This window comes from Heloderma suspectum, chromosome 6 (genome assembly GCF_057233095.1).
Source record: "Heloderma suspectum isolate Gila_16-S chromosome 6, 16-S_ref, whole genome shotgun sequence".
Lineage (NCBI taxonomy): Eukaryota > Metazoa > Chordata > Lepidosauria > Squamata > Helodermatidae > Heloderma > Heloderma suspectum.
The window spans coordinates 92,903,795-92,975,078 of record NC_139463.1 but is presented as its reverse complement, the minus strand read 5'-3'; the positions used below and the strand labels follow the sequence as shown (position 1 = coordinate 92,975,078).

The 71,284-nt window shown below is 48.3% G+C and overlaps 1 protein-coding gene and 2 long non-coding RNA genes across 3 annotated transcripts; all 3 read left to right on the top strand.

The window, feature by feature from the left end:
- Window positions 1-9,012: 9,012 nt before the first annotated feature.
- Window positions 9,013-20,316, top strand: LOC146341847 (uncharacterized). The gene is made up of 3 exons (XR_014784130.1): window positions 9,013-9,146; window positions 10,469-10,667; window positions 19,722-20,316. It is a non-coding gene; the product is annotated as an uncharacterized LOC146341847 (long non-coding RNA).
- Window positions 20,317-26,408: 6,092 nt separating this feature from the next.
- LOC146341846 (uncharacterized) lies at window positions 26,409-38,944 on the top strand. The gene is made up of 3 exons (XR_014784129.1): window positions 26,409-26,586; window positions 34,491-34,782; window positions 37,485-38,944. It is a non-coding gene; the product is annotated as an uncharacterized LOC146341846 (long non-coding RNA).
- Window positions 38,945-40,920: 1,976 nt separating this feature from the next.
- LOC146341845 (vomeronasal type-2 receptor 26-like) lies at window positions 40,921-56,303 on the top strand. Its single transcript, XM_084807063.1, has 4 exons — window positions 40,921-41,130; window positions 42,070-42,297; window positions 43,863-43,989; window positions 55,402-56,303. The coding sequence occupies exons 1-4, from the start codon at window positions 40,921-40,923 to the stop codon at window positions 56,301-56,303; spliced, it is 1,467 nt and encodes a 488-aa protein (XP_084663189.1).
- Window positions 56,304-71,284: the final 14,981 nt, after the last annotated feature.

Sequence of the window (71,284 nt, the reverse complement as noted above, 5' to 3'; positions counted from 1 at the left end):
CTGATACCAGGGGTGCTTTGTGGATTAGGAAGTTGCTGGGGGGTTGGTCCAGGCTCTCCCCTCCAAGCCCACACATGTGCAGATGTTTCATAAATCATATCAGTCAATAGAGGTGAGCAGCCTACAGGAATTGCATATGGCCATGGTGATCAGCTGATGACTTGAGCAACACTTCCATTGTGCTGGTTCTTTGGCACTTTGTGACACATGTCGTTCTTTTGATAGTGTTAATTCCTGTATTGTTTTAATCAGGTTTTGGCTGGTTGACATTTTCTACCAGGTCCTTACCTGTAGCCACTCGGCTGTATTCTAGGTAGGGATGGCAGAGAATTCCTCCACGGATTCCAGTGAGGCCAGATTCTTTAGAATCCGGCCCCCCGGAATCCATGGTAGAACAGCCCACCCCACGGAATCCCTCCTGGACAGCACTTACCTGGGGCGGATGCAGCGGATTTGGCGGCGGCGGCTCCAACGGCTGGTCTCCTGGCTGGCCGCGGCTGGGCTGCTGCGGACGCCATTGCCATCCTTGCAGCTGTGATAGGCTACGTAAGTATTTAGGTAGCCTATCATGGCTAACTGCCCCCCCAAAAAAACCCAGCATATGCAAATGGCGGTGGCTACGGTGGCCGCCATTTGCGTTCCCTATTTCTCGCAATTCTATCCTACATAAATATTTACGTAGGCTATTATGGCAAAAAATAGGGGAAAACAGATAGCGTAGTGGGCACTATTTGTGTTCCTTTATTTTTCACCGTTCTAGCCTACGTAAATATTTACGTAGGCTAGAATGGTGAAAAATAAAGGACCGCAAATAGCGCCGACTACGCAATTTGCATTCCCCTATTTTTTGCCGTAGTAGCCTACCAAAATATTCACGTAGGCTAGAACCGTGAAAAATAGGGAACGCAAATGGCAGCCACTGTAGCTGCCGCCATTTGCATATGCTGGTGTTTTTTTTGGGGGGGTTAGCCGTGATAGGTCACGTAAATACTTATGTAGCCTATCACAGCAGCCTGGCTGGACGCAAATGGCGGCCGCTATGGTGGCCACCATTTGCGTCCACAGCAGCCCATCTGCGGCCGGAACTCCAGCTGCGGACGGCCCTGGCCGGCGGCTCCGCGGAGCCACCGCGGAGCGGAGCTGGTCAAGCAGGATTCCGGGGGAAGGACCCGATCACCTCCCCCCCCCTGTCCAGGATTCCAGAGGGAGGGACGGAGCGCCTCCCTCCCCAACGCAAATCAATCCACAAAAAGGTAAGTGAGTTTCGTACATCCCTAATTCTAGGTACAGGGTAGGGCAAGCTACTCCAGCACCAGAAGGCAACTGGGTATCGGCAAATAGGTCTGTATCCAAAGAGCTGGAAAGTGGTGGTAGGGGTGCATTGTCATGGATAGTTTTAACTTTTTATCAGCTTTTGTAGATCAACCCCATCCATTCAGTTCCGTTGTGGCAACTAAGGGGGGATTCTTTGGTACAGAGTACGGAATTGACATCACGTGCAGCAGGCCCTGGGCAGGCTAATGACATGGTCCCCTAGGCTGCTAATTGTGTGGTTACAGAGCTGTTGGACATGCAGGTAACCAGGGCGAGCCTTAGGGGTAGATGAGCTGGGCAGACACCCAGGTTGCTGAGGACATTTGCTTTGTTTCTAACTCCCAAACTCAACTTGTTCTCAAACCCATATTTTTAAGTTCTATGCTTATACCTTCTAATTTGAGACAAGGAGGAAATGAACCATGTTACAAAGGTCTGATTCTGACAGTGGAAGTGTCCATACTACCATTTCTCAGATTGATTAGTACCAACATGGATGAAGTAAAAAACAAACAAACACCTAAGTATGAAGGAATCATACCAATCATTTCACTTCCTTTAGCTTTGCGTTTCACAGTAATAAGAAGGTATAACCGATTACATGAAATATTATCAATCTGTGTTTATGCAAGACCACAAAGTCACATCCAGGCAGAAAATGAACACTTGGATCATTTGTCAATGTTTGTATTCCACACATACGTCCTACCTGAGGAATCTTGTAGATGCCCAATATAGTTTGTATCTGATGGGAGGATTCCAAGTCAAGTCCTTCGATGGCTGCAATAAGATTGACCTGGATATCACACTTGTAGTTGGGGACAAATTGGTTCAATGGAGAAATAAGATGCAATGCAGAATGAGATGTCCACCTTGTATTCATATGGCCATCACAGATGTGGAATCCCAAGGTGACATTGGGTAAGATCTGGGGGTTCCCATTGATTTCTTGTATGGCAAATACCAAGGCCAGGGTATGCTGGTAGTTCTGAGTCATTGCCCTACAATGAGATTTCCACTGAGAGTCAAAAATGTCTCCTGTATTTTGTGAAATTGTTACTACTGCATTGTGTGGCATTTTAATTGCTAACATTAATGCTATTGGGAAAATAACCTCAAGAATCCACAAAAGTAATTTAAATTAGAATCCGTGTTTCTGTCCAATGGCATGGATGAGAGTATGGAGAGTTATTATCATGATGCTAATTCACTTGTTAGCTTTGACACAGAAACATAGGGTTGGATCCAGATGTAGTCACCCTTAGACTAGATCCATTGAAGTGGACTGTAGTCCATAAAGCTTTCTGCCACAAGTCTATCCTTGTTTTTTTATGCAACAGACTAACATGGCTACCCCTCTCAAAATTATTAAGCCATATAAGATTTTGGTTACATTAAAACAACTGCATGTTTTAATTAAAATTCTGTCGAATTTTGGCATTTTTAAAGTGGTGCGTGAAAATAGACAAAGGCATACAGTTCCAGTGGTGTACTGAAATAAAACAAGGGCTTGAAGATGTAGATCACACATTTTTTTCCCCAATTTTATTTGGAATATAGATGGTGTGTTAAAGCCTTTCTATGTTATTCACACCCTCATCTTCACTTTTTGTCTATGTCTGTCTATCTGGTGGCTTCAGCAACAGGACAGGCATGCTTGTTGGGAAGGGAGGAAAGGCGCCATGGCTTTCCCATTTGGGGGATAATGCAGTGGTAAATAATATGAGAAAGTCAAATGTTGTAAAGCCATGGAGGAGGATTTCATCTCATGACCTTTAAGAACATTAGGGGCTGGACTTCAGGCTGGGTGAGCTGAGCGATTGCCTAGGGTGCTGAGCTGAGGGGGGTGCCAGGATGAGCTGGAGGGGGCACCAAGCTGAGCTCAACGGCTGTGTTTTTTTTAATGTACTGTCTGCCATGAGCTAGTGTGGCAGAAAGCAAATGTCTATAAGGGAGAGCCAGTGTGGTGTAGTGGCAAGAGTGTTGGACTGGGAGTCGGGAGATCTGGGTTCTAGTCCCCACTCAGCCATGGAAGATCACTGGGTGACTTTAGACCAGTCACAGACTCTCAGTCCATCCCACCTCACAGGGTGGTTGTTGTGAGGATAAAATGAAGAGGAGAAGGAGCATAATGTAAGCTGCCTTGGGTTCCTTGCAAGAGGAAAAAAGGTGGGATATAAATGCAATAAATCATCATCATCATCATCTAAGCTTTTCCCCCCAAGCTTCTACAGATGGCTTCGGAACCAACTACAAAAATGACCCTCCATCAATTAGCTTTAAATATGTTTTTTAAAGCCATAGCCACTGCCGTTTGAGTCCCTGAATTCAGCCGTGATAGGCTACATAAAGACTTATGAAGCCTATCACATCTGGGTTTAAAAAACACACAATGCTACAGCCGCCATTTGCATTCCCTATTTTTGGTTGTCTTAGTCTACGCAATATTTACATAGACTAAGACGGCGAAACTAAGGGGGAACGCAAATAGCATAGCGGACGCTATTTGCTTTCCCCTTTATTTTCACTAGGGACGTACGAATTGTGCTCATACCATTCCACTTGACTCCTGCAGTTGGCGTCCTCTGTCCTGTTCCACTGTCTGCAAACCCCTGAAATACTGTGTGTGTTTTTTCCTGCCTCGAAAGGTACATAAATAAATTCGCAGCAAACGTCGAAAAATCCTCCGCGCCCAACAGCCGCCCGTCCCATTCTGCCATTCTGCGAAAGACTATTTGTCGCAAATATTTACGTAATTTCCGTTGGCTGGAATTGACCCTATGTAACTTCTGCCGCACTCTCCCTTGTTGTGATTGCTTACATATTTCCTCCCTAGGGGTGAATCCCCCCGTAACTTCCACCACACTCGTCACTGTTTGTTGTGATTGCTGACGTATTTGTATTTTCTCCCTTGGGGGGAATCCCCCCGTAACTTCCGCCGCACTCTGGCCATTGTTGGGATTGCCTTGGCCAGAACTTTCCCACTATTTTCATAATTATTTACGTATTATTTTCGTTGCTGCCCGAAATGTTTCCTGCCCTCTGTGCGCTCCCCCGCTGTCTTGTTTTCTTAGAAGGGACAGGGACTGTGATTTTATTAATTTCTGTGTATTTGTGCTTGATGATCCTCACGTTTACTGGTCTTGTTATCCTAACCGCCTCACAAATAAAAAAAAACGGGGCTGCAGCTCCGCTTCCACAAAATCTGTCATCAACTTCCTGCTAACTTCCTGAATGTCATCTGCATTTGCGCTTGTGTCTGCGTGGTGATTTGTGGGTGGAGTTCTGTAGTGTGGTGGTGGTGGTGTGTTAGTGGTGGTGCTTAGTGGATTTCCTTGTATCAGTGTTGTTTGTGCTTTGTGGTGGTTTTGTCTGGTTTGGTCTGTGTGTGTGTAGTTAAGTGGTGGTTGTGAGTGGCTGTCTGGTGTGTGTGTGTTTGTGTGTGTGTGTGTTTAGTTGTGCATTGTGGTGTTTTTGTCCAGTTTGGTCTGTATGTGTGTAGTTAAGTGGTGGTTGTGCATGGCTGTCTTGGTGTGTGTGTGTGTGTTTGTGTGTAGTAGTAGTGTGACTGCTCTAAAATGGCTGCACCAGTGTGTGGCAGGAGGTGGGACCATGAGGAGACCAAGGCCCTCCTCATCAACATTAAGAGCAGCGAGGTGGTGGCAGTGCTGTTTGGCAGCTGCTCCTGCCACAATGAACTTTATTGGGCCCGGATTAAGAGGAGGATGGAGCGAGCGGGCCACCATCACACGATGGGACAATTGAGGTCCACTTGGAAGGCACTAAAGCAGTCCTTCATCATAGAGGGATTCCTGCTGCCGAGAGGAGGGCACCACTGTCCAACCCCCCCCACCTACTACTGGCGCATCCACAGAGGGTGGGTCAAAGCAGGCCAGCCCCAGTCTGCTTTGGCAGGTGGTGACAATGTTGCCAGTGGTGGAGAAAAGCCTTTCAGAGGACACACTCGAGGGAGGGCAAGATATATGCCAAATGGCGACTTTGGTCAGATTTGGCCAAACACCATGTTTAGTCTCCCAGTATAGGAGAGGATCACTCTCTGGGCTGCTCTGCATTCCCGAGAAACTCTCTCTGGCATAAGCTTCCAGTTCCTGGATAGCCACATCATAAGCTTTGCTGACCCTTTCCTGGCTGCTTTGGCACATTCCCCCTGCCTGCTCCTGCTTACATTGAGCTCCACTGCCATTGAGGAGTACAAGCAGAACTTTTGACAAGATGACCCTGTGTCTGTATGTTGTGTTGGTGGTGCAGCTGCTGTGGCATCATCATCGCCCCTCCTGCTGGTGATGGTGCTACTGCTGCAGATAGTATCTTCAGGGGAGGTAGTAGTCCTGCTAGCCTCACTCTTCCCCAGCTCCTTCTCATCCAGCACATCTCTCTGGCAGCACTCCATGACTTTCTCTGTCAAATAGGTTTTTACACTTTGGAAGTCAGGGTTCTGGTTTGGCAGCACTGCCCTTGTTATGCTATCCCGGAGCCGTGGTTGAAGGAATGCAGCAGCAATGTATTTCATGTCCCCCCTCATCGAAGTGATGTGTTTGTTGGTGCCCAGCTCCTGCAGAAGGAATTCAGCAAGCCTAACTGCAGGATTGGGGACTTGACTGCCTACAGCACTGGTGCGCTCACAAAGCTCAGCATGGCATTTTCTCAGCACCCCCTCTACAATCTTCAGCACAGGTAGAACTTGGCCCAGTGTGGCATAGTCTGCACTCAGTAGTGTTGTGCATTCATCAAATATATTTAAAATGTCCACCAGGTCTTGCATCCAGAGCCACTGATGTGGTGTGACAAAAAATTTGGAGTGGTGTTGTTTCTCAGTTATATAGTTGTTTATAGCTGATCTCTGCTCACAGAGTCTCTGAAGCATATGCAATGTGCTGTTCCAGCGTGTGCACACATCCAAAATGAATTTGTGTTCTGGAAGGCCACGGCTACGTTGGATGGCGCCGATTGCCTCCATTGCTGAGCAGGACTGCCTGAAGTGGGTGCAAATGGATCAGGCCACCTTAAGTAGCTTGCCTATTTTAGGAGATGCGTCGCTCAATCTGGAACACACCACAAGGTTCAAACAGTGCGCAACGCACTGAACGTGGTTGAGCCGTGCGATGAGGGCTGCTTTTAGGTAGTTGGAGGCATTGTTTGTTGCTACACAGCCCACTGTAAGATTTAAGGGGGCCAACCAGGACTGAACAACACCACTGATGCTACTGCTGATGTTTTCTGCTGTGTGTGTCCCTGAGAGCATTGTGAGGGCCAATGTCGCTGTTCTACGACTCAGTCGGCTGCTCGCACTGATGGATACCCATTGCGCGGTGACACACATATAAGACTTTGTTTGGTTACTTGTCCATGTGTCACTCGTTAAATGTACACTTCCTCCAACTGCACATTTCAAATCCTGTTGGAGTACCCGTCTGATTGCAGAAGCCAGGGCTGGAATGGCTATGCCACTAATGTAGTGACAAGAGGGGACATCCCACCAAGGGCACAGTCTCTTCATGAAGCGCACAAAATCTTCATCTTCCACCAGGGAGAAAGGAAGCATACGTTTTGCAATGACCACTGTCAGGTCCTGATTCAACCTTCGCGCCTGGATGCTGTCAGAGGGGAATTTCTGTGTCAGCGTGAGGCGTTTCTCCAGTGACGCCTGCCTCTTAGCAAAGCTGCCTTCTGTGCCCTTCTCACCCGAACCACTTTGCGTGAGGTCTTTGGAAGATGAGGCAAAGAAGGCGGTACTGTTCATTTTGGATCGTTGTGGCTTCCCGTTGCTATCTTTGGGCACAAGAAGCACATGATGCACCTCCATGTGTCGCCTCATGGCAGACGTGCCCACTCATCCACAGACCCCTTCTTTTCCTAGCCTCACATGGCTTCTACAAATATCGCAAAGCACAGCATAGCGGTCGTTCTCTGCATATTTGAAGAAGCACCGCTCATAGGAGCTCACCCTGCCCCCACCATTTCTTCTTTGGGGAATGGGGGTATCGGTTCCAGATGAGGTGGCATCGGGAGCTGCACGTTTCCGCTCATCTGTGGATGGTATTGTTGTTGGTGTTGTTGATGGCGCTGAGCAGTGCTTAGCAGGGGATGTTTGTTCCTGAGGATTGGGATTGCTCCCAAAGAACCCAGAAGGCTGGAAGTGGAAAATAGCGTTGCCCTTATTTTCGCCGTAGTCTCCGTAAATATTTACGTAGACTACCTGTGCCAAAATAAGGAAAGCAAATGGCGGCGCCCATGGGCACCACCATTTGCGAACGCGCTTTTTTTCCCCCAAGTCAGCTGTGATAGGCTATGTAAACATTTACGTAGCCTATCACAGTGTTTTTTGAAAATCTAGACATGATAGGCTATGTAAATCTTTACGTAGCCTATCACGTTTGTTGTTTTGTTTTTGTTTTTTACTTGGAAATGGTGGCGGCTGCAGCCGGTCGGAAGACCGGCCGCCGCCGCCGCCGAACCACCGCCGGGAGCTGCTAAAGTGAGGGACATTCACACAGGGTAAGTCCCATCCCGGGGGGGGGACTGTTTCTCCACCAATTTCGGGGGGGGGAGGAATGCATTGGCATTCGGCCTCCCGGAGAGTCATGGAGAAATTCTCTGAGACCCCTAGCTATCAGTGTCCCGGCAATAAGGCGCCATGGTGAAATCACACCAAGCTTGGCCTCCTCATTCAAGCTCCCTTCTAGGTGAAACCACTGGGCTCCTTGCTTGCTAGAACACAGTGCCATCACTAGCTCCCTTGCCCAACAAAGCAAGGTCCCCCAGTGAAATTGCCACATCTCCAGGAAGATGGCACCATGATTTCCGCAGGGAACCTTGCTGAAATCAGCACCTGCTGTGGCTTGATGAGCAGGTCCCATCTGCTCTCACTACAGGATGCTTGAATGCTCAGGTCTTCATGGACCTGCTAACCAGGTTTTGGGTGAACGTCGTCCGGGAAGGCGAACTCCAACATCCCGCTCAGTTGTGTACCCTTTGGTAGGGATGGCGGAGAATTTCTCCCCGAAACTTCGAGGGGCCGAGCGCCAATGTGTTCAGCCCCCTGAACAAGTTTTGGGGAGAAATTCTCTGCACCCCCCCGCCCCCCGCACACCCCCCCGGGACGGGACTTACCTTTGGCGAATGTCCCTCCCGGCGGCAGGTCCGGCCAGCGGTTCATCGGGTCTTCGTCCGGGGCGGGAGCGGCAGCCGGTCTTTCGACTGGCTGCCGCCGCCGCCATTCCAATAAAAGGAAAAAAAAACCATCTCCGTAATAGGCTACGTGATGATTAACGTAGCCTATCATGGCTAGATTTGCAAAGTCAGCCGTGATAGGCTATGTAAATCGTCACGTAGCCTATCACGGGTGACTTTAAAAAAAAAGCGCGTACGGATAATGGCGGCCCCCATAGGGAGCCGCTATTCCCGTTCCTTATTTGGTCGCTCTAGTCTACGTAAATCTTTACGTAGACAACGGCAAAAATAAGGGCAGTGACCAAATAAGGAAAGCGAATGGCGGCTCCCTATGGGGGCCGCCATTTGCGTACGCGCTTTTTTTTTTTAAAGTCACCCGTGATAGGCTACGTGACGATTTACCTAGCCTATCATGGCTGACTTTGCAGATCTAGCCGTGATAGGCTATGTGAATCGTCACATAGCCTATCACAGGGGCGTTTTTTTTTTAACTTTTAATTTCGCGGCCGGGCGAGGCGAGGCGCCTCCCCCCCGGCCTGAGTTTCGGCCGGGCGAGGCGGGAAGCCTCTCCCCCCCAGCCTGAACTTCACGGGGGGAGCAGGGAAGCGCCTCCCCCCCACCACGAAAAGCTGGGAGACCAGGTAAGTGACTTTCGTGCACCCCTACCCTTTGGGGCAGGACAGGGATCCTGCAGAGGGCATTGGATACTGAGGTTCTGCCATACCCCAGCTAATGCTTTCAGTAAGGGTAGCAGTAACCCAAAGGGTCAGGTTCACACTTCATCACTGGCAGCAGTCCGTTTCACGCCTCAGTTTTTCATAGGGATGGTGGAGAAATCTGCCACGGACTCCAATGAGGCCAGATTCTTTAGAATCCGCCCCCCCGGAGTCTGTGGCAGAACGGACTATCCCCCCACCCCGAAGAATCCCCCCCAGGACAGACCCTACCTGGTCGTCGGCCGGTCTGGTCCATCCGCAGCCATCCGCTGCTCCATTTGCGGACACAAATGGCTGCTGTCTCAGCACAACGCAGAAGGTGGCGATGCAGCAAAAGCAGGAGCGGCCCTGCATTAGCCGTGATAGGCGATGAAAGTATTTACGTAGCCTATCACGGCAAAGAGCGGGGATGCAAATGGCCTCTGCTACGTCATTTGTATCCCTGCTTTAGCTGTGATTGGCGACGTAAGTATTTACATAGCCTATCCCATCTAACGCAGGGACGCAAATGGCGTCTGCTATGATGGATGCCATTTGCATCTGCAGCCTAGCAGTGGATGGAAGTAGGGATGTCAGAGAATTCCGCCACGGATCTCAGTGAGGCCGAATGCCAGTGCATTCAGCCCCCCGAACTCCATGGCAGAACGGCCTGCCACCCCCCGCCCCCCTGCGGATCCCCCCCGGGACGAGACTTACCTGGGGCGGATCTTCCGGGTGGCGGAGGCTCCAGAGGCGGCTTTGGTGGAGGAGGCGGCGGCTGCGGCGGCTGGTCTTCCGACTGGCTGCCGCCGCTGCCATTTGCAGTCTTGTAAACAAAAAACAAACAAAAAAATGACGTGATAGGCTATGTAAAGATTTACGTAGCCTATCATGGCTGGGTTTTTTAAAAAACAACAACGACGTGATAGGCTACGTAAATTTTTACGTTGCCTATCATGGCTGGGTTTAAAAAAAAACCAAAACGACATGATAGGCTACGTAAAGATTGACGTAGCCTATCGTGGCTGGGTTTATTTAAAACAAAACAAAACCGCATACGCAAATGGTGGCAGCTATGGCGCCGCCATTTGCGTTCCTTATTTTTGGCCATCTTAGTCTACGTAAATATTTATGTAGCCTATGACGGTGAAAATAAAGGGGAACGCAAATAGCGTAGTGGGCGCTATTTGCGTTCCCCTTGATTTTCACCATCATAGTCTACGTAAATATTTAAGACGTACGTGGTTTTTTGTTTTTGTTTTCCCCAGAGCCCTCTGCGGCCAGAAATCCGGCTGCAATGGCTCTGGCCTGGCTGGGCCTGGCCGGCTGCTCCACAGAGCTGCTGCGGAGCACAGCCAGCCGTGGAGAATTCCGGGGAGGAGGAACAGATCGCCTCCCCCCCATCGAGGATTCCGGGGGGAGGAACGGAATGCCTCCCCCACAGCAGATGCCCCAGAATGGAACCAGGTAAGTGATCCACCCACCCCTAGTTTCAAAGGACACGTTGTTCTTGTGCTCCCTCAACCCCAGAGTTTCAGTGCTCTCCTGTTTCCAATCTGGGTCATTTAGATCCAGGGAAAGCTATATAGCTCTTGGAGGTTGGTCTACAAATGTACTCCCCATCCCCTCTATCCCCTCTGGGGGGGAGTGTTTAAGCAATTTGGCTCTAAACTTGGACTTGCATTTGGTCTGAGCCCTAGCCACTTCTATGTGACCTGCCTTAGTGGCAAGGATTGTGGCTGAGGCCCCTTTTCAGTTGCACGCGTCCTTGGTGCCCCTTCCTGAGCCTCCTTGTGCACACAAGACAAACTCTCCGGAGTGGCTGACGTGCCGCAGAAGCTTTCACAGGCTTTCATATGCAGGGGGCCAGCAGGGGTATGTATAAAGTTGTTAGCGTGTGTCTTGCAAGCTCTGGGTAGACCCTTGTAACCTATGGACTGAATGCCAGGTGTAGCCAGATCATAAACAGCCTGCTCCTCGGATTAGCTTTCCTTTCCAACTTTGGGGGTGTCTCCACAAGCAATTTACTGTGCAGTTGCTGCATTTGGAGGTTGTTCGGGACACATGATGCCGTGGCCATCTTGCGGCCACACCAAAAAAAGTTTCTTCTGAGACTACTTTTATTCCGATTGTTTTCCTTAATTTGGCTTGTCTGCACTTCTGTGGTGGTGTGCACCACCCTCCGCCTTTACTCTGGCATGATAGCTCTGCCCAGGGGTATGTCTTTCACCTCATTGCCTCTAGTCAAGGGAAGTTCACCTGCCTGTGTTACCCTGCTGTTTCCACCATGTCAGGGCTGGCTGTCAGAGTTCTGTGCTGCCTCCTGGCATTTACCTCACCTTGCCTACCACCATGCTCTGGTGGCCATCCCCACAAAGCTCCAGGCCACCCAGCAGCAATCCACTCCCCCGCCTTGCTGTCTCACTATGCCGCTATCACACATTCATCCAGCAATACTTATACCCCGCATCTCACTATGTCATTAGGCCACTATCAAGATAGGGAATGTACGTATCGCTGGACAAATGCATGATAATGACCCAGCGACATTTAAAACCCCTCTGAAGGTGTGATTTGCTTAATTCCTTCCTTTCAGGATGGATGATTTCTTTGATCTCACTATGCCACTATCACACAATTGCTCTATCACGCGATAGTGGCTTACTGAGATAGTGGGATAGGGGGTATAGGTGTTGCTGGACAAATGCATTATAGTGACAAAGGGAGATAGCCATTTTAGAGGGGAAGATAGATATTTTAAAAATGGTGGAATTGGGCATAGCTTGGGGAAGCAGGTGTCTCCTCAGAAGTAACTCCCATTGAGGTCAATGAGGCTTGTTCCCTAAATATCCATGCTGCCTGTCTTTACTGTTTGCTTTGTTGAAAAGAAGTAATTAATGTGGGATGGGCGGGAGACAGAGAGAAAGAGAATGATTTTTGGCAAGACCATAGCACAGGAGACCTCCCAGGTTTTTATCAATTAACAAAGGATTTGCAGCTGAGTTTCTTTACTGTTTGCTTCATTGGTGTAAGAAAGTAATTAATGCTAAGCTTTGATCATCCACATTATGGGAGTGTCAGGGGAAGGAGAAAGGAGGGCCTGACTGGGGGAGGGGGCTCTCTTATTCGTTGATCAGCCTGTCAGTCTGATGATATTTACCCCACCCAGAAGTATGTTCTGTGAAGATACTTACACTGGTGTGTTGAGCTCGCTCACGGAGCCCTGCATGAACTAACGTGCACCAAAGCCAACTCCTTGAAAAAATCCAGGTACTCCTCCATTCGCTTCTCCTTCAATTGCTGTGGAGAACACCCCCCACTCTTTCCACCCCACTCCTGAATGCTTCTCCTAACTCCCTACTCCCGTTATTTTGCTACTCCCAAGAGTGTTAGCGACTCCATTCTACCAAATCCCTTCCTTCTTTTACAATCACCCTCAATCTACTCCTCCCTTTGCAAAACGGATAGTTCATGGATGTCCGCAGCCTTGTTTTTGTTCCCGACCCAGCCTCCAAGAGAATGTAGCTGATTTCCCCACAAAGAATACAGTTCTTATTGAAGGACTGCAGGTTCATGGCATTATGCTTGTGTTTAAAGTGATATTACTCTACTGAGTTGATTCCCCAACACCACCAGAAAAAAGTCAACTTGTGCATTTTTACTTACTGCCTGTAATGATGGCATGTGTCAAGTGGCTTTCTCTGAAACCTTTCCCATGTGCGTGGATTCTAGGGAGGAGTCTCATCTTAGCCATAGACTCTATAGTGCCAGTGTCTAAAGACGTTTGTACACTTGTCTATAAGAAAAGCACATTCAGTACCAGGGGCCGCTTGAGGTGGAACGTAATATTGTTTGTAGTGATCTGACCAGGGGTGTTTGTTTATTCAGGCATCACTCATTTGAATGCTCATGCCATCTCAGTATATGTGTCACAACCTCATCCTCCCCACCTCCTGAGTAGGAATGTATGGAAGTGACTTACCTTTCGTGGATTATGTTGATGGTGGGGGGAATTCTGGCCGGGGGGGAGGCGCTCCGTTCCTCCCCCCGGAATCCTTGAATGGCCGGCTGTGCTCCGCGGGAGCTCCATGGAGCAGCTGGCCAGGCCTGGCCCAGCCAGATCAGAGCTGTCCGCAGCCAGATTTCCAGCCGCGGAGCACTCTGGGTAAGGAAAAAAAAAACCTACGTCCCCAAATGGCAGCGGCTACGGCCATTGGCATTCCTTATTTTTGGCCGTCTTAATCTACGTAAATATTTATGTAGACTATGACGGCGAAAATAAAGGGGAACGCAAATAGCGTAGCGGGCACTATTTGCGTCCCTTTTTGATTCCCCGTTTTAGCCTATGTAAATCTTTATGTAGGCTAAAAAGGTGAATCAAAAGGGGACGCAAATAGCGCCCGCTACGCTATTTGCGTTCCCCTTTGTTTTTGCCGTCATAGTCTATGTAAATATTTACGTAGATTAAGACGGTAAAAAGAAGGAACGCAAATGGCGGCAGCCGTAGCCGCCACCATTTGCGTACGCGTTTTTTTTTAAACCCACCCAACCATGATACGCTACGTAAAGATTTACGTAGCCTATCACGTCTTTTTTTTTAAAAAAACCTAACTATGATAGGCTACGTAAATCTTTACGTAGAGTATCATGTCTTTTTTTCTTTTTTTTTTACACAAGCCTAGAAATGGCGGCAGCAGCAGCCGGTCGGAAGACCAGCCACCGCCGCGGAAGCCGCCGCCACTGAAGCCGCCGCAGATGCTGCCAAAGCCACCACCAGAGACGCCGCCGGAGCCGCTGCCGCCCGGAAGATCGGCCCCAGGTGAGTCTTGTCCCGGGGGGGTCCGCGGGGGGCGGGGGGTAGCAGGCCATTCCGCCACAGATTTCGGGGGGCCGAATGCACTGGCATTCAGCTTCACTGAGATCCGTGGCAGAATTCTCTGACATCCCTACTCTTGAGTCTGTCCATCTGCAGGAAGGCAGAAAACCAAGGCATACCGCTGCTTCTTGAAGGACTAGTCCTTGGAGGACTGTTCTTTCCCAGAATGAATCAGACACTGACCCGATCAAAACAACAACAACGGTCAGTTTAAGGCCAGAGTTAGGACTATCTCATGTTGGCTCAAATTCCTCAAAGCCAGGAAATTACAAGCTAAGGCTGATGCCTTCACTGACATGCCCCATCATCAGTGATGACATTATGCAATGTCACAAAGTTTTCTTGCTTGCAACTTACCCTCCATGCACCCACACTTGTCCTTGGTCTTCCAGGCCCAAATCCAGATGGGTCAAATGGAGTGCTTGGGACCAGCAAAGATGCCCCACATCGTTTTGGTCCTGTATTGCCTTATGAAGTACCTGAGCCTTGCTGTATTGCTAGAGGAATTCTCCTGTGAGTTGACCTATGTCTGATTCTGTTTAGTGATAGGGATGTCAGAGAATTCCGCCATGGATCTCGGGGAGGCCGAATGCCAGTGCATTCGGCCCCCCAAAGCTCCATGGCAGAACGGCCTGCCCCCCCGCCCCCCTGTGGATCCGCCCAGGGACGAGACTTACCTGGGGCGGATCTCCCAGGTGGTGGCAGCTCCAGCGGTGGCTCGGGCGGCGGAGGCCGGTCTTCTGACCAGCTGCCACCACTGCCATTTCCAGGCTTGTGTAAAAAAAAAAGAAAAAGTGATAGGCTACATAAAATTCAGGTGACCATCGTATCTACTAGTGTGGGCAAGAATCCCTTTGAAGAAATGGAGTAGCACTCATAGTCAACAAAAGGGTGGGAAAAGCAGTAATGGGGTACAATCTTAAAAACGATAGAATGATCTCAGTACGAATCCAAGGCAAACCATTCAACATCACTGTAATTCAAGTCTATGCCCCAACCACTGAGGCCGAAGAAGCTGAGGTTGATCGGTTCTATGAAGACCTACAACACCTTCTAAAACTAACACCAAAAAAGATGTCCTCTTCATCATAGGGGATTGGAATGCTAAAGTAGGAAGTCAAGAAATCACCGGGATAACAGGCAAGCATGGCCTTGGTGTACAATATGAAGCAGGACAAAGGCTAATAGAGTTTTGCCAAGAGAACATGCTGATCATAGCAAACACTCTTTTCCAAGAGCCCAAGAGGCGACTCTACACATGGACATCACCAGATGGTCAATATCAAAATCAGATTGATTATGTCCTTTGCAGCCAAAGATGGAGAAGCTCTATACAGTCAGTCAAAACAAGACCTGGAGCTGACTGTGGCTCAGATCATGAGCTTCTTATTGCAAAATTTCAGCTTAAATTGAAGAACGTCGGGAAAACCACTAAACTATTCAGGTATGACCTAAATCATATCCCTTATGGATAGACAGTGGAGGTGAGGAATAGATTTAAGGGATTAGACCTGATAGACAGAATGCCTGAGGAACTATGGACAGAGGTGCGTAACATTGTTCAGGAGACAGCAACTCAATCCACCCCGAAGAAAAAGAAATGCAAGAAAGCCAAGTGGCTGTCTGATGAAGCTTTACAAGTAGGGACGTACGAATCACTTACCTGTTCCGATAGGGGCATCCACTGGGGGGGGAGGCACTCCATTCCTCCCCCTGGAATCCTCGACAGTGGGGAGGCGCTCCCCCCTCTCCCCCAAGGAATTCTCGATGGCCGGCTCCACTCCGCGGGGATTCCATGGAGCTGCCGGCCGGCTCTGCCAGCAGCCAGACATCCGGCCGCTGGCTAGCAGGGACGCCACCATTTGCGTCACTGTATTCAGCCGTGGTAGGCTACGTAAAGACTTACGTAACCTATCACGGCTGGGTTAAAAAAAAAAAGTGTGTACGCAAATGTTGCGTTCCTTATTTTTGGCCATCTTAGTCTATGTAAATATTTACGTAGAATAAGACGGCGAAAATCAGGTGGAACGCAAATAGTGTAGCGGGCACTATTTGCGTTCACCTTTATTTTCACCGTCTTAGTCTACGTAAATATTTATTTAGACTAAGATGGCCAAAAATAAGGAACGCAAATGGCAGCAGCCGTAGCTGCCACCATTTGCGTACGCATTTTTTTTCTAAACCCAGACATGATAGGCTGCATAAGTCTTTACGTAGCCTATCACATCTATGTAAAAAAAAAAAAAAAAAAAAGACGAGACTGCAAATGGTGGTGGTGGCAGCCGGTCGGAAGACCAGCCGCCACCTCCACCGAAGCTGCTGCTGGAGCCGCCACTATCCGGAATATCCCCCCCAGGTAAGTCTCGTGCCGGGGGGGATCCGCGGGGGACAGGGAGGTGGCAGGCCATTCCACCATGGATTTCGGTGGGCCGAATGCACTGGCATTTGGCCTCAACGAGATCTTTGGCAGAATTCTCCGATATCCCTTTTTACAAGTAGCTGAGGAAAGAAGGGAAGTGAAAAGCAAGGGAGAAAGGGGAAGGTATACCCAACTGAATGCAGACTTCCAGAGAATAGCAAGGAGAGACAAGAAGGCCTTTTTAAATCAACAATGCAAAGAAATCAAGGAAAACAACAGAATGGGAAAGACTAGAGATCGCTTCAAGAAAATCGGAGATCTCAAGGAATCGTTTTGTGCAAAGATGGGCATGATAAAAGCCAAAGAAGGCAGGGACCTAACAGAAGCAGATGAGATTAAGAAGAGGTGGAAAGAATACACAGAAGAACTATACAGGAAAGATCTTGATGCCCCTGATAGCCATGATAGTGAGGTCACTGAACTTGAGCCAGACATCCTCGAAAGTGAAGTCAAGTGGGCCTTAGGTAGGGATGTCAGAGAATTCCGCCATGGATCTCGGTGATGTTGAATGCCAGTGCATTCAGCCCACTGAACTCCGTGGCAGAACGGCCAGCCACCCCCCCGCCACGCTGCAGATCCCCCCCGGGACGGGACTTACCTGGGGCAGAGCTTCCGTGTGGCGGCGGCTCCTGCGGTGGCTGCAGCGGCGGCGGCAGCGGCGGCGGCTGTGGCGGCCTGTCTTCCAACTGGCTGCCGCCGCCGCCATTTGCAGTGTTGAAAAAAAAAAGATGTCATAGGCTACGTAAAGATTTACATAGCCTATCATGGCTAGGTTTTTTTAAAAAACACACACAACTTGATAGGCTATGTAAATCTTTACGTAGCCTATCACGTCTGACTTTAAAAAAAACAAACGCCCGTACGCGTCTGCTATTTGCGTTCCCCTTATTTTTGCCGTCTTAGTCTACGTAAATATTTATGTAGACTAAGACGACCCAAAATCAGGAATGCAAATGGTGGCGGCTGTAGCCACCGCCATTTGCGTACACACGTTGTTGTTGTTGTTGTTGTTTTTAAGTCAGACGTGATAGGCTACATAAAGATTTACGAAGCCTGTCACGGCTGACTTCAGGGACGCAAACGGCCCTGCAGAAAGATCTTAATGTCCCTGATAGCCATGATAGTGTGGTCACTGAACTTGACCTGGACATCCCAGAGATGGAAGTCAAATGGGCCTTAGGAAACATTACTATCAACAAAGCTAGTGGAGATGACAGTATTCAAGCTAGGCTTCAGCAGTATGCGAACCAAGGACTACCAGAAGTACAAGCTGGGTTTCGAAGAGGCATACGAACTAGAGATCAAATCGCCAACATGTGCTGGATCGTGGAGAAAGCAAGAGAATTCCAGAAACACATCTATTTCTACTTCATTGATTATGCTAAAGCCTTTGATTGTGTGGATCACAACAAACTGTGGCAAATTCTTAAAGAGATGGGTGCACTAGACCACCTTCTCTGTCTCCTGAGAAACCTGTAGGAGGGTCAAGAAGCAACAGTAAGAACCGGACATGTAACAACCAATTGGTTCAAAATTGGGAAAGGAGTACAACAAGGCTGCATATTGTCACCCTGCTTATTTAACTTATATGCAGAGTACATCATGAGAAATGCCAGGTTGGATGAATCACAGAATTAAGATTGCAGGGAGAATTATCAACAACCTCAGATACGCAGACGATACCACTCTAATGGCAGAAAGCGAAGAGGATCTAAAAAGCCTCTTGTTGAGGGTGAAAGTGGAGAGTGCAAAAGCTGGTTTGAAACTCAACATTAAAAAAAACCAATATCATGGCATCTGGCCCCATCACTTCCGGGCATATAGAAGGGGAAGAAATGGAAGCAGTGACAGATTTTATTTTCTTGGTCTCCAAGATCACCACAGACAGTGACTGGAGCCATGAAATTAAAAGACGCTTGCTCCTTGGGAGGAAAGCTTTGGCAAACCTAGACAGCATAGTAAGAAGCAGAGACATCACCTTGCCGACAAAGGTCCATCTAATCAAAGCTATGGTTTTCCCAGTAGTAATGTATGGCTGTGAGAGCTGGACTATAAGGAAGTCTGAGCGCCGAAGAATTGATGCTTTCGAACTGTGGTGCTGGAGAAGACTCTTACGAGTCCCCTGGACTGCAAGGAGGTCAGATCGCTCCATCCTAAAGGAAATCATCCCTGACTGCTCATTGGAAGGACAGATACTGAAACTGAAGCTCAAATGATTTGTCCACCTAATGCGAAGAGAAAAGTCACTGCAAAAGACCCTGATGCTGGGAAAGATTGAAGGCAAATGGAGAAGGGGACAGCAGAGGATGAGATGGCTAGATAGCATCTCCGATGCAATGAATATGAATTTGAGCACACTCCGGGAGAGAGTGAAGGACAGGAAGGCCTGGCGTGCTAGGGTCCATGGAGTCACGAAGAGTCAGACATGACTTAATGACTGAACAACAACAACATTTTTGATGCAAGGGAAGGGGAGAGGCTTTTGATTTTCTGCTTCAGAAGCCAGAAGAACTTGACTGGCCTGGGACATTATGCACCTTAACCTCTTTGTGTGGAGGGGATGACATTTGCTGCACTGCGTCAAGGAGAAATATCTCTTGGACCAGCCCAACACAACAGTGTAAAGACTTGCTTTAGTTCTGTGCACTGTGTCACATTTTGTAGCTTTCAATCTGTGCACTGATTTAGTTTGATTGGCTATATTCACAGGTTTTGAAAAAAGTGTGATTTTTACCCCATCTTAGTCTATAGATGTTGATATGCTCTCATTCGCAGGATGGCAGGGGAATAGAATGGAACATGAGTGCAGCCTCTGGAAGCATTTCAACAAATCCCTGATAAGCCACTCTAGGGAGATTCTTTCTGAGGGGACTGTGAGAAGAGAGTAGGACAAAGAGTTTGTAAAGGAAGGTTCTGCACTTCTCCCACATTCTGTTCAGTAGATGCTTGACAACCAACTGCGAGTAATGGAGGCTACTGTTGCTTCTGAGTCCTGGACTGCAGAGACTGACATAGGTTTTAGTTTAGGAAACAACCTACCTTTAGAAAACATATCACTACTGGACTCCCTTCCCTTAATTTTACTTTTTTGTTTAGAGACTTACTGTAAATGATTTATTCATATAGATGTCTGCCTCTCCCCTTTTCCCCTTCCCTGGTAAATAAATCCCTGTTGTTGTTGTTGTTTTAGAAGTTTACTCTCTGTTTTTTCTCCATCTGCTTTCAGGGACCAGGTGTCCTGGTGGACTGGAGGCACGGAATGCTAGTTTGTGGTCAACATCTTTCTATCCCAGTGGTGCCTGTCCCTATTAGCAAACATGGTGGAAGCCAGAGAGTTCCACCACAGGCTCAGATGTGGCTGGATTCCAAAGAATCTGACCTTCAGAATTTGCGGTGGAGTGGACGCACTTACGTCTGGGTCTGGAAGATTTCCTATCTTTTCCTATTTCCACGGAATGCTAGTTTGTGGTCAGCATCTTTCTATCCCAGTGGTGCCTGTCCCTATTAGCAAACATGGTGGAAGCCATGGGGCCTGGTTTGATACGTACAGTAGTGGGGTTTTTTTTGTGGGGAGATCTGGAAAATGAGAGGGGAAGCCAGGCCATTCAAGCATCCTCGCTGACAGTCTACTTAATTTTTCTTCTATCTCCCCATCATTTTTTTTTCCTTGTGTGTCATGTCTTTTTAGATTGTAAGCCTGCAGACAGTGACTGTTTTTTTTTTTTTTTTTTTGCTGATTTATTGTATGCTGTTCAGGGAGACATTTTTCACTGAAAAGCAGGATAAAAATAGTTTCAATAAATAAATAATATTTTAGGCTTAGCCTTCTTAAAAATGAAAGTCAGTAAGCAAACAAACCTTTCAGTTTAACGTGCTGTGTGAAGGGCTTTCCATGTCCCCTAAAGCTAGGTTATTCCCTAAAATAAAATATGTCTCTCGCTGTGCACTTGCGGACTCAGAGGGAGGCCTCAGCTACTGACAGTTAGTTGTCAAGCACCACCTTCCTTTCCAATCTCTGTCTCCTCTCCCCTCACAGAACCCCTCACAAAAAATCTCCCTACAGTGGCTGATCAGCGTCAAAGAGGGTTGAGATGCTCCCATTCCTCCAGAGGCTGCACTCTATCCACCCTCCAATCCTGCAAACAGGAGCTTATCAAAATCCCCAGCACCTATTTTTCTGACACGTGGCAGGCGTAATCCCCTCCCACGGAGCTGCTGCACCTGCAATTGTCATCTGATTCTGAGCAGCATAAAAAAGGTTACAGCCATTGTTTGATTTCCCATGATAATCTGTGGGAAGCACATAGCCTCAGATTTCGGAACCTTGCCTCAGGCGTGGTACTGGGGATGCCAGAGAGTTCTACCACAGGCTCAGATGTGGCTGGATTCCAAAGAATCTGACCTTCAGAGTCTGCAGTGGAGTGGCCGCACTTATGTCTGGGTCTGGAAGATTTCCCGCCGAGCGGCTCTCCGACCTGCTATAAGACGTGATACACTAATGGCGGCTGACATTAGCCTATCGCGGAGAAAAATACAGCTGTAAATGGTGCATGGTACGCCATTAGTGGCCATAAAGAACTGACTTTGACCTAAATGCAACTGTAAACAGCTGCAATTTAGGACAAAGTTGGTGCTTTAGTGCTGCAAATGATTCACAATATGCCATTTGCATCACGTCTTATAGAGAGCTGGAGAGTCGCTCTGCCAACTCCAAGGGACACAGCTGGGCTCTGGAGGATTCTGTGGGGCTCTTAGTTATCTGAATTGCCCCTCCATGGACCCACCCCCAGACACGGCAGTGGGGGGTTCGTACATCACTGCATGGTACTGAGTTGAATCAGACGGACTCGAACTTGATTGGAATGAGTTGGTGCGTTTTCCAAAGTGCTGAATTGGGGGGTAGTGCACACCACCACAAAAATACAGAAATAGATTTCTGGAGGTAAATACATGTACATAGTACTTAGGTGACTGACTGATTAGCTCAGCAAGTATATATCGTGCTTCAGCATGTTCCTTTTAATATGCAGAAGTATTGTTTTTCTTTAAAAGCAATGATTGATATGACTATCTGGGCAAATACATCCAGTTGTTTCAGAATTCTCTTTTAAACAACAACAATAGCTATGGGGAACTGGTCATCATGCGGATGTGGTCTCATCACAAAACAGAAGCCATGAGAGGTAGATGGCATGTTATATTCAGATGCAGGCTGCCAAGGAACCCAATTCAGATGTGCACTGAGCCTCAACATAGAGGTTCTACAATCCAGTTGCAGGGCTTCTGTCTTGTGGTGCCTCTCTCTCTCTCTCTCTCTCTCTCACAGACACACACACACACACACACACACACACACACATTGTGAGGTGAGGAAACAATGAGTGCTAAGAACTGCAGCCTCAAAATGTGTGGCTTGTTGGATTGTGCTGTAAGCAGAGATAATAGAAGAAATGAATGTTTGGGCAAGAAACAAACTCAGAAGCCAGAGTAACTTGACTGGCTTGGGATGTTATGTACCTTAACTTTTGCGGGAGGAAGGGTGGCATTTGCTGCACCACCTTAAGGAGAAAAATATCTTGGACCAGCCGCACCCAGGTGTAAAGACTTGCTTTAGCTCTGTGCACTGTGTCACATTTTGAAGCTTTGACTGCGTGCACTGATGCAATTTTATTGACTTAGTTTTCTGCCAAACATCTTGCGTGAAGGATCTCCTTTGCCTCACATAATATAGAACATACATATGGTATTGATAAAGATGCAAAATAAATTAGCAATAATTCCACAAAACACAGAAAAGGTTTATGAAAGAAAATTCACATCTCATTATAGGGAAACCGCTCATAATTACCAGCCTATCCTTGATCATGCCTGAATTAGAAAAGAAAAAAAAAAATCATGGAGAAGCACCGAGTCTGCAAGGATAGTGCTTTAATTTAAAAAAACAACAACATCCAGAATGGGGGATTTGTTGTTGTTCGGTCGTTCAGTCGTTCAGTCGTGTCCGACTCTTCGTGAACCCATGGACCATAGCACACCAGGCCTTCCTGTCCTGCGCGATCTCCCGGAGTGTGCTCAAGTTCATATTCATTGCATCAGTGATGCTATCTAGCCATTTCATCCTCTGTCGTCACCTTCTCCTTTTGCCTTCAGTCTTTCCCAGGATCAGGGTCTTTTCCAGAGAGTTTTCTCTTCGCATTAGGTGGCCTAAATATTTCAGCTTCAGCTTCAGTATCTGTCCTTCCAATGAGAACTCAGGGTTGATTTCCTTTAGGATGGACTGATTTGACCTCCTTGCAGTCCAGGGGACTCGTAAGAGTCTTCTCCAGCACCACAGTTCGAAAGCATCCATTCTTTGGCGCTCAGCCTTCCTTATAATCCAGCTTTCACAGCCATACATTACTACTGGGAAAACCATAGCTTTGATTAGACGGACCGTTGTCGGCAAGGTGATGTCTCTGCTTCTTACTATGCTGTCTAGGTTTGCCATAGCATTCCTCCCAAGGAGCAAGCGTCTTTTAATTTCATGGCTACAGTCACCGCCTGCGGTGATCTTGGAGCCCAAGAAAGTCAAATCTGTCACAGTTTCCATTTCTTCCCCTTCTATATGCCAGGACGTGATGGGGACAGATGCCATGATCTTAGTTTTTTTAATGTGGAGTTTCAAACCAGCTTTTGCTTTTGCACTCTCCTCTTTCACCCTCAACAAGAGGCTCTTGAGATCCTCTTCCCTTTCTGCCATTAGGGTGGTATCGTCTGCATATCGGAGGTTGTTGATAATTCTCCTGGCAATCTTAATTCCGACCTGTGAGTCATCCAACCTGGCGTTTCTCATGATGTACTCTGCATATAAGTTAAATAAGCAGGGTGACAATATGCAGCCTTGTCGTACTCCTTTCACAATTTTGAACCACTCGGTTGTTCCATGTCTGGTTCTTACTGTTGCTTCTTGACCCTCGTACAGGTTTCTCAGGAGACAGGTAAGGTGGTCTGGGTACTCCCATCACTTTAAGAATTTGCCACAGTTTGTTGTGATCCACACAATCAAAGGCTTTAGGGTAGTCAATGAAGCAGAAATAGATGTTTTTCTGGAAATCTCTTGCTTTCTCCATGATCCAGCCAACGTTGGCGATTTGATCTCTAGTTCCTCTGCCTCTTCGAAACCCAGCTTGTACTTGCAGTAGTTCTCGGTTCGCATACTGCTGAAGCCTAGCTTTTTGGCATGTGAAATGAGTGCAATTGTGCGGTAGTTTGAACACTCTTTGGCATTGCCCTTCTTTGGAATTGGAATGTAAACTGACCTTTTCCAGTCTTGCGGCCATCGTTGAGTGTTCCAAATTTGTTGGCATATTGAATGCAGCACTTGAACAGCATCATCTTTTAGGATTTTAAATAGCTCAGCTGGAAGACTGTCATCTCCGCTAGCTTTGTTGTTAGTAATGCTTCCTAAGGCCCACTTGACTTCACTCTCGAGGATGTCCGGCTCAAGTTCAGTGGCCACACTATCATGGCTATCAGGGACATTCAGATCTTTCCTGTATAGTTCTTCTGTGTATTCTTGCCACCTCTTCTTAATCTCATCTGCTTCTGTTAGGTCACTGCCTTCTTTGTCCTTTATCATGCCTGTCTTTGCACAAAACGTTCCCTCGAGATCTCCGATTTTCTTGAAGAGATCTCTAGTCTTTCCCATTCTGTTGTTTTCCTCAATTTCTTTGCATTGTTCATTTAAGAAGGCCTTCTTGTCTCTCCTTGCTATTCTCTGGAACTCTGCATTCAGTTGGATATATCTTCCCCTTTCTCCCTTGCTTTTCACTTCCCTTCTTTCTTCAGCTACTTGTAAAGCCTCCTCAGACAGCCACTTGGCTTTCTTGCATTTCTTTTACTTCGGGATGGATTTCGTTGCTGCCTCCTGAACAATGTTATGGACCTCCGTCCATAGTTCCTCAGGCACTCTGTCTACCAGGTCTAATCCCTTAAATCTATTCCTCACCTCCACTGTATATTCATAAGGGATATGATTTAGGTCATACCTGAATGGTTTAGTGGTTTTCCCTATGTTCTTCAATTTAAGCTGAAATTTTGCAAGAAGCAGCTCATGATCTGAGCCACAGTCAGCTCCAGGTCTTGTTTTTACTGACTCTATAGAGCTTCTCCATCTTTGGCTGCAAAGGACATAATCAGTCTGATTTCGATATTGACCATCTGGTGATGTCCATGTGTAGAGTCGCCTCTTGTGCTGTTGGAAAAGAGTGTTTGCTATGAGCAGCGTGTTCTCCTGGCAAAATTCTATTAGCTTTTGTCCTGCTTCATTTTGTGCACCAAGGCCATGCCTGCCTGTTATCCCAGTGAATTCTTGACTTCCTACTTTAGCATTCCAATCTCCTATGATGAAGAGGACATCTTTTTTTGGTGTTAGTTCTAGAACGTGTTGTAGGCCTTCATAGAACAGATCAACCTCAGCTTCTTTGGCATCAGTGGTTGGGGCATAGACTTGAATTACTGTGATGTTGAATGGTTTGTCCTGGATTCGTACTGAGATTATTCTATCATTTTTAAGATTGTACCCCAGTACTAGGGGTGCACAAAAGTCACTTACCTGGTCTCGCATCTTGCTTCATGGTGGGGGGGAGGAGCTTCGGTTCTCCCCCTGAAGTTCAGGCCGGGGGGGGAGGCGCCCCGTCTCGCCCAGCCAACATTCATGCCGGGGGGGAGGCACCCCATCCCTCGCTGCCGAAATTCAGGCCGGGGAGGAGCGCCCCGTCTACCCGGCCGCGAAAAAAAAAGGAAAGTAAAAAAGAAGCAAACACACACCCGTGATAGGCTACATAACGATTAACGTAGCCTATCACGGCTAGATTTCCAAAGTCAGCCATGATAGGCTATGTAAATCGTTACGTAGCCTATCACGGGTGACTTTGAAAAAAAAAAAGCGTGTATGCAAATGGCGGAGCCCATGGGGTGCCGCCATTTGCGTTCCTTAGTTTGGCACGTCTAGTCTATGTAAAGATTTATGTAGACTACGGCGAAAATAAGGGAATGCTATTTGCGTACGCGCTTTTTTTTTTCTTTCTTTCAAAGTCACCCGTGATAGGCTACGTGACGATTTACGTAGCCTTTCACGGCTGACTTTGGAAATCTAGCAGTGATAGGCTACGTAAATTGTTATGTAGCCTTAAGGATGGCGGAGAATTTCTCCCCGAAACTTCGGGGGGCCGAGCGCCAACGTGTTCGGCCCCCCGAACAAGTTTCAGGGAGAAATCCTACGCACCCCCCCGGGACGGGACTTACCTTCCCTGAATGTCCCTCCCGGCGGCGGGTCCGGCTGGCGGTTCGTCCGGTGTTCGAGCGGGGCGGGAGCGGAAGCTGGTCTTTCGACCGGCTGCCGCCCCCGCCATTGCAATCAAAGAAAAAAAAACAAAAACGTCCCCTGATAGGCTACGTGACGATTCACGTAGCCTATCACGGCTAGATTTGCAAAGTCAGCCGTGATAGGCTACGTGAATCGTCACGTAGCCTATCACGGGTGACTTAAAAAAAAAAAAAGTGTGTACGGATAATGGCGGCCCCCATAGGGAGCCGCCATTCCCGTTCCTTATTTGGTCGCTGTAGTCTACGTAAATCTTTACGTAGACTACAGCGAAAATAAGGGCAACACTATTTGCGTTGCCTTATTTTCGCCGTAGTCTACGTAAACATTTACGTAGACTACAGCAACTAAATAAGGAATGCGAATGGCGGCTCCCTATGGGGGCCGCCATTTGCGTACGCGCTTTTTTTTTTTAAAGTCACCCGTGATAGGCTATGTGACGATTCACGTAGCCTATCATGGCTGACTTTCCAGATCTAGCTATGATAGGCTACGTGAATCGTCACGTAGCCTATCAGGGGACTTTTTTTTTTTTACTTTCGTGTTCGCGTCCGGGAGAGGCGGGAAGCCTCCTCCCCGGCCTGAATTTCGGCCGGGCGAGGCGGGAAGCCTCCCCCCCGGCCTGAATTTTGGCCGGGCAAGGCGGGAAGCCTCCCCCCCCCGGCCTGAACTTCGCGGGGGGAGCAGCGAAGCGCTCCCCCCCACCGCGAACAAGCTGCGAGAAAAGGTAAGTGACTTTCGTCCACCCCTATGTAGCCTATCATGGGTGTGTGTGTGTGTGTTTTTGCTTTCCTTTTTTATTTTGCAATGGCGGCGGTGGCAGCCGGTCAGAAGAAGGGCTGCCACAGCCACCCCCGCCGAAACGCTGCCGAAACGCCACCAGGAACGACCGCTGAGAGGGACATTCGCAAGAGGTAAGTCCCATCCTGGGGGGGGCGGGGGGCCGGCAGAGAATTTCACCAACAATTTTTGGGGGCCGAATGCATTGGCATTCGGCCTCCCAGAGATTCGTGGAGAAATTCTCCATCCCTACTTTTCGCAGCTTGAATTCGCAGTGGGAGGGAGGTGCTCCGTCCCTCCACCCGGAAACCTCCCTGGGCCTTGCTCTGCTTCATGATGGCTCTACGGAGCTGCCGGCCAGGGACGTCCGCAGCTGAACTTCTGTTCACGGCTGGCTGCTGCGGATGCAAATGGCGGCCACCGTAGCGGCCGCCATTTGCGTCATGCCAGGCTGCCATGATAGGCTATGTAAGTATTTACATAGCCTATCATGGCAAAGGGCAGGTGCACAAACGGTGGCCACTACGCCGCTTGCACCACTGCTCTTTCCGTGATAGGCTACATAAGTATTTATGTAGCCTATCACCGTAAAGGCACCTACGCCAATGGCATAGTGGCTGCCGTTTGTGCCCCTGCTCTTTGCCATGATAGGCTATGTAAATACTTACATACCTTGTCACAGCAGCCTGGCAGGACGCAAATGGTGGCCGCTACAGTGGCCGCCATTTGCGTTCACAGCAGCCAGCCGACAGACCAGCTGCCGCTGCCGGAGCCGCCGCTGGAGCTGCCGCCGGAGCCGCCGCCACTGGAGCTGCCGCCGCCAGAACATCCGCCCTAGGTAAACTTCATCTGGGGGGGGGATACCGCATGGTGGTGGATGGTGGGAGGCCATTCCGCCATGGGTTTCGGGGGGCCAAATGCCAATGCATTCGGCCTCACTGAAATCCATGGCGGAATTCTCTGCCATGCCTAACCGGGCCCAGGACTGAGCCCAGTGGTACCTTGCTTGTTACCTCCCCCCAGTTTGAGAGGATCCCATTCATAAGCACTCTTTGAGTCCGATTCTGTAGCCAACTCTGGGCCCACCTAATCATTGTTTCATCTAGCCCACTTTGAGCTAGTTTGCTCATCAGGGTATCATGGGGCATTTTGTCGAAAACTTTGCTGAAGTCGAGGTTTATTATGTCCACAGCATTCCCACAGTCCACAAGGGAGGTGACCTGATCAAAACATGAGATCAGATGAGTCTGGCAGGATTTGTTCTTGACAAATACATGTTGGCTTCGAGTAATCAATGCATTGTTTTCAAGGTGCTTACAAATGGATTGCTTTATAATCTGCTCCAGAATTTTCCCAAGGATTGATGTCAGACTGACTGGTCTGCTGTTCTCAGGTTCCTCCTTTTTACCATTTTGATGATAGGAACAATATTAGCCCTCCTCCAGTCATCTGGCCCTTCCTCTGTCCTCCATGATTGCTCAAAGATAATAGACAGTGGTTCTGTGTGTTCTTCTGCCAGTTCCTTTATTACTCTAGGGTGCAGCTCATCTGGCCCTGGAGATTTGAACTCATTCAGAGTAATGAGGTGTTCCTTGACCATATGCCTATCAATCTCAAGCTGCAATCCTGCCCCTTCAGTCTGTACTTTGCCTTTGCCTGGGGCGGCGGCGGCTCCAGCAGTGGCGGCGGCGGCAGCGGCTCCAGCTGCCGGTCTTCCGACTAGCTGCCGCCGCCACCAATTCCACCCTTGTAAAAGAAAAAAAAAAACAGAAAGAAAAAGAAAGAAAGAAAGAAAGGAAGGAAGGAAGGAAGGAAGGAAGGAAGGAAGAAAGAAAGAAAGAAAGAAAGAAAGAAAGAAAGAAAGAAAGAAAGAAAGACGTGATAGGCTATGTAAAGATTTACGTAGCTTATCATGACTAGGTTTTTTTAAAAAAAAAACACGACGTGATAGGCTACGTAAATCTTTATGTAGCTTATCATGGCTGAGTGGGTTAAAAAAAAAAACCGCGTACGCAAATGGCGGCGGCTACAGCCGCCGCCATTTGAGCTCCTTATTTTTGCCCTCTTAATCTACGTAAATATTTAAGCCGCTGCCATTTGCGTATGCAGTTGTTGTTGTTTTTTTTACCCAGAGCCCTCCACGGCCGGAAATCCGGCTGCGGTCAGCTCTGGCCTGGCCGGGCCTTCCCGGCTGCTCAGCGGAGCTGCCGCGGAGCACAGCCGGCCTCAGAGGATTCTGGTGGGGAGGAAAGGAGCACCTCCCCCCCGGTGAGGATTCCGGGGGGAGGGACGGAACGCCCCCCCCACCAACATAATCCGCAAACAGGTAAGTGACTTTCGTACATCCCTAGAATTTCCTGAAAGAATGACAAGACATAGTACCTTCGTCATGTTCCGATGTAATATCGCTCAATAAGAGATAACTGTCTCCCTGGGTTCCTATATTACAGGCCTTACTGAACTTACATAATTGTGGCCATAAAGATAAGAGAAAGCGAACACTTCTGAATATTGTGCGAAGCCTGGCACCAGCATTGTCATCTTTCTGGTGCCAGGCTAATACTGCCTTCTTCTCTCAGCATTTGGCAGCATATAAGGAGTCCCCTGGATTGTCTCTGGCTGATAGTTTAGCATTGTTTTAGGGCACAATCCTAAACTTGGGGGCAGCTGACTTATGCAGGGTGGGTGGGTGATTTTCTCCTCCATGCTCCAGCTGCCATGAATTTGTGGCTAGACAGCCAATTTCAGCTTTCTAGCTGGGGACATCAGAGCAAGAGGGAAGGAGGCTTCCATGGTCTCCGCCCCACCCCTCCCTTCCCTGGGAATGCCCCCTTTTAACCCACTCCACACTGTGGTTACACATATGGAGACAGGGAAGAACTGTACTGCCTTGAGGCGGAGGGGGTGGGGAGCACGGATTCTGGTTTCCCATAAACCAAAAAAATCCTATGGCCATCTAGACACTGTCTAGTGACCACAGGATTGGTCTCTTAGACATATGTTTTTGCTGTGTGAGCTCTTTGTTCTGTGTCATTACATCAATGGTTTTATACTTCATCTGCTGTATTTTATTATTATTATTGTTGTTGCTGTTGTTGTTATTATTATTATTATTATTATGAACCGCCCAGAAAGCTTTGGCTAGGGTGGGTATAGAAAGAAATGAAATGAAATGAAATGAAGAAGCTAGGGCCTTATCGACATACTGTGGTCTGCCCAGTTGAGGATCTTTGGGGATAAGTAGAGTTTTGCCCTGCTACAGCCATTTTTTGGGCTGCAGGCATTTCAGCTTGAGGTCATGGGCTATTATCATTGGATATGATCTTCACCTGCAGGCAGGCAATTCTACGTGGCCTTAGGGAAGGAGGAGATGGGATTGGCCAGCGATGGGTTGTGAGCAGAATCAAAGCAAAGTTCTGCACAAGGTGATCTGTGCATGTGTTGGTTCTGCTGGTAGTTCTTTGTCTGTCATCCCTGCTTTGACTACCCATCCCACCTCTGCCTCTTCCCACTCCCTCACATGCTCTATCCAACTGTTGAGAAGCAGGAACTCAGTATAGCATGGAGGAGTACAGAGGCAGTGATAAGAAATTAAGCTATGAAAAAAGGACTTTCCCACCAGGATTCCACTTCTGTTCAAAAATAACAAATGCGTTGTTAATCAATGCCATGGAGAATACATTAGTTTTAGATGAATCCACTGTAATTACAAAATTGACAGCCATTAATTCCTCTGCTTCCTGTATCTGCTGTGGAGTCACAGTGGTCATTACCCAAATGAATAACAAAGGCTGAAGAATGGCATAAGAATATGCCAGTAATATTCAACGCCTGGATAAAGGGACAGGCAGGGATCTGATTCGCTTATTTCTGATACTTCACATTCCATACTTTGGGGTACAAGCCTACCAGCAGACAGTGCTTTCACTCTAATCTTGGTGTTGCAGTAATGGAGGCTCCAGTAACAGTGTAGTAGATGCACTTCAGTGTGTTCGGGATGGTGATATTGGTGCTGGTATTGCTACTGCTGTTGCCTCACATGGCATGTAAAGCAAACATTGTGAAATGTCACATCGTGGACCACCACCCTATTTTTCACAAGTATCTTCAGCCAGGAGATGTCCTTTTCGGCGGCCTTGTTTATCAGACCTTCTTTAGCTCCATGTCAAAATCTTTTGAAGAATCACCTTCTCCAGTACAATCTGAACATCACCTGTAAGGATTTTTCCCCTACGCCATTCCTCTGTCCAGGTCATAACAGGCCCACACTTGTGGCCCTGTTTTAATTGCATCCTGCCACTATAACCAGGCATTTGGGGAGCAGTAGATTCTATGGCTTCTGTTCAGGAAGTGTAGCAGAAGTTGATTTTAGGATGGTCCAGTGTTGAGGTACAAAGGGTCATGAATAGCTTCTTTACAGAAATTTAAAGTTTGACAAGTGACCTTTAGTATTTTAGTGTTTGTTTGTTTTCCCCCTTAGATTTGCTGGGTTGAATGTTATTGCCTAGTTTCTCCATTTGTACAACATCTTTTTGGAAACGGTTAGGTGTTTTAAGTCAGGGGGAAGATCTAGGATGTGGTTTTTCTTAGTAGTACCATAACATGGTTGTAATTTTTAATTAAACCATGTGATTCCCGTCGGTACCCACCATCCCCAACCCATTTTATCGTATTTAAGTTCATAAGGCATCTGTGTGAGCATGTTCAGAATGATCCTGCAGGAGCGATACAAGCAAGAAGGAATAGAAAAGGAGGAGAGGGCAGGGGAAGCAATTGAGGAGGGCATTTTATTAAGTCTTGAGAGAGGCCAGTTCTATAGATGGGCTGAACTGCAGCAGGAAAAGCTGGACCTAGGATAAATTATGCCCTGGGCGAGGCATGCCTTTGGTGGCCTCACTCCACCCCCATGACCAGCTTTTCAGGGCCACCCAAAAGCTTTATGGGGCCGGGTGCAGGTGTGGTGTTGTGGAGGGAGGGGCTGCTGCTGCCTCTCACAAGGACCTATGCATGTGTGCACAAAGCTGGGGCCACATGCCAGAGTTATTGCATGCATGGACGGCATCTGAGCATTCTCTGCTGCAGCCCCTCCTTGCCTGCTCTGAGAGCCACATTCTGAGTCGCGCCAGCACATTATGCAACGCAGCACAGCTATCGCAGCTTGTACTATGTGTGTGTGTGTGTGTGTGTGTGTGTATGTGTGTGTGTGTGTGTGTGCAGTTCCTGTCTTTTCGTAAACATCCATTATCTTAGAATATCCATTATTTGTATCTTTAAAATAATAAATAAAAGTTATAAATTAAAAAAGATATCCAGCAAACCTCTTAAAGCTTACAGCTTTGTATTATGATCCTCATCCTCCTCATCATTAATATAGTGCTTATAATAATGTTTACAATATCTGAACTCCACTTGGTGCCCCCCTCAGCTTGGCGACCACAGCAACTGTCCAGCTCGCCCGCCCATAGGGCCAGCCCTTAATGTTTTTAAAGGTCACGAGATGACATGCTGCCTTCTATCATACTGATCTTCAGCAGTGGAACTGCAGCTTGAACACACTTATATATGCCATGAAAAGATGGTGGTGGTGTTGTTGTTTAAATGAAAGGTATATCGTTACTTTATTTACTGTCATATTTCTGTGCATCTTTGCTCTATGCAGCCTGTGTGTTCAGGACCCTGTGTGTTTGCCCAAGACAAGAGGCAAAGCAGCTAGCCTTTAAGCTTTCAGAAACTGAGATCAGCCATTGCTTCTCCTTCCCAAAATGCTTTGCTAGGCATAATCTGATACCTGCAACACCTGACGAAGGCAACAACTGACTAATGTATCCAGACTGTAGATCTTCCATTTGAGACTGTATGTACCTATTAGGGATGTACGAAAGTGACTTACCTTTTCGTGGATTATGTTCATGGGAGGGGGAGGCGTTCCGTCCCTCCCCCTGGAATCCTCGACGGGGGAGGAGACAATCCGGTCCTCCACCCCGGAATCCTCGATGGCTGGCTGTGCTCCAAGGCGGCTCTGCGGAGCAGACGGCCAGGCCAAGGCCAGGGCTGTCTGCAGCCAGATTTCTGGTCGCGGAGGTCTCTGGGTAACAACCAAAACCCCCCGTACATACGCAAATAGCGGCGGCTACATCCACCGCCATTTGTGTTCCTTATTTTTCGCCATCTTAGTCTACGTCAATATTTACGCAGACTAAGACAAAGAAAAGAAAGGGGAACGTAAATAGTGTAGTGGGCACTATTTGCGTTCCCCTTTCTTTTCTTTGTCTTAGTCTACGTAAATATTGATGTAGACTAGGGATGGCGGAGAATTTCTCCCCGAAACTTCGGGGGGCCGAGCGCCAACGTGTTCGGCCCCCCGAACAAGTTTCAGGGAGAAATCCTCCACACACCCCCCACACCCCGCATCCCCCCCGGGACAGGACTTACCTTTGCGAATGTCCCTCCCGGCGTGTCCGGCCGGCGGTTCGGCGGGTGTTCATGCGGGGTGGGAGCGGCAGCCGGTCTTTCGATTGGCTGCTGCCGCCGTCATTCCAATAAAAGAAAAAAAAACGCCCCCGTGATAGGCTATGTGACGATTAACGTAGTCTATCACGGCTGACTTTGCAGATCTAGCCGTGATAGGCTACGTTAATCGTCACGTAGCCTATCAGGGGGCGTTTAAAAAAAAAAAACTTTCGCGTTCGCGGCCGGGCGAGGCGGGAAGCCTCCCCCCCGGCCTGAATTTCGGCCGGGCGAGGCGGGAAGCCTCCCCCCCCGGCCTGAACTTCGCGGGGGGAGTAGCTAAGTGCCTCCCCCCCACCGCGAACAAGCTTCGACGAAAGGTAAGTGACTTTCGTCCACCCCTAACGTAGACTAAGACGGCGAAAAATAAGGAACGCAAATGGCGGCGGCCGTAGCCACTGCCATTTGCGTATGCATTTTTTTTTACCCAGATGTGATAGGCTACGTATGTCTTTACATAGCCTATCATGTCTATGGGGGGGGGGGGAAGACACAGACTGCAAATAGTGGCGGCGGCAGTCATTCAGAAGACCAGCTGCCGCCGAAGCTGCTGCTGGAGCTGCCGCCATCCAAAACATCTGTCCCAGGTAAGTCTCGCCCCAGGGGGATCCGCGGGGGGTGGGGGGGTGGCAGGCCATTCCGCGATGGATTTTGGGGGACCAAATGCACTAGCATTCGGCCTCACCGAGATCCGTCATGGAATTCTCTGACATCCCTACCTATACTGCAGATGCCATGGCCACAAGAGCTGGCCACATTTTTGGACGTTGCTGTTGTTTTCCCCCATGACCTGCTTTTCGTACCACCTAGCTTAAGGAATAGATCTGGAGAACTTGAAAGGTTGTAACAGAATTATATGAGGTGGAAAGAGATGGCGATGGATTTAATTAAAACATGCAGCTGTTTTGATGTAACCAAAATCTTATATGCCTTACTAATTTTGAGAGAGATAGCCATGTTAGTCTGTGGCAAAAAACAAACAAACAAGGAAGGGTTTTGCGGCATAAGGTTTTCACAGACGGTAGTCCACTTCAGTGGATCTACTCTAAGGATGACTAAATCGGGATCCAACCCTATGTTTCTGTGTCAAAACTAACAAGTGAATTCACCCATCATCAAGACACCTCTCTATACTCTCATCCATAGAACTGTGGATTCCTGTTTACACTACTTACGTTGATTCTTGAGGTTCTTTTCACAAGAGCATTAGTATTAGCAATTAAAATGACACACTCTTGACTGTGTAATGTTGTATAACAGAGACAAAAATGACACACAATGCAGTAGCAATGGTTTTACAAAATACAAGAGAGATTTGTGACTCAAATGGAATTCTCATTGTAGGGCAATGACTCAGAACTACCAGCATATCCTGGCCTTGGTATTTGCCATACAGGAAATCAACAGAAAACCCCAGATCTTACCCAATGTCACCTTGGGATTCCATGTCTATGATGGCCATATGAATACAAGGTGGACGACTCATTCAGCATTGCATCTTATTTCTCCAATGAACCAATTTGTTCCCAACTACAAGTGTGATATCCAGGGTAATCTTATTGCAGTCATCACAGGACTTGACTTGGACTCCTCTTATCAGATGCAGAATATTTTGGGCATCTACAAGATTTCTCAGGTAGGGAGTATGTGTGCAATTTATGAATGATCTAGTTAATCATTTTCTTTCTGGATGTGACTTTGTGGTCTCATATAAATAGAGATGGATGTATTTCATGTCATCAGGTATACCTTCTTGTTTCTGTAAATTATGAAGTGGAAGGAAGTGAAATGATTCTGATAATTCCTTGATACCTGGGATTTCCCCCCCCCCCGCTTTTTTCCCAACTTTATCCAGGTTGGTATTAATCAATCTGAGAAATTGTAGTATGGACACTTCTGCTGTCAGAAGCAGATGTTTCCAACATGGTTCAGTTCCTCTGTGTCCCACCATTGGTGGGAGATTCAGGAAAGATAAAACAAGTAGTTCTTCACACAGCGCATAGTTAAACTATGGAATCTGCTACCACAGGATGTAGCGATGGCCACCAATTTGGATGGCTTTCAAAAGGGGTTAGACAAATTCCTGGAAGAGAACGCTATCAATGACTACTGGTCCTGATGGCTGTGACCTACCAGTACCAGAGGCCATGGGCCTGTGTACACCAGTTGCTAGGGAACATGGGAGGGAGGGTTCTGTTGCACTCATGTCCTGCTTGTGGGTTACTGGTCGACAGCTGGTTGGCCACTGTGTGAATGGAATGCTGGACTGGATGGACCTTTGGTCTGATCCAGCAGGGCTCTTCTTATGTTCTTATGTCCCAACTTAGAAGGTATAGCCATAGAACGTTTTTTAAAAAATGAGTCTGAGAAAAAGTTGAGTTTGGGAGTTGGAAACAAAGCAAAGAGACTGAGGGGGAGAGGCTGTTCTTTACTTTTATTTTGCTCTTGACCCTTCTGTTGAACGATGGAATCCATTATCCCTGTGCAACTAAAGAACATAGTGCCTAATTTTGGCATGTGACAGGAATAGATGATCCATCTGCAAAAATCTCTTCTTTTTTTTCCCTTGGCACCTAGCCTGATCAGTTTTGTCACCCACATTTCCAACATCTCTGTAACCACACAATTAGGAACCTGGGTGACCATGTCATCACCTTGTCCAGGCTCTGCTGAACCTAATGTCTCAATGATAATTCCGCACTCAGCACCAAATCATTCTTCACTTAGGGATGTACGAAAGTCACTTACCTTTCCATGGATTATGTTCATGGGGGGGGAGGCGTTCCATCCCTCCCCCCAGAATCCTCGATGGGGGGGGGAGGTGATCCGTTCCTCACCCCGGAATCCTCGACGGCCAGCTCTGCTCGGCAGCGGCTCCACAGAGCAGCAGGCCAGGCCCAGGCCAGAGCCGTCCGCAGCTAGATTTCCAGCCGCGGAGGGCTCTGGGTAAAAAAAACCCCAAAACCGCGTACGCAAATGGCGGCAGCTATGGCCGCCGCCATTTGCGTTCCTTATTTTTGGCCGTCTTAGTCTACGTAAATATTCACGTAGACTATTACAGCGAGAATAAAGGGGAATGCAAATAGCATAGCAGGCGCTATTTGCATCCCTTTTTGATTTGCCGTTTTAGCCTACGTAAATATTTACCAAATATTTCTTTGGTCTTGGCCTTGACAGCAAGCACAGGTAGAGCTTCTCTGATTTTTCTTACTGCCAGTCCCTTTCTTTTAAGGTGGACAATAAATTGCATGGCATTGTCATAGACTGGTAACACCCTTTTCTGTGAATGGAAAGAAAAGCAGGCAAAATAATGAAAAAACACACCTGTTTGCTCTTTCCTTCTCATGGCATTTCTACTGCCACCCTTGAAGGTCTTTAATTCTTTGGCTGGATCCACCAGCCTAAAAACCCTCTAGGTCTCATCTATATTAGGTAGATTGGGTTAGTTATTAGATATAGGGTGGGTACCCATAAGGAGAAACCACCATACACTGGCTCAGTTTGCATAATTGCAGGAGGGGAATTAAGCCACAGTGGCTTTTTTCCGCTGCCATGCATGCCAGGGGAATGGTATAATTACTTTCAGTAGCGCAGCTTGTCATGGCATATGAACCTGGCCATGGTGGCTTGTTGCCATGGTTGACAAACCACCCTGAACCCTCCAACAACTTGTTCATTCCATGCCCCCCTGCCCTTTGCTCAGGAAGTACCAAAGTGGAGGATGAAATTTACAAGTTCCTTGAGAAGTGCAGAATATGGCTCTGCTGGGCTAAATAAGGTAGTGTGTGGAGAGGGTGAAACTGACAAGGACATTTACAAGAATATGCCTCGGCACAGCTACAGAGTGGACAGGGGGACTTATGACCATGTGCATTTGCACAAGGTCTCTGATAACTTAATTAAAAAAAATCACAACCCCATTTGTGCAAATCTAAAGGCTTGAGGGTGGTGTGGCAGGGGGAATCAAATTTGTCAAATTGCTGCCATTAAAAAACAGGGAATCCATATATTGGATGGACTTCCTACACACTGACTCAACACCATCAGGGGAAAATGAAATCTGCAGGCCTGAACTGTAAAAACGGTTGAGCTTTCATCCCCCAAATGGAATTCTCATTTACCCCTATTGCTTTGGCAGTGCAGCACAAAATTCCTTACTAAGCACATGACCCTGTGTGATCTAGATTTCTGCCTATTGGTTATGTACACATGGCCTTGTTAATATACCAAAACCTGACCATTGAGTCTCTGAACTCTGTTACTCACAAGCGAACTGCCATTACAAAGGGAAGATCTCCAGGAACAGCATATGGTAATCTCCTTACTCTTCCATTCCAGCAGCCAATGCTCTGCACATCAACAACTCCTAAAGAATATGGCAAATCCAGCGACACCACTGATGATCAGCAAAGCACATCCACAATTGCCTTTACCATGAATGACAGTGCATATCCTCTTTTTCCATACTTGCATGATCAAGTATCCTATACTGGGCCTCTGATGTCATGTATGAGAACCAATCGATGTTCCCATTATTTATACCAAAGATTATTTTATTTTATTATGTTTATTTAAAACATTTGTATACTGCCATTCATCCAACAGATCCCAACAACAAAGGAAAATAATAAATTATTTCCATCCTACAACATTACAATATGCCATCAAACCATTACATTAATGATAAAATGAGGAAATAGCTTAAAATGTGAAGAAGAGTATGACATTTCTTGAACTAAAATGTATTAATCTGGCACTGAAAAAAAATGAAATACAGGCACATTTCTTTAGGGAGGTGCAACCACTAAAAGACAAACAAAACAAAAACAAACAAACACCCTTGCCTTGGTGGCTATATAACAGACTATATTATAACTCGGATAAAGAAACGTTTGTTCCCAGGTAAAGGGGAAAGTTCCCCCCTGGTTTTACCCAGTTGAGTGCTCAGTGCCTGAAACAAGAGCAATTTACCACTAAAGAGGTCATTTTCTTCTGTAAATGAAAAAGGATTTATTAAATTAATTATTTTTCTATTGATTATATATTAATCTGCCCAATAACAAACATTTTCTGGGGGGATTTCAAAAGCTAAATGAATACAACACAATACAACACAATGACATTGGAATAAAATATATAAAAAACACCTTCTTCTTCTTCTTCTTCTTCTTCTTCTTCTTCTTCTTCAACCCCTGGCCCCAGCCCCAAACTGTTAAATGTCTGGGAGAAAAGAAAGGTCTGCACCCGTTGCCAGAAAGATAACAATGTAGGTATCAGGTGAGCCTCTCTGTGGAAAGCATTCCATAAATGAGGCAGAAGGAGCGGGAAGCCCCTCTCTTGCAGTGAGCTGCTTAATCTCCTTCAGAGGGAGTAGCCAAAGGAGGGCCTCTGAAGGTGACTGCAAAGGCTGAGCAGATACATATGAGAGGAGACATTTCATTGCAAAGGAAACAGAATTGACTGCTGGAAAGGTTCAGCACTTGAAAGGGACATGCATGTCGTGCTTTATATAGCAATAAAGGAGCGAAACGCTCTTGTATACATGGAACAATTCCACATGCTTTCAGACACGAGGAGGCGACAGAGAATGCGTTGCATCAACAGCCCCTTCCCCTTGTCTTGTTCACCCCCCTTGTGTGCCCTTCCAAGAGAGGGAGCATGTAGCCATACCTTATGCCGTTGCTTGCTTACACTCAGACACACAGCTTTGGCGAGTGCTTGCAGTCGAACAGTCTTAGATAGCCTTCTCTGATGATGTGTATAAAAACAGTAATAAAGTCAGTTGATTTGAATTTCTTCTATCTAAACTGGGTCTAGCCTGTGTTTATTGTCTTCTGTGGCTATGGCTGTGTTGCCATTAGCAATGTATGAACTCCCCACTGTCTGGTCCAGGGAAGGGGTCCACTGTGGGGCACTTTGGGCTGCTTGGGGCCCCACAAGTCCTCTGGAGCCCTGCCACGTCTGTCAGAGCAGTTCTCCAGCTTTCTAAAAAACACAGTATGCTAACTGAGGCTGCCTTTAGCCTATCACAGGAGAATTACAGCCATCAATGGACTATTTTCTGCCATTTGCAGCCATAAAGCACTTACTTTTATCTAATTGCAACTGATTCCTGGAATTAGCAGTAAACAGCTGTTTATTGAAAGCTGCCATTAGCGTATTGTGTTTTTTTAGGAAGCTAGAGAGCCACCCTGCGGGAACTCCTCCGGACCTGAAGGTAAGTGTGGCTGGTCCTCTGCAGACTCTGGAGGTCAGATTCTTTGGAATACAGCCTCATTTGAGTCTGTGGTAGATTTCTCCAGCATCCCTATGCCTTGCTTTCTCTACATAAAGCAACACTGCTGTGAAGTCACACCAGACTATCCAACAAAAATCTCTGAATCTCAAGTTAAAAACCAGGAGGCAATGGTATGTGTGTCAGGGCTTGGCAACTTGGTGTTTGCAGACCCAACAACACAGCAGACTGCAGCCACAATCCCCACACTTCCCCCTGCCTCTAGCAAAGGCCTTTAGTAAAGGTGAGGGAAAGGGTGCCCTACCTAAAACAAGGGTTGAGGGGAGAAGCCTGTCCCCACTAAGGATCCTTGGGGCAACAGCACCCTTGGCAGTGGATGGCCTGCTCCAGCCATTTTTATCTATCTATCTATCTATCCATCCATCCATCCATCCATCCATCTATCTATCTATCTATCTATCTATCTATCTATCTATCTATCTATCTATCTATCTATCTATTAAGCAGGGCACTCTTTCCCCCAATTCTATTAAAGTCCACTGACTAACAGAACTGGGGAAAAGGGTGCCCTATCCAGAGCTGGCTTGTGGAGTCGGGGGGAAAGAAAAGTGAGAATCCATGAAGGGGGACAAAAAGGCTGAACATCTAGAAAGTGGAGAGGGGAAAAGAAAAGTGAAAATTATGAGAAGGGGGTGCTCCCAACCGTTTAGGTCCCACAGCAATTTGTGATGGTGCCTGGGACACCATCCTCCCCTCCCAAATATCAAGTGTTCTTGCAGGCCACAAAAGTTTGCCTAGCCCTGATATATAGTCAGGGACTAATCACAGGCAGGTAAAAGGGGACTCCATTAATTCCACTTTGGAAATCATTCTGTCTATCCACCTACTCCAATCTATGTGTAGCTTTTATATGGTTCAGTGATGATGGATAGCACCCAAGTAATTCCTTCCTACCAAATGGTCCCGAATGAAGCCTATCAGTACAGGGGGATTCTGCATGTGCTTCTCCATTTCAAGTGGACATGGATCGGATTATTCACTTCAGTTGGAGTTAATTTGGAATGGATCAAGCAGGTTGTGGTTCAACACTTTTCCAAGCATGGCATCTGCTTTGCCTTCATAGACACAATCTACAATAACTTTGGGAGTATGAGACAATGGTCAGTTCAACTGCATGTTAGAGTCATGAAAAGTACAGCCAAAGTATTTGTCTTCTTCGGAGATTCTCGTTCCATGTTGATTTTGAACTGGATACTATCTCTCTCAGATATTAAAGAAACAATAGAAATGGCAACTGGTAAAGTGTGGATTATGACAGCCCAGCTAGAATTGAAATCATATGGCAATGTGCAGACCTGGAAAAAGAATATCCATGTATTCCAAGGTGCTCTATCCTTTGCCGTCCACTCCAATGAACTACCAGGATTTCAACCCTTCCTTCAGAGCAGAAATCCTTACAGCACAAAAGAAGATGGTTTTATCGGAGACTTCTGGGCATTTGCATTTGGCTGTGTCGTCTCAAATTCTGTTTTGGCCGATATGACTGGAAATCTCTGCACCGGGGAAGAGAGGCTGGAGAACCTCCCTGAGCATGTTTTTGAAAAGCACATTACAGGCCACAGCTACAGCATCTACAATGCTGTCTATGCTTCGGCTCATGCTTTACATGCCATGGTTTCCTCCGCATATACAGGCAGAGCAGCAATGGAGAGAGAGAGATGGAAACCTCAGAAACACCAGCCATGGCAGGTAAGTTCTTGAGTGCTCAGATAATCTTTTTTTCTCCTTTCAGCAACATCGTTGCTATCATAGTGTGGGTGTTTTGCACCATTGCTAGCAGTGTTTGAGGCAAGAGCTTGGAGAAGACACTACAGGCCTGTTGCTTCCACAGCTTTGGCACTATTTCTACACCATTAGATACAAATGTCAAACTATCTCAGTTAACATACCACTTCCGAGTAACACAACAGGCTTTAATCTGTGTAGCAAACAGGCTCCCTTTGAATGCATGATGATCGAAAGAATGACAGGAGGCTAAGCGGTTACTGAGGGTCACAATTAAAAATGAATTAGAATTTAGATTGAGGAGTCTTAGAAGGGGGCCCCTACTTAGGTTTGAGAAAGGTAGCCAGAAATGATTACTCTTGACCAGTAGTCTTTGGTAGTGAATTCCCAATACCTGAACTTCTTTCCCAGACCAGAACTTCCTTATGTCGCTACAGGGGAAATCTAATGCTAATGGTGTATGAGGTGGGTGAGGGTTCCATAATCCTCCTCTTCATTTGGAAATGGAAGCCAGAAATAAATTTATTTATTTACAACATTTTTATACCATTTCACATGTACAACAAATTCTCCTTGGAAAAAAAAGATGTAATGTGACCATATGATATTGTTGCATTATTCCATCCCAGGACCATTTTTGGCTACCATTTTCAAAACATGTCTCCATGTAAATGGGGCTCCTGGGTACATTTTGTCACTGCTTTGATTGGTGCACAACATTTTCATTTCAAAATGAAGTAGTGATGCAAGCAAGATGCTAGCTTTAAGAACAGTCAGCATGAAGTTTAGATAGATAGACAGATGATGATGATGATGATGATGACAGACAGACAGACAGACAGACAGATTCAGTTTCTTGTTGCATCCTTTTTATTAAACACTTCTTTTTCATCTTCAATCTAGCTCCACCACTTTCTCAAACAAGTGTCTTTTAACAACAGTGCTGGGGAAAAGGTTTCCTTTGACCAGAATGGGGTATTAATAACAGACTTTGATGTTCTAAACTGGGTCATGTTTCCAAACCGATCTTTTGTTAGAGTAAAAGTTGGAAGGATAGACCCCCAAGCCCCACTAGCCAAAGCATTGACCATTAATGAAGATGATATTGTATGGCACAGCTGGTTTCACCAGGTAGGACCTGAATGAATGCAGGCATTTGGGAAGCATGTCAATTATGAATAAGGTGTGACAATTCAAATTGGCTGTCCCCCTGGACATATTGCATGGATCAATTTCTCATCATGTACTGCAGTCAAAAGAAACTCTCTCTTTCTCTCCTTCTATATTCTAGGGGTGGATGAAAGTCACTTACCTTTTCTCGCAGCTTGTTCGCGGTGGGGGGGAGCGCTTCGCTGCTCCCCCCGCGAAGTTCAGGCCAGGGGGGGGAGGCTTCCCGCCTCGCCCGGCCGAAATTCAGGCCGGGGAGGAGGCTTCCCGCCTCGCCCGGCTGCGAACACGAAAGTAAAAAAGAGAAAAAAAAAAACGTCCCCTGATAGGCTACGTGACGATTCACGTAGCCTATCATGGCTAGATCTGGAAAGTCAGCCGTGATAGGCTACGTGAATCGTCACGTAGCCTATCACGCGTGACTTTAAAAAAAAAAAAAAGCGTGTACGCGAATGGCGGCCCCCATAGGGAACAGCCATTCGCGTTCCTTATTTAGTTGCTGTAGTCTACGTAAATGTTTACGTAGACTACGGCGAAAATAAGGGCAACGCTATTTACGTAGACTACAGCGACCAAATAAGGAACGGGAATGGCGGCTCCCTATGGGGGCCGCCATTATCCGTACACACTTTTTTTTTTTTTTTAAGTCACCCATGATAGGCTACGTGACGATTCACGTAGCCTATCACAGCTGACTTTTGCAAATCTAGCCGTGATAGGCTACGTGAATCGTCACGTAGCCTATCAGGGGACTTTTTTTTTTTTCTTTGATTGCAATGGCGGGGGCGGCAGCCGGTCTTTCGACCGGCTGCCGCTCCCGCCCCGCTCGAACACCGGACGAACCGCCAGCCGGACCCGCCGCCGGGAGGGACATTCAGGGAAGGTAAGTCCCGTCCCGGGGGGGGCGGGGGGCGGGGGGGCGGAGGATTTCTCCCCGAAACTTGTTCGGGGGGCCGAACACATTGGCGCTCGGCCCCCCGAAGTTTCGGGGAGAAATTCTCCGCCATCCCTACTATATTCATATATCTCCTTCTGTCGTTGTTATTCAGTCTATTTAGGCACAAACCCAAATTATCCCCTCAATTTCTAAGGCCCATTGAGTTGGTGAAGGAGATGGATTCCATTCATTTTCCTTTATTTTAACCTATACGATGTATGGACTGTAGGTTCCTCACAGGAGAAACATGAACTAAAATCTTTAGTATCTAGGTCTAGAACATAGACACTTCCAATATTTCATATCATGAAGCGTATAACAGTGCCACTCTGTATGCACTTCTCAGAAGCAAGTCCAGCTGAGTTTGAAGGGGCTTATTCGCAGGCAAGTGGGTCTGGGTTTGCATGCTGAGACAACTGGTTATGCATCAAATTATTTGACATATTTGTAAAATATCCAATTGAACTGCACATCAGGACTAGGAAACTAGCAGAAGCACATTGCATTATATCACGTTCCCTTCTGAACCTTAAGGATTCTACTAACCCATTCTTCTGAAGAGTAACATTCCCCTCTTCCATTGGTGGATTAGGCACAGCCCCTCTCTGTATGCAATGACAACTGCCAGCCTGGTTACAGCAAGCAAAAGAAGGAGGGGGAGCCATTCTGCTGCTATGATTGCATCCCGTGTCCAGAAGGGAAGATTTCTGACCAGAATGGTGAGCATCGTATTGTATAGTAGGGCTGTGCATGGACCCCCCGATCCATCTCAGAAGCTGCTTCGGCGCTTCCGAGGCAAGCCCGATTTGGGTTGGGCTGATTCCGGGGGGGGGGGGGACCCTCTTTAGCTTATGAAGCCAAAGCGGGATTCGGACATCCGAATCCTGCTTCTGCCCCCACAACACGCAGCCCAGCCCCCAGCTCCTTACCTGGGGGGGATGCTGCCACCAGGGGAGCTGGCCCTGCCATGCTGCTGGGGAAGCCACTGCTGGCACTGCCAGGGAAATGCTGCCCATTGTAGCCCGCCAACCCCCAACAGGCATGAGAGCAGGAGTCGCCCTCCAGCTGCGCTCCCTCCCTTCCTTGGAAGGAGGCCAGGCGCCTGGCTGGGGGACGACTCCTGCCTCTGCTCAAGGCCTCTGTGGGTTCCTTGCTTGCAAGGAGCCCATGAAGGCTTGACTGAGGCCAGTGGCAGCAGCTTGCAATGAGGGCAGTCCGCCCACACTGCTGCCAACAGCTCTTAGGGCCTCTGGAAGAGCGCTGGCAGCCGTCTTGTTCCAGGGAATGGGGGAGCCATTTCCCCCCATTTTTGTGCCATGGCTGTGTAGGGATGTACAAAAGTCACTTACCTTTTCGACAAGGAAATTCGCAGTGGGGGGAAGCACCCCACACCTCCCTCCAAAAACCTTCTCCAGCCGGCTCTGCTCCACAGAGATTCCGCAGAGCCGCCAGCCAGGGCCGCCCGCAGCCGGAAATGTGGCCCCTGGGCAACTTCCTTCCTGGAGAAAGGGAAAAAAAAGACTTACCCAAATGGCGGCTATGGTGGCCGCCATTTGCATTCCCTATTTTTCGCCGATTTATCTTACGTAAATATTTACGTAAGATAAAACGTCAAAAAAAAGAGGAATGCAAATAGCGTAATGGGCGCTATTTGCGTTCCTTTATTTTTCACTGTTTTAGCCTACGTAAATATTTACGTAAGATAAATCGGAAAAAAATAGGGAACACAAATGGCGGCCGCCATAGCCGCCATTTGTGTATGCCTTTTTTTTTATTATAATTGGCTTGACGTGATAGGCTACGTAAATACTTACGTAGCCTATCACGGCAAAGACCAGGACAACAATGGTGGCCACTGCAGCTGGTTGAAAGACCAGCTGCCACCGCCACTGCCGGAGCTGCCGCCGGAGCTGCTGCCATCCGGAACATCTGCCGCAGGTAAGCCTCATCCTAAAGAATCCATGGGGGGTATGCCGTTCTGCCACGGATTTTGGGGGGCTGAATGCCAGTGCATTCGGCTTCACTGAAATCTGTGGCGGAATTCTCTGCCATCCCTATGACTGTGCCCATGAAGGCAGAGCCATGATTTTTCTGGATTGGTCCATGGAGGCAGGTGTGCCCAGTGGTATGTCAGTGGTTTGGGGGATTTGCTCTGCAAAAATCAGATGAAATCAAGAGGATCCCTGCCAACGATCCATTGTTTGTGCCATGGCACAGCCGGCAGACCTGTGATTTTTCTGGTTCAGTACATGGAGGCAGATGTGCTCTGTGATTGGATGGTGGTTTTGCGGGCCTCTCCATTAAAAACCATATGAAATCATGAGGATCCCTATTTGATTGTATGGATCCTCGTTTTACCCAGTCCCCATAGCACTCACTTTCTTCTTGGCTTCATTCTGCCAAAGGAGAGGGAAAGGTTAAAGCTTCCTCTACCATGCCTGGCAGAGACTGGGGCAGTTGCCCCCACTGGCCACAGCAGTGGCAGGATAGGACTAGGGTGGAGAGAGAAATGCCACGGAGCTTCCCTCTCAGCTCCTGTCCCATCCTGCTGCTGCTGCCACCACCACCATCATTACACACAATAGCAGCTCATCTGGGCTGCTCAATTGTCAGGTTGCTCATGCACCCCAGTGGATCATCCTGTCCCCCGCTGGGGGTTTGTGCACCCCACTTTGGAGTCCACTGTTCTAGCCAAGTAACATTCAGACTGTCCTCTCCTCTCCAGTCACACAACCACACTCACAATGAGCAAACGGAGGCTGACTCACAGCAAAACTCCCTCCCTCTCCTCTCCTCTCCTCTCCTCTCCTCTCCTCTCCTCTCCTCTCCTCTCATGAGAGGAGATGAATCTTATCACAGTTATAATGAAGAAGTGAATGGCGGCCACACATTCGCAAAGCAGCACAAACGGCAGCAGGTAAGTGCTCCATTTCGCGCAACTTTTGCAGGGCGGGGGGCTTCGTTCCGTCATGGATTTTGGGGGGCCAAATGCACTGGCATTCAGCCTCACCAAGATCCGTGGCAGAATTCTCTAACATCCCTAACCTCACGGGGGAAAATAAGCCATGGTAGCTCCATTTCCCTTGCCACACATGTTGGTTGTGAACTGCATAATTTGCATAATTACCCTCCCCGAGTAGGGGTTGTCATGGCATCCAAATGCAGTGAGGGTGGGTGGCTGGGTGGTTTACAAAGTACCCTAAACCGCTAGAACAAACCATGGTTTTCAGGGTGGTTTGTAAACCATCCCAGTCATCCACCCTTGCTAGGTTTGGAGGTCACAACAACTAATTAGGCAGCTCAAGACTGGTATGTGCAGGCAGGGAAAATAAGCCACCATGGCTTATTTTCCCTTTGTGATGGCGCAAACTCTGTCACTGAGTACGAACTAGAGGAACATTTGGGTGTAAATGGACACCTTGCAGTTGAGAGATGTAAACTGCTGCGCGGGGTGTGTGTGTCTCTATGAGCAATTTGCTCTGAGCTGGCTGCGTCTGGAGGTCGTTAGGGATACATGACATCATGGCTATCCAGCAGCCACCCCGGCACTTATCACGGAAAAACAACCACAACAACCAGATTTCCTGAGACTGCTTAAAGTCCAGTTCGTTTCCCTAAGTTGGGTTCTTGGTGCTAGAGGTGTTGTGTGCCCCAGCACCCACATTTGCCTCAGGTATGCTAGCCCTGCCCAGGGATGAACCTGGTCAAGGGGTGTATCCTGTCCCTGTGTTTCCCAGCACAAAGCAATTAGTGTCTACTCAGGAGAATCTCCCATTGTGCTCAGTGAGGCTTGTCCTCTGAATGCACACATCAGAATTTACAGAGATCCCCCTCAACTGGAATGGTCCGGTTTAAAGCAGAACTTCCCTAAAGGCTGTAAAGCGTGATCTCGAGGCTCCGATTCTCCGATGTTTGGTATATTGCCTTAGGAAGTAGCTACTTCACCCCTTCATTACAAGGACCCTGTGCAGCATCGGGTTAGAAAGGGGTCCGGTTTCACCTCCCTGTCCCCCCCCCACCTTTCCCAGCACTAGCATATCTGTGTCTAGTCGGAAGTAACTCTCATTATGCTCACTGAGGCTTGTCCCCAAAATGCACACGACAGGGAGTCACTGAGATTCCCATGAATCAAAATAACACATTTAGGAACCTTAATGCCAAAGCTTCTAAGCTTTGATTGATCCAGCACTGTGCACTGTTTTGTTTTTTTTTTAACAAAGGAAGTAATGCGTGGGGGGGGAGAGAGAGGAGGAGATTGTTTGGCAGGGAGAACACTGTTCTTCTAATGACTGTTGCTTTAAGAAAGTACTTAATGCAGGTTCAGGGAGCGGAGAGAGACAGAGAAAAGAAGGTTGTTGTTGTTTTACTTTTATTGAGAGAAAATGTGTTTCCCTTTTCCCAGCACCAACTGATGTGTGTGTACGCCACTGTGGTCAATGAGGCTCGTTCCTGAAATCCAGGTGCATCTGGAGCTTCAGGGGAAAGGAGAAAGGGATGGGGGGCAAAGAGCCTGGTGCAAGGAAGCCTCTCTTACTGGTTGAGCAGCCCCTGCCAGTCAGATGATGTTCACTCCAACCCCCAACCCCACCTGGAAGTATGTTCTGTGTAGGGGTGGACGAAAGTCCCTTACCTGTCCTCGAAGGACGTTCGCGGTGGGGGGGAGGCGCTTCGCTGCTCCCCCCGCGAAGTTCAGGCCGGGGGGGGAGGCTTCCCGCCTCGCCCCGGCCGAAATTCAGGCCGGGGAGGAGGCTTCCTGCCTCGCCCGGCCGCGAACGCGAAAGGTTTTTTTTTTTTAAAAAAAAACGCCCCCTGATAGGCTACGTAACGATTAACGTAGCCTGTCACGGCTAGATTTGCAAAGTCAGCCGTGATAGGCTACGTCAATCGTCACGTAGCCTATCACGGGTGACTTTAAAAAAAAAAAAAGCGCGTACGCTAATGGCGGCCCCCATAGGGAGCCGCCATTCGCGTTCCTTATTTAGTCACTGTAGTCTACGTAAATGTTTACATAGACTACGGCGAAAATAAGGGCAACGCAAATAGCGTTGCCCTTATTTTCGCCGTAGTCTACATAAATGTTTACGTAGACTACAGCGACCAAATAAGGAACGGGAATGGTGGCTCCCTATGGGGGCCGCCATTATCCGTACACACTTTTTTTTTTTTTTAAGTCACCCGTGATAGGCTACGTGACGATTGACGTAGCCTATCACTGCTGACTTTGCAAATCTAGCCGTGATAGGCTACGTTAATCGTTACGTAGCCTATCAGGGGGCGTTTTTTTTTCTTTTATTGCAATGGCGGTGGCGGCAGCCGGTCGAAAGACCGGCTGCCGCTCCCTCCCCGCTCGAACACCCGCCGAACCGCCAGCCGGACCCGCCGCCGGGAGGGACATTCGGCGAAGGTAAGTCCCGTCCCGGGGGGGGTGCGGGGTGCGGGGCGGGTTCGAAGGATTTCTCCCCGAAACTTGTTCGGGGGGCCGAACACGTTGGCGCTCGGCCCCCCGAAGTTTCGGGGAGAAATTCTCCGCCAACCCTAGTTCTGTGCAGTGATTTTTACAGGTGCAGAGCACTTGCACGTGGAGCCCTGCATGGACAAAAGCACAGCAAAGCTGATTCCTTTTAAAAACATTGGTACTCCTCCATTCACTTCTCCGTCCATTGTTGTGTGAACCCCCCCATCTTCAAACATTTGCATTGGGGAAAGTGCTTTACATTCAGAAATGATGTGCCATTACGGGGAAACAGTGGGGTGAGCAAGACTGGTAATGCCATCAAATAATTTAGGATGGTTAAAATGAAAAGCTAGAAAATGCTCTCTTGCAACTGGGGGATGGGCATTACAATGGAAAATTTGGATCAGTATAAGATAGTGTAAAGTGATGCACAATAGAGCAATTCCCCCCCCCCAAATTCACATATATGCTCCTGGGGTCTCAGCTGGTGGTGACGGATGGGGTTCTTGGGGTTCTGGTGGGTAGCTCAATGAAAGTATCGACCCGGTCTGTGGCTGCTTTGAAAAAGGCAAATTCCATATTGGTGATCATTAGGAAAGGAATAAAAATAAATCTGCCAATATTGTCATGCCTTTATACACATTTATGATGTGACCACACTTTCAATAATGTGAATACTCCTGATCAGGATGCCATAAAGACAGATATTGTAGAGCTGTAAATGGTGCAGAAAATGGTGAAACGGTGTATCAAGGGGCTGGAGCAACACTCCTATGAGGAAAGGTTACTATATTCAAGATTTCTAGGTGAGAAAAATGGTGAGTGGGGGTGGGGGTGCAACCAGTCCTGAAGAAGCCCACTCTGGACCCCGTGGTGTTAGACAGCTACTGCCCAGTTGCAAATACCTCTTTTATAGGGAAGTTATTTGAGAAGGTCATGGCAGAACAACTGCAAGCACTCTTGGAGGATACTGATTATCTAGACCCATTCCAGTCTCAGTTTTAGTCTGGATAGCCTAGGGATGGGTGGATTCCCTACCTGCCGGTCTGTAGGGAATCCGCCCTCAGGGGGGAGGTGATCCGTTCCTCCTCCCGGAATCCTCTTTGGCTGGCGCTGCTCCATAGGGAGGTACAAAAGACTTACCTGGCTCTGTTCTGGGGTATTCTCAGTGGGGGGAAGGAGCCCCCCCCCCGAAATCCTCCATGGCCGGCTCTGCGGAGCTGCTAGCCAGGGTTGGCCTCAGCTGGACTTCCGACCGCTGCCGGGCTGCCTATCATGAACAAAAGCAGCCGTGCAAATGGCGGCCGCTGTGACGGCCACCATTTGCGGCTGCAGCAGCCTGGCAGTGGCTGGGAGACCAGCCAGAGCCGCTGCTGCAGCCGTCGCCGTATCCGTTGCTGCATCCGTTGCTGGAGCTGGCGCATCTGCTGCCAGGTAGGGATGTCAGAGAATTCCGCCACGGATCTCGGTGAGGCCGAATGCCAGTGCATTCAGCCCCCTGAAAACCATGGTGGAATGGCCTGCCACCCCCTCCCCCCCACGGACCCTCCCGGGACGAGACGTACCTGGGGCGGATGTTCTGGATGGCGGAGGCTCCAGCGGTGGCTTTGGTGGTGGCTGGTCTTCCAACCGGCTGCCACCTCTGCCATTTGCAGTCTCGTCTTTTTTTTTTGTATATAGACGTGATAGGCTATGTAAAGACTTACGTAGCCTATCATGTCTGGGTTAAAAAAAAAAAACATGTATGCAAATGGCGGCACTGTCATGGAGTGGTAGGGATGTCAGAGAATTCTGCCACGGACTCCAGTGTGGCCAGATTCTTTGGAATCCAGCCCCCTTCAATCCGTTGCAGAATGGCTCTCCCCCGCCACCCCACGGAATCCCCACAGGACAGACCTACCTGGCAGTAGGGATGTACAAAAGTTACTTACTGTTTTCCGGATCTGCTTTGCGGTGGGGGGGGAGGAGCCCCGTCCCTCCCCCTGGAATCTTCGACAGGGGGGAAGTGCTCCGTCCCTCCTCCCAGAGTCCTACCTGGCTGGCTCTGCTCCGCCGGGATTCCGCAGAGCTACCGGCCGGCTCCGCCAGCAGCCGGACATCTGGCTGCTGGGTAGCAGGGACGCAAATGGCAGCTGCCACAGCCGCCGCCGTTTGCGTCCCTGTTTTCAACCGTGATAGGCTACGTAAAGACTTATGTAGCCTATCACGTCTGGGTTAAAAATAAAAAAAACGCGTCTGCAAATGGCGGCTGCTACAGCGGCCGCCATTTGCGTTCCTTTTTGATTCGCTGTTTTAGCCTACATAACTATTTACGTAGTCTAAAATGGCAAATCAATAACGAACGCGAATAGCGCCCACTATGCTATTTGCATTCCCCCTTATTTTCGCCGTAATACTCTACGTAAATATTCACGTAGACTAAGACAGCCAAAAATAAGGAACGCAAATGGCAGCCGCTGTAGCTGCCGCCATTTGTGTACGCGTGTTGTTGTTTTTTTAACCCAGACGTGATAGGCTACGTAAGTCTTTATGTAGCCTATCAGGGTTGAAAACAGGGAAGCAAATGGCAGCAGTTATGGCAGCTGCCATTTGCGTCCCTGCTACCCAGTGGCCAGACATCCGGCAGCTGGCGGAGCCGGCTGGTGGCTCCGCGGAATCCCCATGGAGCGGAGCCGGCAGGGCAGGACTCCAGGGGGAGGGATGGAGCTCATCTCCCCTGTCGAGGATTCCAGGGGGAGGGACGGAGCACCTCCCCCCCCACCGCGAAGCAGATCCACGAAACAGTAAGTAACTTTTGTACATCCCTAGTGTCAGGTAGGTCTGTCCTTGGGGGATTCCGCGGGGTGGCAGTGGGGAAGGCCATTCTGCCATGGATTGCAGGGGGCTGGATTCCAAAGAATCTGGCCTCACTGGAGTCCGTGGCAGAATTCTCTGACATCCCTACCACTCCATGATGATTCCACGGAGCCGCCGGCCGGCTCCGGAGTGCTGGTGATACGGCCGCCATGCCATATCGCTGGCTGAGGGGCATTGACTGCAGAGGCAAATGGAGTCCAGGATGCCATTTGTGGCCGTAAAGGTCTTAGTTTAAGATAAATGCAGCTGTAAATGGCTGCATTTAGCTTAAACTGAGACCTTTACGTCGGAAATGGCATCCTGGACACCATTTGCATCCCTGGTTTTTTTTTCCACGGAATAGCCTATGCAAATAGCCTTTTTTTCCCCACGCAATTGCCTAAGTTCTTTAGAATCCAGCCTCACTGGGGTCCATGGTGGAATTCTCCACCATCCCTAAATCAGCCTTGGTTGCCCTGATGGATTACCTTTATCAAGAGAGGGATAGGGGAGTGCAATCCTGTTAATTCTGCCCTTTCTCTCATAGGCTTTTCATACCATCAACCATGTTATCCCCCTGGATTGACTCTGTGGGATGGGTACCAGAGACGCTGTGCTACAGTGGTTCCAGTTCTACCTATTGGGCCGATTTCAAAAAGTAACATTGGGTGACTATTCTTTGGCTCCTTGGCAATTGAGCTACAGAGTTCTGCAGGGCACCATCTTGTCCCCAATGTTGTTTAACATCTGTATGATGAAGCTGGGGATGCTCATTAGGGGATTTGGAACCAAGTGCCATCAGTATGCTGATGACACAATAGGGATGTCAGAGAATTCCGCCACAGACTCCAGTGAGGCCAGATTCTTTAGAATCCCCCCCCCGGAATCCCTGGTGGAATGGCCTCCCCCCCGCCACCCCCCCGGAATCCCCCCGGGATGGACCGTACCTGGCGGTGGATGTGGTGGCTCCAGTAGCTCCAGCGGCGGCTCTGGCTGGTCTCCCGGCCACTGCCGGGCTGCTGCGGCTGCCATTTGGATCCTTGCAGTTAGCCGTGATAGGCTACGTAAGTATTTACATAGCCTATCATGGCAAAAGGCAGGGGCACAAATGGCAGCTGCTACACCATTTGCTCCCCTGCTCTTTGCCGTAATAGGCTACGTAAGTTTTTACGTGGCCTATCATGGCAAAAAGCAGCCACGCAAATAGCGTAGTGGCCTCCATTTACATAGCTGCCTTTTGCCGTGATAGGCTATGTAAATACTTACGTAGCCTATCATGGCTTACTGCAAGGACCCAAATGGCGGCTACTACAACAGCTGCCATTTGAGGCCTCAGCAGCCCAGCAGCAGCCAGAACTCAGGCTGCGGCTGGCTGTGGCTGGCAGCTCCACAGAGCCCGTCAGGGAGTGTTCTGGAGGTAGGGACGGAGCGCCTCCCCCCCACCGTGGATGCACCACAGTGCAGCCAGGTAGGGGTTTTGTACATCCCTATGACACAAAGCTCTATCTCCCTGTGACATCTGAATCAGGAGAGGCTCTACAAGTCCTGAATCAGTGCCTAGATTCAGTAATGGGCTAGATGAGGGCCAATAAACTGAAGCGGAATCCTGGCAAGATGGAAGCCCTGTGGGTGAGTCGTTCCCGATTCCACAGGATAGGCTCATTGCCTGTTCTGGATGGGGTTGCACTCCCTCTGAAAGATCAGGTCCGTAGCTTGGGGGTACCCCTAGGTCCATCACTGTCACTGGAGGCCCAAACATCCATGGCAACTCGGAGTGCCTTCTACGACTTTCGGCTGGTTTGCCAGCTACTCCCTCTCCTGGACAGGGATAGCTTGACCACGGTGGTACAGGCATTAGTAATCTCAAGACTGGATTACTGCAATGTGCTCTATGTGGGGCTGCCCTTCAGGCTGGTCCAGAAGCTGGAGCTAGCACAGAATGCAGCAGCTCAGCTGTTGTCAGGAACTGCCCCTTTTCAGTGTGCACCTCCTTTGCTGAGGGAACTGCACTAGCTATGTATTTGCTATCTGGTCAGGTTTAATATATTAGTACTAGTATGAAAAGCCCTAAATAGCTTTTGACCAGGATACCTGAGAGGGTGCCTCCTTCCTTACCAACCCACCCAGTCACTGAGGTCACCAGAGGGCACGTTCCTGGTGGTTCCTTAAGGACCCGTGGCCCAGTTGGAGTCCACCAGGAAAAGAGCATTCAGTGTGGTGGCCCCCTTCCTGTGGAAATTCCTGCCTTTGGAGGTCAGGCAGGTGCCAACTTTGTGTTCCTAAAGACATGGAAGAAACCTTCCTTGAGTGACCAGCTGCGGTTTATTAAATTCGGCCTTGTCAGAACTCTTTTAAAATGTTTTCATTGTATTAATATGGTGTTTTATTCTTTTATCCTTGCTGTTTACTGCTCCAAAACCTTTTGATATGGAACGGTATATCAATCTTGTGAGGAAGAAAGGAAGGCCTTACTACCACATGTGTTCCAGGCTCATTTGACAGGCCAAACAGCACAACCCACCCACCCTGGGTTACCTCAGGCAGTAGCTGGTTGCTTAGTTGGAGTCTGGAGAGGGTTATTCCTTGTCCTCCAGATTGGCAAAGTTTGGGCACAGTTTAGTTTAGTTTTTACGTTCCCTGGGGTATAGCCGGGCATATTTGCATATAAAATGATGTTGTACATAACCACCACAACTTTGAAGGTAGAAGCAAAGGGAGCATAGATTAACACCTGTAGAAGGTGACGTTAGATATACCAATCATTAGAGTCATAGGGTGGAGCGATACCACTCAGAAGATGTTGGGCAGTTGTTGGAATAGTGGACCACGCGTAACACATCTCTAACAACCACTGTAACACTTTACTGCAGCTGAAGCCTCAACTTTGAGCTGGCCCTCAAGGAGCACGGGCAGCCAGGGCAGCTCCCTGAACAAATAAGCTGGCCTCCTTCCCCCCACCAACCAAACCACTATTACTGTTTTAAGTACATATACAATGAAATAGATTTGTGGCCTAGGTTTAATCCCAGTACTGTGTTTGCCTCTTCCTGGGCAATGCAATAAACATAACTGAGGTAGCAAACAACTGCATCTTCCATATTCTTTGATCTAGATAGTGTGATCTGTCTGATATCTGCAACAACAAAAAATATGGTGGAAGCACTTATGTCTTTCTGAAGGACCCACATTCTAACTTGCCAACTTCATATCAACGTGAATTCAAGCACTTTATTGTTGGGATTTCTTGATTTTATATTTTTTTAATGTTATATTATTTGAATACCTCCATCCACTATGGAAGCTTTCAAAAAATTGCTGTTGTGTGCTTTGATTCATGATGCATGCTTTGATTACTTGATTAATTGATGTATTAAGTCTCCAATACTAAAGCAACTTATCTGGGAGTAATCTCAAATGAGCTCAGGAGTCTTACATATAAGTGGTCATATTCAGAAGGGTCCTGTAAGAATCTCAGCATTCAGGTTTGTTTGCGTATTTGTTTTGTTTGTCTTTCTGGGCCTTCAGACAACTCTCTGAAGCAGCTGTGTGGTTTGGTCCTCATACTCTGTGGCTTGAGTTTCCCTTTCCCCTGTGCCCTGCCTATCCCCCTCTGTCCCTGTACTACTTACTGAAAATATGAGTGTGACTAAAGGTGCCAGATATTTTTCACACAAATTAAGCATTGTGCATTTACATTGGGTTGGATGTGAGTGTAAGGATGCCCATACAAGTGAAAATCTATGAGATGTACTTGTTATGTAGTCACTTTCTAAAGTGAGTTCTTTAAGATAATTATAACATAGTCATCTGTATAACTGAAATTACATCTTTTATCTTTCAGATATGATTGACTGTCACCAGTGTCAGGAGGATCATCATCCAAATAAGTACCACAATTCGTGCATTCCCAAGGTTGTAACCTTCTTGTCTTATGAAGAACCTTTGGGGCTTGGTTTGGCAATTGCTGCTCTTTCATTTTCTTTTATCACTATTTTAGTGCTAGGAATTTTTATAAAGTACCATGACACTCCCATAATCAAAGCTAACAACCGGAACCTCACCTACACACTTCTCATCTCACTCTTGCTCTGTTTTCTTTGTACATTGCTATTCCTTGGCCAACCCCACAGGGTGACATGTCTCCTGCGCCAAGCTACCTTTGGCATAATTTTCTCAGTGGCTGTTTCATCTGTCTTGGCAAAAACTATCACTGTGGTTCTGGCTTTCATGGCCACCAGGCCAGGATCCAGGATGAGGAAGTGGGTGGGGAAAGGACTGGGCAGCTCCATTGTTCTTTCCTGTTCCCTTATTCAAGCAGGCATTTGTACTGTATGGTTGTCAACTTCTCCTCCATTCCCAGATGTTGATATGCATTCAGAAATGGAAGAAATTGTATTGGAATGCAATGAGGGCTCAGTTACTATGATTTATTGTGTCCTGGGCTACATGGGCTTCCTGGCTATTGTTAGTTTTATTGTAGCTTTTCTAGCAAGGAAACTCCCTGATCGTTTCAATGAAGCAAAATTGATCACTTTCAGCATGCTGGTGTTTTGCAGTGTCTGGTTATCCTTTGTTCCGACGTATTTGAGCAGCAAGGGGAGACGCATGGTAGCTGTGGAGATATTCTCCATCTTAGCCTCGAGTGCTGGGTTGCTGAGTTTCATCTTTTTCCCTAAATGCTACATGATTGTTCTGAGGCCTGAGCTGAACCATCGGGAGCAGCTCATAAAGGGAAAGCTCTGATGAAGTACCCTTCTGGTCTTCACCCGCAGGATCTTATAATTAGGGGTGCGTAAAAAAATTATTTTAGGGTTATATTAGGAGCAGAACTTACCTGTTTGCATCTTCCTGAACCTCAATGTGAGCGCAATCTACAATCCCAAGCTTCTGATTTGTTTTCAGGGACTGGGGTGGAACGTGTTAGAAAAATGCAAACATTAGAAAAACATGCATGAAAAATATGCATGCAAAATGTGTACTGTTAAAAACATGCACAAACACACTTTAATAATGAGGATAAAATTTCATACTTTTGAATGCACACCCAAGTACTTTTTGATATTACTTGGAAAGAGGAAAAAAGCTTGTATTCTGATATGGCCAGGAGTCAGAAAGTGATGTGAAAGAAAATATTACTTAGAAAGGTTTATCATGAAGATCTGTAGTTTCTTGTCAGTAGCTTCCAAGGGAAGAGAAACCCTATTCTCTATGTATATGTATGCTTGTCTGTATATCTCCAAAATTCTGGGTCCCTATCCAGCGCATGTTCTCTCCACTCTGGCACTGCCCCCTTCACCTTTTCTTCTGGAGCTGAAGCCTCTTTTCCCCACACAGCATTGAAAGCAAGCTGCCTGTTTAGGGCCATGTGACATGTTCCTGTTTTGGTAGGAACCTCTATTACGTTATTTCTGGGTGGGTAGAATGCTTTCTTCTTTCTGTTCATCCATCACTTGCTGGATTTCCATTCACATATCAGCAGGCAACAGACAGGGCTCTGGTCAATGAGAAAATAGAATCAGGGCTGCTCAAGATGTCTTGCTACCTGAGGAAAAGAACAAGATGGAGACCCCTCCCATTCCATGTGCAAAAGCTGACTGGGCTGCTCATTTCATCTTCCTCCAACACAGGCAATGGGGCAGTATCCTCCACCACACCTGAAGGCAGCAGACTCATGTAGGGATGCAGGGCAGGCTGTATGGCTCACAGGGTTCTCCTCCAACACCGTGCTGCCACCTCTCAGTCCCTGCTGCCCGAGGTGTCTGCCTTACTTCGCCTAATGGTAGGGCCAGCCCTGATCAGTCTCATTCAACCCATCAGAGTAAATGGATGAACATTCATACTGGTTTTGACAATTTGAGAAGCAGGCCCACCAGGGAAACAAAAACCAGACAAAGTGGTCCCAGAAAGACAAAGAGAAGAAAAGGAGAATGTATTGTGTGAATGGATAGATGGCTGGAAGGATGTGTGTGTATATGGGCGGATAGATAGATGGCAACAAGAGTGTAGGTGTGTGAGAGAAGGACTATGTTATGGCTCTGTGCAAAAGAAAGAGGAAGAGTTTGAAGTAGTGATTATCATATGTTAAGACCACCTTGCACCCTGTCTCTCTTAAGATCATCACATGCTAAGGCAGAGAGAGAGAGAGAGAGAGAGAGAGAGAGAGGGAGAGAGACTTCTATAGTGTTATGCAGATAATCTCTGGATGGATCTCTTTGTAATTTACGAATGATGTGATAACTGCCAATACATCTTCTGTTTAGGCACAACTAGGCAGTGACTGCCATTCATTAATAAGGCTCCATGTCCTTTCTTTGGGTCCCTTGGAGGAAAAAAGGCAGGATATAAATGCAATAAATAAATAGCTAACTAACTAACTAACTAACAAACTAACTAAAATGTTCTTTCCACAATATTCAGAAGTGTTGGCTCTTAATAATCTTTATGGCAGCAATTATGTACTTGGCATAACATTCATAAAATGGGAACCAGATGAAGACATTAAAACTGTACTATGTCTATCATCAGTGTGGCTCTGTTGTAGGGATGGCGGAGAATTCTGCCACGGATTTCAGTGAGGCCGAATGCACTGGCATTCGGCCCCCTGAAACCTGTGGCGGAACGGCCTCCCACCTGCCCTCCCAGGGAATCCCCCCCGGGACGAAGCTTACCTGGGGCGGATGTTCCAGTGGCGGAGGCTCCGGCAGAGGCTCCGGTGGCAGTGGCAGCTGGTGTCTCGGGCGGCTGCTGTGGACTCAAATGGCAGCCACCACACCATTTGCGTAGCTGCCTTTGCCGTGATAGGCTACGTAAATACTTACGTAGCCTATCACAGGAAGCAAAAAACAAAAACAGCGTACGCAAATGGCGGTAGCTACAGTGGCCGCCATTTGCGTTCCCTTTTTTTGCTGTTTTAGCCTACGTAAATATTTACTTAAGGTATTATGGCGAAAACAAGGGGAACGCAAATAGTATACTGGGCGCTATTTGCGTTCCTTTTTTTTTCTCACCGTAATAGCTTCCATAACTATCTACATAGGCTAAAATGGCAAGAAAAAAAAGGAATGCAAATGGCGCACACTATGCTATTTGCGTTCCTCTTTTTTTCGCTGTAATAGCTTACGTAAATATTTACGTAGGCTAAAACAGCGAAGAAAAGGGAATGCAAATGGAGGCCACCGTAGCCACCGCCATCATTTGCCTACGTGGTTTTTTTTCCCCAGAAGGCTGCCCAGTGGCCGGATGAGCACCTCCCCCCCACCACAAATCACCTCATCGAAAAGATAAGTGACTTTCGTACATCCGTACTCTGTTGTAACACCTCCTGTTTATCCGGCCATTCTTCATCACATGTATTGCACCATGAATGACTGCTGTTGGGACTCCTCTGCTTCCATGGCTTGCAGGCCAAGAGCTCTTCAGCCTCCATAGTTTCAGACACATGGGGCCTGCAGCCACCCACCCAACATCCTATACAGCCTTTGACTTGCGGGATGTTGTCCACCCCTGGCTTAAAACATAATTCCAACAAGTTGGTACTCCTCATCAGTCCAGGGACCTCTACCTTCCATCACCAATAAATCAATCTAGAAAAAATTCCACCATAGTATCCCTAAATATATCATTGGGGATCTAAAAAAATATGGGTATGTTCAGGTCAGAAATAACCAGGATCTTACAGGCATTTCCTTACAGTACTCACAAAAGGTCCATGGCCTTATTGAGGGCACCAGGGCAGCACAGAGTAAAACTCCATTTTATTCCTGTAATCATGATGGCATTATGATTTCAGTGAGCTTAAAATACAAAACTGCACATGGCTCAAGTCTGTCTTTCTTCTTAAATCAGGGTTGACGAATACTCTAACATGTAAGGAAGGCAGAAGCAGTTATAAAGCTTGAGATCACAGTTGTGAGGGAAGAACTGTGGTATGCTATGTGCTTCACAAGTGACGTAATACACACAGCCATCTAAATGAAAGGTAAAGGTAAAGGTGTCCCCAACCAGTCGTGTCCGACTCTAGGGTGTGGTGCTCATCCCCATTTCTAAGCCGAAGAGCCAGCGCTATCCGAAGACGCTTCCGTGGTCATGTGGCCGGCATGACTGAACACCGAGGTGCACGGAACGCTGTTACCTTTCCTGCCGAGGCGGTGCCTATTTATCTACTTGCAATTTCTTGCTTTCGAACTGCTAGGTTGGCAGAAGCTGGGACTGAAGACGGGAGCTCACTCCGTCACGCGGCACTCAGGTCTCGAACTGCTGACCTGCCGACCTTCCAGTCTGCAGTTCAGCGTCTTAACCGCTAAGCCACCGCCGTCCCTTTTAAATGAGCCCCTCATCAAATGATGAAGTCCAGCCTCTAAAATTACCTAGCTGCACCAGTCTCCTCTTTAGATCCGCCTATTCATATAACTGGGGACATAAAATTTCAGAGGTAGAGGAAGAAACATTGCAGCTCCAGAAATGGCTGGTGAGAGGCAAAACGCAACACACTGCTGAGGACTCTTAAAAAATGTAGGGATGTCAGAGAATTCCACCACGGATCTCGGTGAGGCCGAATGCCAGTGCATTTGGTCCCCCAAACTCCGTGGTGGAACAGCCTGCCACCCCCCTTCCCCTCCGCGGATCCCTCCCGGGACAAGAGTTACCTGGGGCGGATCTTCTGGGCAGCGGCGGCCCTGGCGGCAGCTGCGACAGCTGCAGGGGCTGGTCTTCTGACCAGCCGCCACCGCCGCCATTTCCAGTCTTGTAAAAAACCCCGAAAAAAACCCATGTGATAGGCTACGTAAAGATTTACGTAGCCTATCATGGCTGTTTTTTTTTTAAAAAAAACAAAACCCACGTACGCAAATGGCGGTGGCTACAGCCGCCGCCATGTGCATTCCTTATTTTTGGCCATCTTAGTCTACATAAATATTTACATAGACTATGCCGGCGAAAATAAAGGGGAACGCAAATAGTGTAGTGGGCGCTATTTGCGTCCCTCTTTGATTCGCCGTTTTAGCCTATGTAAATATTTATGTAGGCTAAAACGGTGAATCAAAACGGGTCGCAAATAGCGCCTGCTATGCTATTTGCGTTCCCCTTTATTTTTGCCATCATAGTCTACGTAAATATTTACATAGATTAAGACGGCCAAAAATAAGGAATGCCAATGGTGGCGGCCATAGCCGCCGCCATTTGCGTACGCGGTTTGTTTGTTTTTCCCAGAGCCCTCTGTGGCCAGAAATCCGGCTGCGGACAGCTCTGGCCTGGCTGGGCCTGGCCAGCTGCTCTGCGAAGCTGCCACAGAGCACAGCCGGCCATGGAGGATTCCGCGGGGCAGGAACGGATCGCCTCTCCCCCATTAAGGATTCCGGGGGAGGGATGGAATGCCTCCCCCGCCCACCATCAACATAATCTGTGGAAAGGTAAGTGACTTTCGTACATCCCTACAAAAATGTGGTTTTCAGAGGTGGGCTGAATATCTCCTAAGGTCATGCACCCTGACATTAGCATAATCTTGGGCTGCAAAGACATCCCAATCACATGGCCTTAGGAGAGGAGGAGGTGGACTGGGCAATGCCTGGGGAGATCAGAGATAAGGACAGGCTTTCCTTACTAAGGTTTCCACTTTCCTTGCAAGCAATCTGCTGAGAGATTGGAGATAAGGAAGGTTTTCCCATGCTAACACCAGTTGCTATTATTGTTCTTTTGCTAAGTGTTTTCAAACCATAGCTTCAGTATTTTGTAGGGGTGGACGAATGTCACTTACCTTTTCTCGCAGCTTGTTCGCGGTGGGGGGGAGCGCTTCGCTGCTCCCCCCGCGAAGTTCAGGCCGGGGGGGGAGGCTTCCCGCCTCGCCCGGCCGAAATTCAGGCCGGGGAGGAGGTGCCTCGCCTCGCCCGGCCGCGAACGCGGAAGTAAAGAAAAAAAAAAAGCCCCCTGATAGGCTACGTGATGATTCACGTAGCCTATCACGGCTAGATCTGCCAAGTCAGCCGTGATAGGCTACGTGAATCATCACGTAGCCTATCACGGGTGATTTAAAAAAAAAAAAGCGCGTACGCGAATGGCGGCCCCCATAGGGAGCCGCCATTCGCGTTCCTTATTTAGTTGCTGTAGTCTACGTAAATGTTTACGTAGACTACGGCAAAAATAAGGGCAAATAAGGGTAAATCTAAAAAAGATTTACGTAGACTACAGCGACCAAATAAGGAACGGGAATGGCGGCTCCCTATGGGGGCCGCCATTATCCGTACACACTTTTTTTTTTTTTTAAGTTACCCGTGATAGGCTACGTGATGATTCTCGTAGCCTATCACGGCTGACTTTGCAAATCTAGCCGTGATAGGCTACGTGAATCGTCACGTAGCCTATCAGGGGACTTTTTTCTTTTTCTTTTATTGCAATGGCGGGGGTGGCAGCCGGTCGAAAGACCGGCTGCCGCTCCCGCCCCGCTCAAACACCCAACGAATCGCCAGCCGGACCCGCCACCGGGAGGGACATTCAGGGAAGGTAAGTCCCATCCCGGGGGTGGTGGGGGGCGGGGGGGGCGGAGGATTTCTCTCCGAAACTTGTTCGGGAGGCCGAACACATTGGCGCTCGGCCCCCCGAAGTTTCGGGGAGAAATTCTCCGCCATCCCTAGTATTTTGGAAGCTTTTGGCTGCCAGTTAAGAACCCATAGCTGATAAATACCATTCAAAGAAAGCATACATCAAAAATTGTTGGAGGTGGATTCAGTTTTGGATTTGTACTAACAAGAATTAGTAAGGGAAAATCTTTTGACCCATTTTTATGGTATGATATTAGAAATATACTTGTAACATTGCATCAAAATATAACTTGCATAAAACAACACAAAAACATTACTTGTTAGAAAGCAAAACTTTGCTAAAGATTCTTAGACCTTAATAGCTTAACAGGAAATAGAATTTCCTAAACATTTCTTGTTCTTAGACTTCTAGTCCGAATAGCTTAAAAAGAGAGATATCACTTTAGGTGCCAAGTCCCCCATTCAATTCTGAATAGGCTGTTCAGCCGACAGGTACACAGGCCTGGAGAGATTCTAATAAGGAGCACCCACATTCTAAAATCAGCACATGTTTATTAGGGCTGTGCACCACCTTGTTACGAATAGGGATGGCGGAGAATTTCTCCCCGAAACTTCGGGGGGCCGAGCGCCAACGTGTTCGGCCCCCCGAACAAGTTTTGGGGAGAAATCCTCCGCACCCCCCCACCCCCCGCATCCCCCCCCGGGACGGGACTTACCTTCCCTGAATGTCCATCCCGGCGGCGGGTCTGGCTGGCGGTTCGTCGGGTGTTTGAGCAGGGCGGGAGCGGCAGCCGGTCTTTCGACCGGCTGCCGCCCCCGCCATTGCAATAAAAGAAAAAACAAAAAAAAGTCCCCTAATAGGCTACGTGACGATTCACGTAGCCTATCACGGCTAGCTTTGCAAAGTCAGCCGTGATAGGCTACGTGAATCGTCACGTAGCCTATCACGGGTGACTTAAAAAAAAAAAAAGTGTGTACGGATAATGGCGGCCCCCATAGGGAGCTGCCATTTCCGTTCCTTATTTGGTGGCTGTAGTCTACGTAAATGTTTACGTAGACTACGGCGAAAATAAGGGCAACGCTATTTGCGTTGCCCTTATTTTCGCCGTAGTCTACGTAAACATTTACGTAGACTACAGCAACTAAATAAGGAACGTGAGTGGCGGCTCCCTATGGGGGCCGCCATTCGCGTACGCGCTTTTTTTTTTTTTTAAGTCACCTGTGATAGGCTACGTGACGATTCATGTAGCCTATCATGGCTGACTTTGCAGATCTAGCCGTGATAGACTACGTGAATCGTCACGTAGCCTATCAGGGGGCGTTTTTGTTTTTTTTTTAACTTTGGCGTTCGCGGCCGGGCGAGGCGGGAAGCCTCCTCCCCGGCCTGAATTTCAGCCGGGCGAGGCGGGAAGCCTCCCCCCCGGCCTGAATTTTGGCCGGGCGAGGCGGGAAGCCTCCCCCCCGGCCTGAACTTCGCGGGGGGAGCAGCGAAGCGCTCCCCCCCACCGCGAACAAGCTGCTAGAAAAGGTAAGTGACTTTCGTCCACCCCTAGTTATGAAGCCCAAATAATGAAGTGAAGCGGGCTTATTCGGAGCAAAATCCTCATGATATGAAGTGGTTCAGAGCAGTACCAAGGCGCCCCAGGGAGAAGCGACCCCCCTATGAAGCGCCTCCTCCACCTTGTATATTTGGAGCTCTACTTAATTCCTGAGCAGTCCAGTCAGGCTGTCTCCAAACAATATCACCTTCTGAATGCTCAAGTGGAGAGGAGGAGGAGGAGGAGGAGGGAGAAGGCGAGTGGATGCAGGAAGGTGAGGGAAGGTGGGAAGGCGAGTGCAGGAGGAGGAGGGTGTGTGCTTGAGCGAATAGGAACTCTCAGCCAGAACTGACACCAGCAGTCTCCAATTAGCGAGACTGGTGGTGGTGGAAGGGGGTACATATGCTTCAGTGGAAGGCTGTGTTCAGTTATTGCGCTAGCTGTGTCTTTGGGAGAGGGCTGGTGTGGGTAGATGATCGTGTGTGTAAGTGCATGTGTGTGTGTGCACACGTGCATGCAGGTGCATTCGCAGGAATTGCTCCTTCAATTCATTTCATTTTGATCACCATTAGGCTTCCCTCAAAATTTAAATTAAAAAGAAACAGCTTGGTTGTACTGGGAGCGTTTCTTTGCTCGTTGATACTCTGTCCCCTTTGGGATGGTGTCTTTTGCAGCACCTCTTCCAGCTACCCTCTCCTATTTCCTTCTACCTCCGACTCATTCGTTCTTTGTATTTGATTAGATTCATCTCTCCTTTCATAATTTTTCAAACTAACATAGCTTTTTCTCGGTTGCTGCTGCTATGCTCTCCCCTCCCCACAATTCCTGTGTTTGTTTATCTCGATTTTGGACTCCAGAAAGACTGTGTTTGTTGTTTAACCTCGACTGTCACTTCTGCTTTCACCATTCTATTTCCTTCTCAATTTTCTCCGTCAACTCTGTCTCTTTTAGATTTTTAAAACTCAGTCTTTTTCCATTTTTAAAAGCAAACATTGACTTCTGGCTGGGCATGTCCCCCCCCCCCTTAAGTCATATTCAAGCATTTACTTTTTCTTTCTAAATTCTTAAAGAAGGGCATATCATATCAGCCTATGTGTGCAGTGTTTGGTGTGTATATCAAGATTTTTGATGTGTCTAATTTATACAATACTTATTTGCTCATTCACTGATGAATGAAAACTTGCAATACACTTTTGACCTGGAATTATATAGCTTCACATCTGTTCATTACTGAAATGATGCCGTGGTCAAAGTGACAGGGGTTTAACTCAACATTTTCTCTTTGGATAACATCCAGATCATCTCGACAATTATTTTTTATGCCATTTAGGTGGGATTCATTATGAGCATGCTTGTGTCTTTGTGTATTTTCCCTTCAATGCAATTACTACTTATTACCTATTTGCATTTTTAAATTCTTAATTACTTATTATTAAACATTTGGCATTTGCATTTCATAATAAGACATATGCCATCGATACCATCGCTGCTGCAAGGAGAGGAAGCCCTTCAGTATTGCAAGGCAGGTGGGATCTGGCGCTCTTGCTGCTGCTGCCTTGCCAGAGCGGTACCTCCACCTGGGGGACTTCTGCTCTGCCTCCTTGCAGACCCAGGTCCAGCCAAGCACCAGCCCACTCCCAGCTGCGACACTTGTGGGAGCTGGGGCATAAAACCTAGGCCTGATGGGGGCGGGACCTCCACCGGCGGGTGTCGCCGCTGAAGGGGGCGACACCAAAGGGGGTTGCCTTTTGGGGGAGCCACCTCGGGGGAGCACGGGGGCGAGGGCCTGTACCCCTGCTTGAAAGGAAGGAAGGGGACTCTTTGCCTCAGTGTGGCCTGCTGGATTGCCTGCATTAAATATGTGTTTTCCAATGAAGGGGGGAGGTGTTGGGAGCCAGGGAATGGCCATTACAGTTCTACAGGGCAGAGGGAGATACGGAGGGGTGAGACAGTCTCACTCTAAAGGCGGAGTGTGTAACAATAGGGTGCGGACTGCTGACTGTCCCTAAACTGTTCCCCAATTCAAATAACCTGGATGGCCCTGGCAACAGACCCCCTGGGTTGAAACTGCTGCTGCTGAATGCTAGGTCAGTGAATAGAAAAACAACTGCTATCCAGGACTTGATCCTGGATGAGTGCACTGACCTGGCTTGTATTACAGAGACCTGGCTGGACGAAGCTGGGGGGTTAATCTCTCTCAGCTCTGCCATCCTGGGTTCTCTGTTCAGCAGCAGGCAAGACCTGGGGGGCGGGGAGGTGGAGTGGCAGTGGTCTATCGTGATTCAATCCCCCTTACCCGGTGCCCTATCCCGCAGTCTGCTGGGTTTGAGTGTGTGTATTTGAAGGTGGGTGCCGGGGACAGAATAGGGATTCCGTTGGTGTACCATCCACCCTGCTGCTCAACAGTCTCCCTTCTTGAGCTGGCCGGGGTAGTCTCAGGTTTGGTGTTGGAGACCCCTTGGCTTGTTGTGCTGGGGGATTTCAACATCCACGCTGAGGCTGCCCTGTTGGGAGCAGCTCAGGACTTCATGTCCTCCATGACAACCATGGGGCTGTCCCAGAAGGTATCTGGCCCCACCCATGCTGCTGGGCACACTCTGGACCTCGTTTTCTGTGCTGGATGGGATGATAGTGATCTGAGAGTGGAGGAACTCTCTATAGTTCTGTTGTCATGGACAGATCACTACCTGGTGGGGTTTAGACTTGCTGGCATGCAGAACTTCTGCAGGGGTGGAGGGCCGATTAAGATAGTCCGCCCCAGGAGGCTGATGGATCTGAATGGTTTCCTGACAGCTCTTGGGGATTTTCCTGTTGCCTCGGCAGGTGATTCTGTTGAAGCCCTGGCCGATCTCTGGAATGGAGAAATGACCAGGGCCATGGACAGAATCATTCCTGAGCTTCCCCTCTCACGAAATGGGGCTGCGCCAGCACCCTGGTTTTCTAGGGAGCTGGCAGTGATGAAACGAGTGAGAAGATGACTGGAGCGATTTTGGCAGAAAACTCAGAGTGAATCCGATCGAACATGGGCTAGATCCTATTTGAAGGCCTACTCTGTGTAGGGGTGGACGAAAGTCACTTACCTGTCGTCGAAGCTTGTTCGCGGTGGGGGGGAGGCGCTTCGCTGCTCCCCCCGCGAAGTTCAGGCCGGGGGGAGGAGGCTTCCCGCCTCGCCCCGGCCGAAATTCAGGCCGGGGAGGAGGCTTCCCGCCTCGCCCGGCTGCGAACTCGAAAGTTTTTTTTAAAAAAAAACAAACGCCCCGGTGATAGGCTACGTGACAATTAACGTAGCCTATCACGGCTAGATCTGCAAAGTCAGCCATGATAGGCTACGTTAATCGTCACGTAGCCTATCACGGGTGACTTTAAAAAAAAAAAAGCGCGTACGCTAATGGCGGCCCCCATAGGGAGCCGCCATTTGCGTTCCTTATTTGGTCGCTGTAGTCTACGTAAAGATTTACGTAGACTACAGCGACCAAATAAGGAATGGGAATGGCGGCTCCCTATGGGGGCCGCCATTATCCGTACGCACTTTTTTTTTTTTTTAAGTCACCCGTGATAGGCTACGTGACGATTTACGTAGCCTGTCACGGCTGACTTTGCAAATCTAGCCGTGATAGGCTACGTTAATCGTCACGTAGCCTATCACGGGGGCGTGTTTTTTTTCTTTCATTGGAATGGCGGCGGCGGCAGCCGGTCGAAAGTCTGGCTGCCGCTCCCACCCCGCATGAACACCCGCCGAACCGCTGGCCAGACCCGCCGCTGGGAGGGACATTCGGCAAAGGTAAGTCCCGTCCCGGGGGGGGGGTGCGGGGGGGTGCGGAGAATTATTCCCCGAAACTTGTTCGGGGGGCCGAACACGTCGGCGCTCGGCCCCCCGAAGTTTCGGGGAGAAATTCTCCGCCATCCCTAACTCTGTGGCAATACGGGCAGCAAAGAAAATATTTTTTTCTGCCACTATTGAGTCTGCAAAGAGCCATCCAGTGGAGCTGTTTCAAGTGGTTAGGGGTCTTTTATACACTAACCTGCAAGAGGATAATTTAAACCCCTCGACAGCCCACTGTGAACAATTTGCTCAGCACTTTGCAGACAAAATCGCTCGGATCCTCTCTGACTTGGACGCTATAGTTGCTACAGACCCAGAGGATGTAACTTTGGCCCCTGCTTGTCCAGTGTGGTTGGATACTTTTCAATTTGTACAGCCTGAGGATATGGACAGGATCCTTGGAGAGGTGAGAGACACCACGTGTGTTCTAGATCCTTGCCCTTCCTGGCTTATAAAAGCAGCCAGAGGTGGACTGGCCGAGTAGGTAAGGGGAGTGGTTAATGCCTCCCTTAGGCAAGGTAGAATTCCAGCCTGCTTAAAGGAGGCAGTGGTGAGACCTTTGTTAAAAAAGCCCTCCCTGAACCCCACTATATTGGATAATTATTGGCCAGTCTCCAATATTCCATTTCTGGGCAAGATATTGGAGCGCGTGGTGGCCTCCCAATTCTGGAGATTCCTGGATGAGACAGACTATCTAGATCCATTTCAATCTGGCTTCAGACCCAGTTATGGGACAGAAACAGCTTTGGTTGCCTTGGTGGATGACCTATGCCAAGAACTAGACAGGGGGAGTGTGTCCCTGTTGGTTCTGCTGGACCTCTCAGCGGCTTTCGATACCATCGACCATGGTTTCCTTCTGGGCCGCCTCGCTGGGATGGGACTTGGAGGCACTGTTTTACAGTGGCTCCATTCCTTCTTGGAGGGGCGGACCCAGAAGGTGGTGCTGGGGGACTCCTGTTCGACTCCCTGGCCATTGGCTTGTGGGGTCCCTCAGGGTTCTGTTTTGTCCCCCATGCTATTTAACACATACATGAAACCACTGGGGGAGGTTGTCTGGAGTTTTGGGGTTCGGTATCACCAGTACGCTGATGACACCCAACTCTACTTTTCCTTTCCATTAGGGGTGGACGAAAGTCACTTACCTTTTCTCGCAGCTTGTTCGCGGTGGGGGGGAGCGCTTCGCTGCTCCCCCCGTGAAGCTCAGGCCAGGGGGTGAGGCTTCCCGCCTCACCCGGCCGAAATTCAGGCCGGGGAGGAGGCTTCCCGCCTCGCCCGGCCGAAATTCAGCCCGGGGAGGAGGCGCCTCGCCTCGCCCGGCCGCGAACGCGGAAGTAAAAAAAAAAAGAAAAGAAGCCCCCTGATAGGCTACGTGACGATTCACGTAGCCTATCACGGCTAGATCTGCAAAGTCAGCCGTGATAGGCTACGTCAATCGTCACGTAGCCTATCACGGGTGACTTTAAAATAAAAAAAAAGCACGTACGCGAATGGCGGCCCCCATAGGGAGCCGCCATTCACGTTCCTTATTTAGTTGCTGTAATCTACGTAAATGTTTACGTAGACTACGGCGAAAATAAGGGCAACGCAAATCGCGTTGCCCTTATTTTCGCCGTAGTCTACGTAAACATTTACGTAGACTACAGCGACCAAATAAGGAACGGGAATGGCGGCTCCCTATGGGGGCCGCCATTATCCGTACACACTTTTTTTTTTTTTAAGTCACCCGTGATAGGCTACGTGATGATTGACGTAGCCTATCATGGCTGACTTTGCAAATCTAGCCATGATAGGCTACGTGAATCGTCACGTAGCCTATCAGGGGACATTTTTTTTTTCTTTTATTGCAATGGCGGGGGCGGCAGCTGGTCGAAAGACTGGCTGCCACTCCCGCCCCGCTCGAACACTCGACGAACTGCCAGCCGGACCCGCCGCTGGGAGGGACATTCAGGGAAGGTAAGTCCCGTCCTGGGGGGGGGGGCGGGGGGCAGGGGGGGGCGGAGGATTTCTCCCCAAAACTTGTTCGGGGGGCCGAACACGTTGGCGCTCGGCCCCCCGAAGTTTCGGGGAGAAATTCTCCGCCATCCCTACTTTCCATCTAATTCCAAGGAAGCTGTTGGGGTGCTGAACCGGTGTCTGTCGGCAGTAATAGACTGGATGGGGGCAAACAAATTGAAGCTTAATCCAGACAAGACAGAGGTGCTCCTGGTCAGTCGAAAGGCAGATCAGGGAATAGGGATACAGCTTGTGCTGGATGGGGTTACACTTCCCCTGAAGACACAGGTTTGCAGCTTGGGTGTACTTCTGGATCCAGCCCTGAGCCTGGATGCCCAGGTTTCAGCAGTGGCCAGGAGTGCATTTGCACAGGTAAAGCCAGTGCGCCAGCGGTGCCCATTCCTTGAGATGTCTGACTTGGCCACAGTGACACACGCCTTAGTTACATCCCGTTTGGATTACTGTAACGCGCTCTACATGCGGCTGCCTCAGAAGAGTGTTCAGAAACTTCAGCTGGTTCAAAGAGCTGCGGCCAGACTGCTGACTGGGGCTGGTTACAGAGACCATACAACTCCCCTGTTAAAACAGCTTCACTGGCTCCCAGTCTGTTTCTGGGCACAATTCAAAGTGCTGGTTATGTCCTATAAAGCCCTATATACGGCTCGGGTCCAGGTTATCTGAAAGACCGTATTCTCCCTTATGAGCCTACTCGTGCCCTGAGATCTTCAGGGGAAGCCCTTCTCGCCATCCCGCCATCATCACAGGCACACCTGGTGGGAATGCAGGAGAGGGCCTTCTCGGTGGCTGCCCCAAGATTCTGGAACTCCCTTCCCAGGGAGGTGAGAGTGGCACCCTCCTTGATATGTTTTTGCAGGAATGCAAAAACTTTTTTGTTCCAGCAGGCCTTGGGGGATAACTAGTCTGGACCTGGGAAAATGCGATATATGGATACCATTTTTGTTGTTCTGGTTGTCTTTTAATGTTTTAATATCTTTACAATTTTAATAGTAATGATTGAATTATATTTTTAACTTTTATACAGTTGTATTTATATTTCTATTTATAGGTTTTAACTGTAGCAGTTTTAACATTGTAAGGCCGCCTTGAGTCCCAGTATTGGGAAAAAGGCGGGATATTAATAATAATAATAATAATAATAATAATAATAATTTTAAGAGAGCTGGGCGAGCATTTTCTTAATAGCCTTCCCAGCAATCCAATGAAACAAAGATACTGTTTCCCAAAGATGGCGGACATAGTGCTCCTGCTAGCAAGCAAAACGCTTGCCCTTCCTTCCATCTCTGGTGTGCATGCGCACCCCCTGGTGCCACCCAGTGCATCCCTTGGGGCCAAAAGTTGTGCACCCCTGTCCTAGGAGGTTTCTAAATGGCACCTATGGTAACCTGGGCCTTCACCACTTCGATAATCAGCAACAGAGCTGCACTCTGAACACACGGAAGTGCCATGAGAAGACCAAGGGTGAGGGGCTGCACAGAAGCATGAGCTTCAGGCAGGTGATGAAAGGATAAATGCTAAGCAATGATTGTGAGCTTCAGAGCATCGACACTAAAGCAGTACACAGATCCCCTTGTCTACATTTTCAGTTGTCCTATCACCCAGACCCCCCAAAACACATTTGAAGCAGACTCATTAGCTGTTTCCCTCATCATTGGCACCACCACCACAGCTGTTGTGGCTCTGAAGAGGAGGAGGCTGCTATGTAGCCTCCTCCTGAAGAGGAGGAGGCAGCACACGCGGCTGCTTAGATTGTTCTGCAAGCAGGGATAATAGAAGGAATGAATGGCTCAAGAAACGATTCACATATAATTCAACCATCAA

Excerpts from the sequence above, each read along its gene's own strand:
- LOC146341845 (XM_084807063.1), top strand. The coding sequence starts at position 40,921 with ATGACTGGAAATCTCTGCACCGGGGAAGAGAGGCTGGAGAACCTCCCT. Across the intron at positions 41,131-42,069 it reads AGAAACACCAGCCATGGCAG|CTCCACCACTTTCTCAAACA; the intron begins GTAAGTTCTTGA and ends TCTTCAATCTAG. Across the intron at positions 43,990-55,401 it reads GAAGATTTCTGACCAGAATG|ATATGATTGACTGTCACCAG; the intron begins GTGAGCATCGTA and ends TTTATCTTTCAG.